This window comes from Trachurus trachurus (genome assembly GCF_905171665.1).
Source record: "Trachurus trachurus genome assembly, chromosome: 15".
Lineage (NCBI taxonomy): Eukaryota > Metazoa > Chordata > Actinopteri > Carangiformes > Carangidae > Trachurus > Trachurus trachurus.
Window position 1 is genome coordinate 3,917,836 of NC_139906.1, and position 72,089 is coordinate 3,989,924.

General features: G+C 40.6%; 2 protein-coding genes across 5 annotated transcripts in view; one reads left to right on the plus strand and one right to left on the minus strand.

Annotated features, from left to right (window-relative positions):
* Positions 1–11,183, plus strand: part of lnpk (lunapark, ER junction formation factor) — a 15,028-nt gene extending 3,845 nt beyond the window's left edge. The window contains exons 7-16 of one of the 4 annotated variants that reach the window (XM_083988184.1): positions 43–83; positions 209–292; positions 401–452; positions 2,630–2,746; positions 3,616–3,726; positions 5,390–5,495; positions 5,581–5,651; positions 6,427–6,597; positions 7,691–7,780; positions 10,551–11,183. In XM_083988184.1, coding sequence (XP_083844310.1) covers positions 43–83; positions 209–292; positions 401–452; positions 2,630–2,746; positions 3,616–3,726; positions 5,390–5,495; positions 5,581–5,651; positions 6,427–6,597; positions 7,691–7,780; positions 10,551–10,768 — 1,061 coding nt within the window. In that variant the 3' untranslated portion in view covers positions 10,769–11,183. Of the gene's footprint in view, positions 1–42; positions 84–208; positions 293–400; positions 453–2,629; positions 2,747–3,615; positions 3,727–5,389; positions 5,496–5,580; positions 5,652–6,426; positions 6,651–6,720; positions 7,045–7,690; positions 7,781–10,550 lie in introns of those variants that run through there. The other 3 variants (XM_083988185.1, XM_083988186.1, XM_083988187.1) reach the window with 3 other exon arrangements.
* A 4,409-nt stretch (positions 11,184–15,592) lies between these two features.
* Positions 15,593–39,142, minus strand: chrna1 (cholinergic receptor, nicotinic, alpha 1 (muscle)). The gene is made up of 10 exons (XM_083987656.1): positions 38,906–39,142; positions 32,128–32,270; positions 26,462–26,506; positions 26,011–26,120; positions 25,734–25,929; positions 24,293–24,530; positions 19,106–19,329; positions 17,891–18,005; positions 16,199–16,323; positions 15,593–16,052 (listed from the first exon to the last, which is right to left on the minus strand). The coding sequence occupies exons 1-10, from the start codon at positions 38,955–38,957 to the stop codon at positions 15,918–15,920; spliced, it is 1,383 nt and encodes a 460-aa protein (XP_083843782.1). The 5' UTR covers positions 38,958–39,142; the 3' UTR covers positions 15,593–15,917.
* Between the last annotated feature and the right edge of the window lie 32,947 nt (positions 39,143–72,089).

Here is a 72,089-nt window from a genome sequence, read left to right on the forward strand (position 1 = left end):
CTTCCAGATGTTAATCCGGTCATAATGTTTGTTTGTTTTTAGGTGATAAACTAGAAGATTTAAAAGCTTCCAAGAAAAAGATAGTAAGTTTCTCTGATTCTTCACAGCTCACCTTTCATTTATTTTATTTTTTTGTAATATTTTCTACAGACACAGTTTGGATGTTGTGTTACAACATGTAAACTCTGTGTGGTTTGTGGTTTAACAGCTGGAGGAAGTGATGGAGACAGAAACATATAAAAATGCCAAACTCATCCTGGAGCGTTTTGATCCAGAGGCGAAGAAGAAAGCTGTGAGTGTGAACGTCTTCTTCTTCCTCTTCTTCTTCTTATTTGATTTGAAAAAAAACTTTATTCCGTCTTCTGTGTTGTCTGACTGTTGTTTGTTGCCGGTGTTTCAGGAGCTGGAGTCGACTCCGGTGCGTCCTCAGATGACTCCCAGACCAGGACAAGGTACAGAATCGCACCTCAGTTAGTGTTGCTAAAATTTCCAGAATTTGTCACCCCCTCCCGGGAATACCAAATCTCGAAAAAAGTAATAGGATACATTTTAAAATTGCTTTAAGGCTACTACTACTCAGGGTTCTTACGGATCCTTAAAAAGTCTTAAAAGGCATTGAATTCATTAATCTAAAAACAAGGCCTTAATTGGCATTAAAATGTCTTAAATTGTCTTAAAAATGTTAACACTTGGTAAGTGGTATTTTATGATTATAATAAGTCTCAAATCTCAAAATAATTGGTAACATTCTAGAGAAGTTAGTGGCGGCCGTCACTGCTAAATTTCTTACCGCCACCAGCTCCCAAATACCCCCCCCCCCCCCAATCATTCATGTAGCAGTCACTTTACCTTGGACCACATAGGAGAGTGGGTAAAATTGTCCCTAACCCTATGTAATAGATGTGGTGACGGTCTTTTTTTTTTTTTTTTTTTGCATTTATTGTGAAGTCGGTCTTAAATTTAATTTCAAGTGGCATTAAAAACGTCTTAAAAAGTCTTAGATTTAAGTTGGCTTAAGCCCTAGGAACCCTGACTACTACTTCTTTTTTTTTTCTTCTACTACTACTACATACATTTCGACAATACAACTATATTAAAATGTTTTAACTTTATGTAGGAGGATGAAAACAAATGTGTCACACACTTTTCTCCACTAATCAAACTGCGACACTTGGAAACAAAGAAACAGTAACAGTTATAAAGTTCAATGGAGCCGTGGACCTCGGCTCATCAGAGACTCCAAACTCACTTTTATAAAGTACATACAAGTAACTTTAGACTACTTTAACTCATTGAGTGCCAACCACGTAATTTCTCGTTTTTCGTTCCCATGCGTTGAGTGCCAAAAAGGAGATTTTTCGTTTTTTGCTTTTTTTTTATATTATGAAAATAGACACTTTAATACACATTATATGTAAATTTGGGGACTCTACGACGAGGAGAACTGAAATAGATGACGATCAAAGTCACATGACAGCTCATGATCTGGAAGTTTTTATCATAACTCGGCTTCTGCAAACGGAGTTCTGCATGCAGATGCAGCGCAGCTGCTCCGCAGCTGCTCTGCTCTCACCCGCACTGCTGCAGCAGCTCGGAGCTGAACCAGGAAGTAGAGAGTAGAGAGTAGAGAAAACTTTATTGATCCCAATGGGCAATTCAGTTTGCAGTTGCACCTAGCCATGGTGAATAAATACATAAATAAACAAAGGACAATACAATACCACAACCAGCATGACGTGAAAAGAGTCTCAGCAACACATTCAAATTCTCTCTCAGCCGACAGTCCCGCCCGGTCTTCACCTCGAGCAACACCGTGTCCTCCCCAAAGTCCTCCCGCGGTAAAATCTGATGGTCTCTGGGCCAAAGCAGACCGGTACCACCGACCCGTACCACAGCAGGACCGCGACCACCGGCGGGACCGTTGTTCGCGAGCCGCTGTGGCCGACAGACCCTCACGCTCCGCGGCGAGTGGCTGTGACACGGCACGGTGCGTCTGTGTTATTGTTGTTTAGTGGCGCCCCCCCCGCCCCCGATGGTGGTTTTGTGAATAGAACAACCAGTGTTGTATATATTTATCTTATACGAGCCCTTTGATCCAGAAATGCGAGTGTCAGAAGAGCGACAGACACAAACAGCGCACCTTTCATAAAATACGCTCTATCTCCTTTTCTAGAAAAAAAGGAGGGATTTTGGTGAAACCCAGCCATGTTTAGCTTGAGTTTTCTCAGGAACGGAGGCACGTAGAAACAAACGGTTTGTGGTCATTTGAAGCATTAAGTTAAACCTTTCAATTGAGCTACAGTATGTGTTGGTGGCAATAATATAGAATACACTATGGCTCTACATAAAAAGTCAAAAATGGTCTAAATTGCCGGTACACTTGACTAAAACTTTGGAAAGGAGCGCGGCACTCAATGAGTTAATATAAAAAAGAACAGCATGTTATCCGTCTTTGTCCATGGCTGACTGAATGTAGGAGATCTAAACAAAAAAAATATACATTTCACACAGTTTATTGAGCGTATATAATTAGTTTAGGTCATTATGAAGGCAACATAATTAGAAAATACTCCCGGGAATCCTTTTTTCCTTCCCGGTATTAAATTGACTGACCATTTCTCCTGTGCAGAGCTGCGACACCGAGGCATGGCCATGAGGCCGATGCCGGGGGGGACGCCACTCGCCATGACCATGACTCCCCCACCTGGAGCCCGTCCTCCTCTGGGACCCGGGGGGACGCCTGTGGGTGAGTGGAGACAGAGAGACACACTTAAAGGGATAGTTCAACATTTTGGCAAATTGGCCTGTTGCCATAATCCCTATAGTCATAGCAGTAGGTTCGTTACCTTTAATTGTCGGTGCAAGCTATTTTTAGAACGGCGGAGCAGAGCCGTGAGCTGCTCAGAGCTACGCTACGGAGGCTCATGGGATTTCTTGGTTTCCCTCATCAAAGTCATCAAATACACAATCCAACAACTCCACAACGCTCTGGTGGACAAGTTGTGACCTGCACATTCACCACACTATGAGATAATAACACAACGTTACCAGACAAGAGTTGTTTTAGAGGGAAATTCATGCAAAACAGCTGATGGGCGTTGTCTTCAGGGACAGTTTTTCATCAAGCAGTCTCTGCATTTCCCTCTAAAACAACTCTGTCTGGTAACGTTCTGTTATTATCTCATAGTGTGGTGAATGTGCAGGTCACAACTTGTCCACCAGAGCGTTTGGGAGTTGTTGGATTGTGTATTTGATGAGTTTGATGAGGGAAACTAAGGAATCCGTAGCGTAGCTCTGAGCAGCTCACGGCTCTGCTCCGCCGTTCTAAAAACAGCTTGCACCGACAAATAAAGGTAACGAACCTACTGCTATGACTATAGGGATTATGGCAATGGGCCAATTTGCCAAAATGTTGGTGTATCCCTTTAACATCACCACAGTTTGTCACAGTGTATCATCAGTTGTACCGGACCTCAGGCGTCCGGGTCATGGGCGAAGGACCAAGTCAGAGACAACTGGACCAGACCGGATCGGACCGGTCTGTGGTTCTGGTCCGGTTGTCTTTGACTTGGTTCTTCTGGACATTAGTCTGTGTCCCATGTCGTCTCCCTACAGAACCTGTCCCTCTCTCAGCTCCAGGGGGACCGCCGGAGAGATCTGCTCTGTCGGCCTCCGTCCTGCAGGGGGCGATACCCAGAACCCCCTGCTCCCCCATCCCTGGTGTAGGTAGGTGCTGCTGAGGCCGCTCAGCGCGTCTGAGGACACAAACCATACAATATGATCAACTTTATTGTCCCCATGGAGAAATTTATCTTGGGCTGCACATTTCATATCTTGCTACCACAGCAACACAGATGCAATCGACATAACATAAACCTTAATGTGCCATTGAGAACTCATTACAGAACAGAAATATAATAATAATATGTATAATAGATAAGAAAGCACCACAACCCTGCAGCCTTCACATTTTTTTATTTAACATATTAATTGAGTTTGGCACAAACTAATTTTTAAAGTGGTTAAACTTGAGAAAAAGCTCCCGCACACTGTCTCACTCTCAATTAATTTATTAAAGCAACGTTTCGGTCACAGCTATGACCTTCATCAGGCATATGGAAAACATTTCAAACATGATTCATATACAGATATTCTCGGTGGGACTGACCAATCAGGGGACTGGGGGGCTCAACTTGTGATGAGCTTCACCTGTTGGGGGGCGACAACATTCAATTAACATCTTCAGGTGTGCTGAGACCCTTCACCTGAAAGTGGTTAAACTTAAATAATGTGAGCTGATGTGAACAGGAAGTCGGTTGTTAACTCTGCAGAGGAGTGTTTGCAAAAAAAATATGACAAATGAGTGAAAAGGCAGATTTATTGTTGATGTATTTTCTTTATTGAATTCTCTTTTTCTTAAAGACTCAGTAGTAGTCAGCAGCACGGCACCACAGTGAGACACACATTTGTAAGACAAACCTCATCACTACAATGTACAGGGATCAGCTCATATCACCAAAAACCAAATAAATAAACAACTGACCAACTCTAAATCGTTCAAAAAATCTCAGATGACAAGGTTGTAATTATGGTGTTGTAAGTAAGATACAGGAGTGAAGAGGCAAAACAACTGACCCAGCATCTGTTTAGACGGGCGTCTACTGTGTACGGGACAGGTTTTAAATTAATTTTGAACGAATGTTATGCTCAAACAGGCGATCATGGGCTTTCAGAGGTTTACTACATTTACAAGAACTACTGTAGCAGAAAATAGAGATAGACCCGGCCGGGCGTCAGTTTGACTTAGCTCTTATTTGAGAATTTACGGTACATATGACATCTGGAGTCAACTTTTTAAAATAACACTCACGGTCTCTGAGGGTGGGTGTACTAACATATTCACTAAAATATGACTTTTCCTCGTCCATTCTTGAAAAAACAGTCCGTTAGAACATGCTAACCAGCGTTTACAAGCTGCGGCGTTTCAGATGTTTTGCCTCCAGCTATGCCCCGCCCACCCGGATGTTTACAATCTGTGAAGGGGTCTATTCACCACTTGTTTCTTTTTAAAGGGCCAGTCCTAAAACATCTCAGTTTTCACATCTCAACAGCTGTAGAGTTGTGTTTTAAAACCAAAATGTAGCTTGAAGTTTTGTTTTATTAAGACAAACAACAAAAACTGAGTCTGATGTGTGTGTGTGTGTGTCCTCTGTCTGTGTGTGTGTGTGTGTGTGTGTGTGTGTGTGTGTGTGTGTGTGTGTGTGTGTGTGTGTGTGTGTGTGTGTGTGTGTGTGTGTGTGTGTGTGTGTGTGTGTGTGTGTGTGTGTGTGTGTGTGTGTGTGTGTGTGTGTGTGTGTGTGTGTGTGTGTGTGTGTGTGTGTGTGGTTAGGCCTCCACCCCCCCGGTCCTCCTCTAGCCCGCCCCATCCTGCCCAAAGACAGAGGAGCCGTGGACCGAGTCATCGAGTACCTGGTGGGCGACGGACCTCAGAACAGGTGGGAAGGAAACACTCATCAGGTCTGAATGACCAGTTCAACAAACATCCCATAATATGTCTCTCTTGTCTCTTGGTTTCTGTAGATACGCGCTGATCTGCCAGCAGTGCTTCTCTCACAACGGCATGGCGCTGAAGGAGGAGTTTGAGTATCTGGGTGAGAAAAGAGACACAAGGAGAAACTGAGGAGAGAGAGACAGAGAGAGGGGGAGAATCAATACTCAACTGTCTCTACCTCTCTTTTTCTATCCCTCCTTCTCTCCCACCTTCCTTCTCTCTTTCTCTCCCCCTTCTTTTCTCCCTCTCTCCTTCTCTCCCTCTCTCCCTCCATCCCTTCTCTCCCTCTCTCACACTCTCTCCCTCCCTCCTTTTCTTCCTCTGTCTCTTTCTCTCCCCCTCCTTCTCTTCCTCCTTCCCTCCCTCCCTCCCTTCTCTATCTCTCTCTTTCTCTCCCCCTCCTTCTCTTCCTCCTTCTCTCCTTCCCTCCTTCTTTCCCTCTGTCCCTCCCTTTTCTATATCTCTCTTTCTCCCTCCTTCTCTCCTTCCCTCCTTCTTTCCCTCCCTCCCGCCCTTCTCTATCTCTCCCTCCTTCTCTTCCTCCTTCTCTATCTCTTCCTCCTTCCCTCTCTCCCTCCCTCTCTTCCTCCTTCTCTCCTTCCCTCCTTCTTTCCCTCTGTCCCTCCCTTTTCTATCTCTCTCTTTCTCTCCCTCCTTCTCTCCTTCCCTCCTTCTTTCCCTCCCTCCCTCTCTTCCTCCTTCTCTCCTTCCCTCCTTCTCTTCCTCCTTCTCTCCTCCCCCCCCTCTCTCCTTTCTCCTTTCTCTCTCCCTCCTTCTCCCATTCTTTCTCATCCTGTCTCTCCCTCCCTCCTTCTCTCCCCATCTCTCTCTTTCTCTCCCTCCCTTTTCTATCTCTCCCTCCCCCCCCCCTGCAGCTTTCCGCTGTGCGTACTGTTACTTCCTGAATCCGGCCAGGAAGACTCGTCCTCAGGCTCCGAGGCTTCCAGAGTTCAGCTTCGAGAGGAGGCTGAGAGCCGAGTCCCGTTCCCCGGGTCCGGCCCCTCGTTCTGGGACAGACACGGAGGAGAGTGCGCCCCCCTCTGGAGGTAGAGAGAAGAGCACACACACACACAGACACACACACAGCAGCAAAACTGAGGTCACAAACACAATACAAATAATCAAACGATGAGTTACCAAGGAAACTGGTTCAGAGATTGAACCTGTAGCGCTCTGTGCATCTCTGCCCTACTCACTCCATGTGCTAACCCCCCTCCCCCGTGTTATAAAAGCTTCCTAACTCAGAGCTCCAGTCGAACTTTTTTGCATTTGTGTTTGATTTGTGTTTCTGTAACTGTGATGAAGTCGACTCGTAGCCGTCGAAACAACAAAAAGGTAAAAGGATGAAACTCCGTCACCGTCAAACATCAACTCCTCTGTCCCACAGGAAGCAGCAGAGTGGAAGACGACTATTTCATTCACCTTTATTGGAGAAAACAATCTTTTTTTTTTACTTATTTATTCTTATTGTGCTCTGAAAACAGAAAACACAAAAATATTTGGTAACCCTTTAATTTACAGGCCGCTGATTATTTGATAATGTCAAGAAATAGCCAAGAAATAGCAATTAATTTTCTTTCTCCTTTCAAATCAAGGTTACAAGGTGCTTAACAATAGAATGATTAGTGCAAATAAAATACATAACAATAAAACAACATTAAAATACAGGAATACAGAATAAAACACTAACAATAATAAAACAGAATCAGTTTAAAAAGGCCAGACGATAAAAGTGAGTTTTAAGATGTGATTTAAAAGAGAAAGTTGTGTCATAATGTCTAGAAATAGCCTAGAAATAACGGTCAATTTCATAGTAATGGCATGTGTTTCACAAAGGCAAAAGATCACACATGCTTTTCATGCTTTGGATTTTTTGGGAAAGGCTAAGTCCTTGAAATGGACCGATATTTCTGGGCAATTTCTAGACATTATGACGCAATTACTTTGTTATTTCTTGATATTATTACGTAATTAACGGCCTGTAAATTAAAGGGTGACCAAACATTTTTCACTTATTATTTAATTACTGTTAAATATTAAATGTCTTGGTCAGACTGCTGCTCAGTCAGTGTAACCAGATTGTAACAGTAGCGGCACAGATACGTTCAACAGATGATGATGATGTGATCTCGCCTCTAGCCGCGGCTCCAGCTCCGTGGAATCTGGTCCACAGTTTCCGCATCCAGCAGAGTCCAAAGACCCCCGAGACCGGACCTCAGCAGAGTCCAGGTTCCCCCCTCCCTCCCCTCCCACCCACAGTCCCTCCTCCTCCTCCTCTGTGATCTGACATGACATGACCCGATCGGATGAATTCAATTACCTATAATCAATAACCAGCCGTTACCAATCTGCTCCTCCTTCTGATCGCAGCAAAACAACAGTAACAGAGTTTCCAACCAGAACTGGGTCAAACTGAGTTCACAAGTCCGTTTTACAGTGAAAAAGGCCACAGCAGCTCTGCCCTACAAAGGCAAAGTGCAGTAGTAGTTTTTGACCAATTAAAAGTGTGGCATATTCTCTTCAATCTGGTAGAATTTGATATTGGTACTGCCAAAATTTCCAGAGTTATTGGGCTTTTTATTTCGCTGTCCATCCAAAAAAGCACTGTGAAACCAAGGCAAAGTGCTGTATCTGCACCAAAACCAAGGCAAATGTGCATTATCTGCACCAAAACCAAGGCAAAGTGCAGTATCTGCACCAAAACCAAGGCAAAAGTGCAGTATCTGCACCAAAGCCAAGGCAAATGTGCAGTATCTGCACCAAAACCAAGGCAAAAGTGCAGTATCTGCACCAAAACCAAGGCAAAGTGCAGTATCTGCACCAAAACCAAGGCAAATGTGCAGTATTTACCATAAAACTGCCAAAATTGGTCACAAAATATGCCATAAAACGGTTAAAATGGGTCAGAAAGACAAACTACAAAATACATTTAATTCACTCCACCTTTATCTAATCAATTATAGATTTGGTAGATATTCATAATTTGATGCTTAAACCGGACAATGAAAAACACAAAAAGCTGTTTTTCTCAGTTTGGCTTTTTTAACAGATACTGAACTTTGCCTTTGTAGGCCACAGCTGAAGATCTGCTGGAGCTGAACTTTGAAACTTAGAAACAAAAGTGCAACTGCACACTCAAAACTCTGTGCATATATCAATTTACTTACATTTTTTTTTTTTACTATTTTTTATTTACTTAAAGCCTTAGGAGGCCATTGTGACCATGTTCAGGCTTCTTCTGCCTTACAATAGATTGATATATGCACAGTGTTTTCAGTGTGCGATTGCTGCTATTTTGTTGTTTTTACATTTTATAAAATTCCTCCAGAGTTTGTTTCTATAGTTGCTTCTGTTAAAAACTGAACTGGTTTTAATCTGAATTTTAATTAAAAAGCAAAACAAAACAACTTGTTTGCCCCAGATCTGGTTTCATGATCTTATTACACCTCTCCTGATTTTCTGACATGTTTTGATTTTATTCCATGAGTCTTTATAGTTTGAGTCTCGTTCAGATGGGATGTACGTATTTCTACACGGGTGATTTCTGTAAAATAAAGAATATAAGAGAGCTATTTAATTGAAAATGTGATAAAGATGAAACTTAAATAATCAAAGCTCCTTTTTTTTTTTTTTTTTTTACCCATAATCCCCCTGGAGGATGAATCCTGTCTGAATGAGGCTCAATCTGACCTCTGATCAGTTTCATTGAGTCTTAAATTGTGTAAATGTTGGTCTCTTCTCTATCTGATCAGAATTAATATTGATTGATTATTGATAATGAATCTTGACTTTGATCAGCTTCACTGTGAACGATCAATAACCACATTTAAAGATAATATAATTATGTCGTTAACACGTCTGTATCTGAACCAGCAGAGTCTGTGGATGTTTCTCTGCTTTAATTCTCCTCCTCCTCTGAAGCTGCTGCACATATTATGGGATGTTGGTGAAGGTTTTTCCCCACAGCGTCGTTCTGTTTAACTGATCTCAACCTTTAATGCAGTGATTTTAACTCCCTACAACCAATGTTCAGTTTATTCTCTTTCTTTCTTTCTTTCTTTCTTTCTTTCTTTCTTTCTTTCTTTCTTTCTTTCTTTCTTTCTTTCTTTCTTTCTTTCTTTCTCCCTCTCCACCTTTTGTTTTTCCTCCCTCTCCATCTTTCTTTCTTTACTTTTTTCTCCCTCTCCATCTTTCTTTCTTTCTTTCTCTCCCTATTTCTTTCATTCTGTCTTTCTTTCTCCCTCCCTCCATCTTTCTTTCTTTCTTTCTCTCTCCATCTTTCTTTCTTTCTGTCTTTCGTTCTGTCTTTCTTTCTCCCTCCCTCCATCTTTCTTTCTTTCTCTCTCCATCTTTCTTTTTTCTCCCTCCATCTTTCTTTCTTTCTCCCTCCATCTTTCTTTCTTTCTTTCTTTCTTTCTTTCTTTCTTTCTTTCTTTCTTTCTCCCTCCCTCCATCTTTCTTTCTTTCTTTCTTTCTTTCTTTATCTTTCTTTCTTTCTTTGTTTCTTTCTCCCTCCATCTTTCTTTCTTTCTTTCCCCTCTCCATCTTTCTTTCTCCCTCCATCTTTCTTTCTTTCTTTCTCCCTCCATCTTTCTTTCTTTCTTTCTTTCTTTCTTTCTCCTCTCCATCTTTCTTTCTGTCTTTCTTTGTCCCTCTCCATCTTTCTTTTTCCCTCTCCATCTTTCTTTCTTTCTTTCTTTCTTTCTTTCTTTCTTTCTTTCTTTCTTTCTTTCTTTCTTTCTCCATCTTACTTTCTCCCTCCATCTTTCTTTCTTTCTTTCTTTCTTTCTTTCTTTCTCCCTCTCCATCTTTCTTTCTTTCTCCCTCTCCATCTTTCTCCCCCCATCTTTCTTTCTTTCTCCCTTTCCATATTTCTTTCTTTCTTTTTTTCTCCCTCCATCTTTTTTTCTTTCTCCCTCTCCATCTTTCTTTTTTCTTTCTTCCTCACTCCGTTCTTCTACTTCTGTAGAAATGTCTGACTGTCCTGTTTCCTCCTCAGACGAGAGAGAGATGGGAGAAGACGACGGAGCGGCTCAGGAGGTGGAGAAGGAGAAGGAGGTGGAGGAGGAGGAGAGTCGTTCAGAGGAGCAGCAGCCGCAGCTTCAGCAGCAGGAAGAGGAGGAGGAGAAGGAGGTGGTAGAGGAGGAGGAGAAAGAGGAGGGGAGAGTGTTGGAAGAGGAGCAGCGTCACAGCGCCCCCTGTCAGACAGAGTCGTAGCTGCAGTGAAGTCCAGATGACGACCCGGTGGAAGAGACGTGTGATCGCTGTCGGCACCGACAACGACGGACGGGCGGCGTTTTAAAACAACACAGACGAAGGACGACGACGAAGAAAATAATTGATCGACAAAGAAAAGAAGTGATCAGAGTCGAACGTATTGATCGTGTGTTGTTGAAACGCTGCCTGAGCTGGAAGGTGTCCGATCGATCGATGATTGTAGTTTTTAATCTGAAGGCTGTTTTGTTTCTAGGTTACTAGTTGAGTAGTTGAGTTGGTTGGCTGCTGCTGCTGATGTTGCTCTGTTTCCGTGGAGACAACAGACAAACAGCTTTAGTTTGATAATAATTTTAAGGTTCACACAGTTTTTGTTTGTTAGGTTTAAAGGGATAGTTCAACATTTAGTCAAATTGGCCCATTGTGCCATAATCCCTATAGTCATAGCAGTAGGTTCGTTACCTTTAATTGTCAGTGCAAGCTATTTTTAGAACGGCGGAGCAGAGCGACGAGCTGCTCAGAGCTACGCTACGGAGGCTCATTATGGGATTTCTTCTTGGTTTCCCCTCATCAAACTCATCAAATACACAATCCAACAACTCCACAACGCTCTGGTGGACAAGTTGTGACCTGCACATTCACCACGCTATGAGATAATAACACAACGTTACCACACAGAGTTGTTTTAGAGGTAAATACAGAGACTGCTTGATGAAAAACTGTCCCTGAAGGTAACGCACATTAGCGGTTTCGCATATATTTCCCTCTAAAACAACTCTGTGTGGTAACGTTGTGTTATTATCTCATAGCGTGGTGAATGTGCAGCTCACAACTTGTCCACAAGTGAGTTTTTGGATTGTGTATTTGATGAGTTTGATGAGGGAAACTAAGAAATTCCTTTAGCCTCCGTAGCATAGCTCTGAGCAGCTCACGGCTCTGCTCCGCCGTTCTAAAAACAGCTTGCACCGACAATTATATAAGGTAACGAACCTACTGCTATGACTATAGGGATTATGGCAATGGGCCAATTTGCAAAAATGTTGAACTATACCTTTAAGTTTAAGAGAAGTGTTGCAAACAAGCTGCCGGTTCACAGATGGTTTGTCCTTTAGATGCAGCAAAAAAACAAAACAAACACATGATTTGATTTTAAGTGTAAATGAATTTTAACAGGTTATTTATTCGTATTTGATCAAACAAAGTGCATTTAATGACAAACCTTTTAACGAATCAGTGCGTCATCGTCCGTGTTTACAGCAAATGCACATTTAGGTATAAGGTTAAAGGGACAGTTTCATAATGATCACATGAACTGTCCCTTTAAGAGTCGAAACACATAGGAAAACCTTTTAGATCCACTGTACATTGATGCATGTACACGTTGTTTATCAGTTTAACTTATTGAAGTGTTAGAGACAGTGGTGGTGTAATTGTTTTCACTCCCACATCCGATTAAGTTTAGTTTTAATAAATTAATCCTCCTTTTTTTTTTTATCTGAGCAGTTTCAGAATAAAAGAACAAACCAACCCAATCAGATTGGAGCGATAGCTGCCAAACACACTGAATTTCCTGACATCATTTGCACTGATTTCCTTTTTTTTTTTTTTTTTTAAACAAAGTATTTATTTGGCCGTATTGTGTTTTTCGATCTGTAGGTCGGTGTGTTTCTTTTTCACCACTAGAAATGCGTTTTAATGCTTAAAATCAACTGTAACAAACAGTACAGTAAAAAAGCTGGTGCCATCATCATTCATTACGTGTGCCTTCTGCCCAGTGTCAAGTTACCGTAGCAACAGCGACGTCAAATAAAGGCGTCCCCATTGGTCCTTTAGACTGCATGATGACAGCTGTTATTACTCCAAAAAACTGGAATTTGTTGCCTCACAACAACGTCATCATGGTCCTCGAAACACACACACAAAGTTTTACATTTCCTGTCAAACTTGTGTTAAAAAAAAGAAAAGTCGCCACAGTTTGATTTGTTTCCATTATGTCGCTGCAGATGTTACAAACTGTTGCATCATGGTACCTGCACCTGCACCGCCGCCGCCGGTGTTAACGAGCTTCTTACTGCTGAGGATGAAAAACATTTTATCACTTTAATATTTAAAAAACAAACTCCTGTTGTACCTGCTGACTTTGTATTTGCAGTATTTTTTATTTGCTATTGTTTATCAGGTACATTTCTGCCAATGCTGGATGTCATTATAGTATAATAAAGTTTTTTAACGACTAAAGAAGGCGACAGTCGTACCGGTTTTTTGGTTTTTGTTCTTTTTTAAAAACGCTGTCCACTCCAGATCACAGGCCTGATACCGACAGGAAGTGATAACGTTACGTAAAAAACCTGTTAGATTCAATGTCAGTCAAGTCTGAGCTTTGCATAACAAATCCACTATAATCCAACAATAAAGGAAGATATGGCATAAAACCAGTGAATAATGACTTTTATTTTCCACTCTATTCCACATCTACACAACTACAAATGTAAAAAAAAAAAGAATCACAACGAATGGTCAGTTCAGTGCAACATCGACGTGACTTTACACAACTTTACCACCTGTGTGGTCGAACTGAACGACGACTCCTTGTCATTAGAAACCACAGCTGCAAAATAAATCAAGTTGCGTTGAGCTGCGTTGCTGTAAACGCAGGCAGCAACACGGCAGCAGTGACGGACAAGTTTCACCTCTTATCACTAAACATCCACATCCTCCTCTGCTGTGTATTTCATCGGCACAGTTATAGAAAACACACAATTCTCACCGTCTTTTGTTCTGTTAAGGCGAGACTCTACAGGCAAACACTTTTTTTGGGGGCTATTTTGCTTCTTTAACGTGTCTTTTTTTCAGAATAGTGGAAGGAAATGGTAGAAAATCCACATTGAGGTGGTTTTTTATTTCATTTTTTCTCCTAAATTCACCAACAAGTACAATTGAACAATACAAATCTTTAAAGGCTGTTTTCCCAAAATGAATTTCCCCTAATATGAGCCACATATTTCCACTTCAGCAGCACTTACAGACACCAAAACTCCTGGTTTTATTCCTTTTTTATATTCTGAAGGTTTTTACAGAGGCGTTTGTTGATATATCATTCACAGCCTAATTTATAAGAAACATTTTATTCCTAAAAACATTGTGAAATTAGATTTTTTTAGGGCTGGTGACAGTATTTTCTCATTTACAGAGTGATAAAAAGAGATAAAATCCAAAATCCCCTCTGTAAAAACTTTTCAAGCTAACATAAAACAAGAATTTTAAAAGAAGCTTTATCCACTGTTCAGATTTCTGTCATGGAAAACTATGCAAATTTGTTCATATTTCATCAGATATAACCTCATTTACATATCTAAACATAACATTTGACAAAAACTTGTAATACAAAAAATAATTGTCTTAATGCAAGTAATAAACTAGGGAACTTTCATGGTGATATCTGTTAGTTTATTTTATTTTTTTACCCTATTCACCTGCAGTGTCTCGTCTTCAATTAGAAACAAGTTAATCATCATTGTGATCGTTGTTGCACAAGATGTAGACTTTTTTTTTTCTTCAGTTCTTACAGATACCGACTGAAAATGATGTCGATCATCTGAGCTGATGTGGTTACAAAAAAAAAAAAAAAAAACATTTCAAAACCAACTATCAAAAACAAAAATGTACAACAAGAGTTAAGTGGAATTTTACACACAAACGCCGGCGGCGACGAAGCAGAGAGGCGACGTCAACGCCACCGGCAACGTGTGAATATCTGAAGCAGTATATCCATTTCTGAATCAACACTTGTGATCTGAATTTCACACCACAGAGTTCACAACCTTAACCCATAAACAACAACAACAACACAAACCAGACGAGACGTTCAGAGGTCAGCCAGAGTGTCAGGCAAAAATAAAACAATAAAACTTCCAGGCTGGAAAATGATTGTGCCCGCACTCGCTTTTTTCTTTCTTTCTTTTTTCTTTTTTTTTTTTAGAGGTGAAGATAATACGAAGTGAAATACTGTTATAAATGAGTCATTTTATAGTAACTGAACACTTCCAAGTTTCTATTTGCTTGAATGATCTATAAAAAAGTACACGATGTCGGTGAAATCCTCAGCAAATTACTGTGAAGTAATTAAGAAAATCCTCCGACACAGACCTGAAATCAAGCTGCCCAAAAAACAACAAAAAAACAAATCATCATTACTGTGATGCCTTTTTTCAAACGAGCGTTAAAGGGATAGTTCAACATTTTGGCAAATTGGCCCATTGCCATAACCCCTATAGTCATAGCAGTAGGTTCGTTACCTTTAATTGTCGGTGCAAGCTATTTTTAGAGCTGCGGAGCAGAGCCGTGAGCTGCTCAGAGCTACGCTACGGAGGCTCATTATGGGATTTCTTGGTTTCCCTCATCAAACTCATCAAATACACAATCCAACAACTCCACAACGCTCTGGTGGACAAGTTGTGACCTGCACATTCACCACGCTATGAGATAATAACACAATGTTACCAGAGAGAGTTGTTTTAGAGGTAAATACAGAGACAGCTTGAAGAAAAACTGTCCCTGAAGGCAACGTGCATCAGCGGTTTTGCATGAATTTCCCTCTACAACAACTCTGTGTGGTAACGTTGTGTTATTATCTCATAGCGTGGTGAATGTGCAGGTCACAACTTGTCCACCAGAGCGTTTTGGAGTTGTTGGATTGTGTATTTGATGAGTTTGATGAGGGAAACCAAGAAATCCCATTAGCCTCCGTAGCGTAGCAAAAAATAGCTTGCACCGACAATTAAAGGTAACGAACCTACTGCTATGACTATAGGGATTATGGCACAATGGGCCAATTTGCCAAAAATGTTGAACTATCCCTTTAAATCCCACTCATATGGAGGCGGCCAGAATGACGCGACAATAAAACACAGTAAAAAACAACATCAACATCAAAAACAACAGATGCATTGTTAGTGACATGAACAGATTCAAGTACGACCCATCGAGACGACAGGACTCATCGTCTCCTCGGTTTCAGTAAAAACACAAACTGTGTGTCGGACGCTGTGTTGTCACGACGACGTCCATGTTTGTGATTGTGAACACGTGGCTCCTCTTCCTCCTCCTCCTCCTCCTCCTCCTCCTCCTCCTCCTCCTCTTCCTCCCTCTGGGCTCAGTCGTACATGATGTTGAGCTCGATGAGCCTCCCGGCGAAGACGCAGAGCGTGCCGATGATGCACACGGCCATGAAGACGCAGAGCAGGATGTGGTCCAAAACCATGGCGACGAACTTCCACTCCTCAGCCGCCTGAGAGAGAGAAAGAGACAGAGAGAGAGAGAGAGAGAGAGAGAGAGCGAGAGAGAGAGGGAGAGAGAGAGAGAGAGAGGAAGTGAATCAGATGTGTGGATTTGGATTCGTCCGTCTGTTTCTAAAGGTGTCGTTGCGTCTTTTACGTTGTTCGACTCCTCGTCTGACTTCATGGTCTCAGCGATGTACTTGACTCCTTCGATGGCGCTGCGGACGTCGGGGTTTTTGGCGATGGGAGACTGGTAGGTGACGCTGGTGGGGGTGGGGTTACCTGCAGGACGAGGAAGAGGAGGAGGAGGAGGAGGAGGAGGAAGAGCGTCAACAAACAGATGCAAAAACTGTTTCTACCCCACAGCAACAACCAATCACACTCAATACCACCAAAACCTACTCATAGTGCAATATGGGATTTTTTTTACATTCATTTATTTTTTTTGGTGTGAATATGCCTTTAAGAATAACTCTTATTTAAAGCAGAAGTAAGCGATCCGGTCGTTTTGGCTAATGCTGCGTTCCAGGCAGGCGTTTGAAACCGTAAATTACAGCTTCAAGTCACAACTTACGACTTTGTAGCGTTCCAGGCAACCCACTCGTGTTTCTCCGACCTGTTTTACCTGTGAAAGTCACTATAACGGCCACTCGTAACTTCTGACCCGTCAACTCGTACCAGATCGAACTGGTACGAGTTCACAGGTCGGAAAAACACGAGTTACGGGTTGCCCTGAACGCACCATAACGTCTTGTCAGCCGATGGAGTTAGCAGCCCCCGCCCTCGTCATGGATCTATTGGTCCTCGTCCCTACGTCACCACATTCACGCGCATCCCTTGGCTGCACACACAGAGAGGACCGCCCCTTTGGATAAAACTTGTAGGATACGAGAAAAGTTTTCTCCTCAGCTCAGAGCAGAGCAGAGTGACTGACAGACCCGTGTTTCGGTCCAAACACTCTATGTAAGTGATTGCTGTCGGAAGATAGAACAATTTAAGACTTATATTAACACAAAAATATTGCTTACTTCTGCTTTAACTCCTGTGTCTTTTACTGTTGTTTGTGTTGTCTTTTTAACATCTTTTCTAAACAGCACTGCATTTTAGAGTCTCTCTACCTCAATTTCATTGAACTCATGCAATGACAATAAAGATTTTCTCATTCTGACTCAGTGTGTCTTTGTTTCTTCATCTATTATACACCACACCGGATTGAGCTGATCTATGTATGTAGGTGTTTTTGTGGCTTAGTATGCAGATTGCACTTTAAACACTTTCTATTTATTTGACTACTTGTTTTTTATTGTGACCTTGTATTTATTACATGTTTTTCTGGCCTTACAGTATGTCCTTTGTGTATGTACATTCCCCCTCTATCTGAGACAAATGCAGAAAACTTTGACTTTGAGTTAAAGTTTTTTTTTGTCATTTAAAAAACATGAAGGAACAAAATGTGTTACTCAAGTCCAGATTAAGGCTGGGTTTAAAAAAAATGATTTTCCAATTCATCAGTCACTTATCAGATTAAATAAATGTGCATTAGTGTCACTGTCTGTAACGCAATCGTTGATATTTTTAATGATCCACCAGGTTAGAGAGCTCCGTCTTTGTTCAGTTTGCAGCATTAGTTCTGTGAAAATCTCTTTCAAAATAATAAAGCAAATATTAAAACTGAAATATCTCTAAATGAACCAATATCCACTCGAATCAGGACCTTTATGAATAGGAATCGAATTGATCCAGTAAATGAGTAGCGGTAACCAGCCCTGTACTGTGTGTGACAGAGTTGCTGCACTCATGTATGTGTGTGTGTGTGTGTGTGTGTGTGTGTGTGTGTGTGTGGTCTCGCCTGAGATGTCGGAGATGTCCATGTCTGTGGGAAACAGTCTCTTCTGTCGGATCTCCTGACTGGGACGCTTCATGGTGGAGAAGAACATCATGTTGGGAAGGGTCTCGATGAAGACCTGCCACAGGTGGACGCACGGATGAAGGTGTCAGTCATATTATACAGAGATGGGAATGACGGCATTAGAAATAAACAGCCTAACTGACTGCGCTACTTTTTTCAGTAAAGATTGATTAAAAAAAAGTTACTGTTTTCTCCCGTTATAATGAGGTTGCCATTACTGACAGTAAAGTCCCATCACTAAATAATAATACACTCATTGAAGTGTACGTTATATAGGCTACGTATTTTTTTCAGTCCATCAACTGGTCAGAAAAAAGACATTTATCTGGAACTAACCAACTCACTCAGCGTTCCTCGGCACAGGAAGGCGGAGGAATACCGAGTGAGGGAGTGCAAGGGAGTTAAGGGGTAAGTCCAAGTAATTTGACATATTTGAGCTTTTGTTTTTGTAACAATTTTATTTAGAGGCCGTTATGTCATAATGTCAAGAAATAACAATTAATTGCATCATAATGTCTAGAAATAGCCTCGGAATAGCGGTCTATTTCATAGTAATGTAGAGAAACATAGCCAAGAAATAACGATTGATGAAATAAATAAATAAATTGGGTATAAATTAATTTATACCCACTGCAATACAGCTGTACAACTCCTCAATCTGATTAATTAATTCAGTCACCATAAGCGTCCTGGACCCAGCACTTCTTTAACTTCCTAACTTTTTAACCTTCTACACGCATCTCTTATTCATATATTTATTTATTTTATGTGTTTTTATGTCTTCATGTATTTTTACTCAGTGTTTGTGATCTGTGTTGTTGTCTGTATTGTCTTGCTGCTGCTCTGTGACATTTTACATCCCCTCGGGGATTAAATAAAGTACGGTCAAGGACTTGGTGGAGAAAAATTCTGGCCTTTCCCAAAAAATTCAAAGCATGAAAAGCAAAAACATGACATTACTATGAAACTGACCGTTATTTCTTGGCTGTTTCTTGACATTATCACGTAATAAACAGCCGGTAAATTAATGGGTTACCTTATTTATTTATTTATTTTAAGTTAACGCAATTGTTACCAATAACTCAGTTACTTTTGAGGGAAAGTAACGAGTGCTGTGTTAAAAGGACGATCAGGACTGGTAGCCTATGGACGGACCTTGCGGATCCAGGCGGGCATGGTGTGTGTGCTGGGCGAGCGGTGGTGTGTGTTGATGACGATGACGGTGATGATGATGGAGGCGATGACGAAGACCATGGTGAAGAGCATGTACTTCCCGATGAGGGGGACGGCGCTGGACGTGGACGGGATCAGCTCCACGATGACCAGCAGGAAGACGGTGAGGGACAGCAGGACGGAGATGGACAGGGTCATCTTCTCACCTGGACACACACACACACACACACACACACACACACACACACACACACACACACACACACACACACACACACACACACACACACAAACCTTTACAGTACAGACTACAGACTGGTGAACTTCACTGGCCAGGACATTTGAGACAAATGTACACTGCAAAAACTCAAAATCTTTCCAAGAATATTTGTCTTATTTCTTGTCAAAATGTCTCATTTCTAGTCAAAACTAATCTCTTTTCACTTAAAGAGCATATTGCAGGTTCTACTTGTTTACAAAATAAATATGTAATCTTGTGTGAAAAATACCACGTGAAAAGTTGAGTGAGGATTTAAAATGTTTTTCAAGACACAAAGGCACAAATTTAACCGAAAAAGTGAAGGTTTTGAGCACAGTGACTAAAAACTGTCTTTTTTTCAACATCGCGTCATATTACATCACGTGAGGGAGTCGTATGCTAGCCGCTGCCATAGATTAGTGTGGGAGCAAATGGCTGTCTGTCAGAGTGGTCGTGTTATCGTGAGTCAGTGTGTTGTTTACAGCAGGTTTGGATTGCGTTGATTTATCATGGACATGGTAAATTATTGAGTTTGTGGTGGTTTCGCAAGCTCCAGCCTGTCACGACACCGAGTCCACCGGTTTCCTAACAGAAAAACCGGTGCTATCTTCGTGCCTGCCTGCGTGTTGTAAGTTACAGCTGAAGAGACGGGGCTTCACCTCTGCGTCAGCTACGGAAAACACGAGTCTGTTGCTCACTTTACCAGAGGATTATCACTCCAGCGATCTGCCCCCCCCCCATGCGGTGCCTTCGGTGCCGACAGCCTCATCCGGACGGACCGCTGTCTGTCAGCAGCAGCAGCAGCAGCAGCAGGTGCTGCCGCCCCCGGCAGGAGACACACGGATCAGCAGAGACTCAGCTGGACATAAACGTCAACAGCCACTCGTAAGTCTTGCTTTATTTGCTAACTACCCGTTTACTGAACGTAGTGATTTAATTCATGAGAAGCAACGTGACATGTAGGTTGTTGTAGAGCAGCGCAGCTAACGTTAGCTTGCTAATAAGCGAGCAATGCTAACTGATGCTAGCTAGCGTTAGCAACGTTTTTTGCTCAATATAAAATTGCCTTGCCTTGCCTTGCCTCAATCTATCTTATGAAAAGGCACTCGGTTTGCCAATATAATAAGTGTCAAGTTTAGTTACAGCCCAGTGACCCTGTTTGCATAGTTAAAAAATCCCTAATGCATTTTAATGTGCTATATTTTGAAGGATTTGGGAGGTGCAGCAACAGGCTTTCCCTGGCTCCTCAGTGCCCCACTGCAGCTCACAGTGCAGCCTCAGACCTTCTCATTGTGAAACAGGTAGTATAACATCACACATATAGAGAATTAATTATATATGCTACGTATGTATACTGTTGCATACAGGCGGTACTACTCCAACACTATCTAATAATAATAATACATTTTGTTTATCTGACCTCCAGTTTTAATACATTCTGTGACAGAGCTGTTGTATGGGATTGCAGGTTGGACAGGGTATAGTAAACCAACCATTTACCTATTATCCTAGCTTTCCAGGCACAGCCCAATATGTGTCATGGTTCAAATTAATAGGTAATTTTCTTTTTTCAGGGCTGCTGACAGTGTGCCAAACCCAGCTGATCTCTGTTTACTAACTGGCCGGCCTGTTGTGGGGAAACTGAAGGAAACATTGAGACGCAGGAGGGAACTTGTGCAAAAATAAAGCAGGTAAGAGTCTTATTGTGATTTCTGATGGAAAAGTATCATAACTTGTATTTTAGTTTGTATGTCTTGTGTTATTAATGTACTGTAATTTTCTGCCTTTCACATGTGTCTCTCAGGTCTGTCAGCGTTTTTGGCTCCTCATGGGTTCTCTGAGAGTGGAATACTCTAGGTCATCACAGACTCTACGAGAGTGCAACACTGTCCTGTCCTCCTCTGCTGCTGCTCCCCTTTCCACATCCATCCAGAAGATCAACAAGGAGGAAGCTGTTGGCATCTTCACAAGAGGCTTTTCATATTCATAACACTCTATATATTTTTTAATGGGTCAGATGGTATATTTTTCTTTTTGATTATTAATAACATTTGGCACATCTGCATAATAGTTGCAGTGTTTGGTAAGTTAACACTTAACATGTGTTGTACATGTGCTTAATTGTGTTAACTTTAATTCAAGAACATCATTTATGAAGGACATGTTTGTTAGCAGTCTTAGGCTGCTGCTGCATGCAGGTTTAACCGTCAAATGCAGATCTGACTGTTGGTACCCTTGTGTTAAAGAAAGAAAACCCTATATGGGCTCGGCCCAGTGGACAATCTGTCTGCTGTATGCAGTGTAATGGTATTCCTTTATTTTTATTTTTTATTTTTTGCACTAATAGTATTTTAAAGATATTTATGCTGTTGCAAAATGTTGTTGTGTTACACTTGTGTACTAAATGTCAATAAAAGTCTTAAGTCTGTGACCTAAATATATAAGAGTGTGTGTGTGTGTGTGTGTGTACGTGTGTGTGTACATGTGCAACTGAAACTTATTCCTAATATTTTGTTCACTCTGTAATCATAGGCCAGGTGAAAAATATTAGGGACACTAGTCAATAATATTTTGCACCTGGCCTATGATTACAGAGTGAACAAAATATTAGGAATAACTTTCTTTCAATATACTGCACCTTTACAACACTATCACGATATCAGTAATAAACATTCAGTAGAAAGTCATAAAATAGAACTCAGAGTAATAAACTATGTCTGCCTCAAACATACTCCTGTCTGCTGGTCTGGATAGGTCCATACTCCTGTCTGCAGTGCATGTAAGTAATAGGTGTATTTAGGACAGTGTTTGTCTCGCCCTTCTCTCTCTCTCACGGACGGTGACGGTAAAGTGCTCCCGTAGTGTGCACGGATATTAACGAGTATGAGACATGACGTAAACAAGCTCTTTAGTTTCTGTCATTGGTAAGTAGTACTCCGACCTGTATCAGATAATAAATACTAGTTTTTTAAACTATCATTTATGATACATGATAGTACTAATCTTCTGTACAATGTTGTGATGTGAGCGCAGTATTTATATCCGTAGCTAATGCGTATTGCTAAGCCACCGGTCTCTGACCAACTCTCCACTGACTGTCCTGACACCACAGCTCAATTTCTCTCTCCTCTGGCCATTAATTCTCCCCCAGGTCTCTCTCTGCTCTCTAATGTGCACAATTGACTCGTAGTTATACGGTTGTGGTCCGTCATATTTGTAATTATACACATTTAAAGTTTCCTCGGGGTCAGAACCAGCACCAGAATCCTGTTTTTCTATTGTTCAAATCGACCGGTCTCCCTCCCCCTACGTCACTTCCGGTCAAGCGGTTTTCGATGCGGAAGTACGTTTTTCTCACAAAAACGGCTCCGAAAGCCTAAATAGTGTATTTATAAATATAATTTTGATAAAAACTTGTTCCTACATTATTTTTCGAAGCATTGGTTTAAAGGGGGGTCTAACCTGCAATATGCTCTTTAAAATAAGAATCATCACCTAAAAATGAACTTGTTTTTAGATCATTTTCATTTGTTTCAAACTAATTTTCACTTGAAATAAGTAGAAAAATCTGCCAGTGAAAACAAGATTTTTGTATTTGTAATAAGAAAGAAAAACTTGCCCCACTATCAGATTTTTCTACTTATTCCAAGTGAAAATATGCTTGAAAGAAGTAAAATGTGTCAAAAACAAGCTACTTTTTAACATGATGAGTCTTATTTTAAGTATTATAGCTGAGAACTTAAAACTTTATCTATTTTATTTCATTTTACTTTTATTTGCTCTTGCTTTTAACTCTGTTTTTAGTGTTTTGTTTGTTTTTATTCTGTCGTATGTTTCTTTTTTTAATGTTTTGTCTTTATGTAAAGCACATTGAGTTGCCTTGGTATGAAATACGCTATGTAAATAAAGATGCCTTGCCTTGCCTTGCCTGTAATGAGATTTGTTTTGACTAGAAATTACATTTTGACTAGAAATAAGACAAATATTCTTGGAAAGATGTTGAGTTTTTGCAGTGTAGGCAACTCTGAGCAACAAGACACAGAATAAGAAGAAAACAACAAGAACGTCAGCATTACAACGTCCTTTCTGTCGTAGCCAAGGCTTGAACTCACAACCTCAGACACAAAGAACCAGCTTCTAATTAATGGAGCTGATTGGCTTAAAGTGACAGCATGGAAACGTTGTTAATTTCCCTTTAATGATAAGTGTTTTGCTTCATGAGCGAAAACCTGTTTTTTGAGATAAAATTCTGATATTTGCCAAACTTCATCAACCACGACTCCAAAATATTGTCCGTTTTTTTCAGGAAGATTGAAAATGTATTTATCAAGAATTGGCTGGTATAGGTTTATAGTCAAACATTTGTATGCACTGTAGGCTCAAATTTTCAAATATCAAGAAGCCGGGTGGTATTTTTGTGGAGGACGATCTGAAGATGCAGTCGCTTGCAGCAAATTTGGTGACAATTGAAGAAAAAATGTAGGAGAATAAAGGTTTATTAACAGTTTTTGAGTGATGGATTTCATAATTTGCACTGGATTTAATCGTACAAAGGTTTTCTAAAGTATTGGGGCGACATTTTGGTGAAAGTTGCAAAACTGGAGCACGTATGGTTGGTTTGTTAGGAGTTTTCAAAGTTTTAAATTTAGACACTTATTGTTTCTCATAAGGAAAATTGACATCTGAACAAATCTGGTACGGGACTGGAGCTTTGTGCAAAGTTTGGTGATTTTTCATGTTCCTAGGAAGAAGAAGAACAAGAAGAATACTGGCGAAAACAATAGAGTCTCGGCAGCAATGTTTCCACATTCATAATTCAGCAGCAGAAAGAAAGAAACACTGAACACAAACAGATGAGGCACCTGAGGCTGAACCTGATCGAGTGTCTGGATCTACAGAACTAAACGTACCGGAGTCAGTGGGCAGGTAGAAGACCAGTCCGGTGAGGAAGGAGAAGAGCATGCAGGGAATGATGACGTTGACGATGAAGTAGAGCGGCAGCCGCAGCATCAGGAAGTGGTAGGTGATGTCCAGGTACGGCGTGTCGGGGCAGCAGTTGTAGAAAACCCAGTGTTTCCAGCTCCTGCTGTCCTTCAACACCCACTCTCCAGACTCCATGAAGTTGCTGAGGTCGGGCCGGTCGCTGTCCTTCAGACACACACAATTATTAACAAGTATGAATATGTTATTCTGTCTTATTGGGTGACATTTATCATTTTACTATGTAATGTAATGTGTAATGTGTTATTTAGAGGCTGCATTGCGTGCCCCCTGTTCTCGCATTATACGGATATACGTGCCGCTCCACTGGGGCTAATTTCGTCAAAACGACTCCAAATGACACCAAAGTTGTCTGGGTGAGTAAATGATCGTATATTATGCTAGAAATAAGGTCCAGGTTGTAAAAAACGGAAATTATCCTTTAAAGGGACAACGAGGAGTTTTGGAAAAGTGAAGCGTTTTCACACTACATTTATGAGCCTCCGCGCACCGTGAAATTCTTTGACCGGCGCAAGACAGACTTGTGTTTTCATTCATCAAGAATTAAAGTCAGAGGTTGGAAGACGATCACATACCGTCGTAGTTCCGACCATAAACGGCGATTCGGCGGAGTTATTCTCATGACTTGCCACGAAACCGAAAGTAAAGAAACGCTGGTCGGCTCGACCAGCATTTTAACCACCACTAATAATAACAAAATAACGATAGAGACAAAACGATATATTTATCGAAAATGGGCCCATTAACAAGTGTGGGTAGCGGAGATTCATCCACATTAACGTGATACTTTTTTTTATAACCAAATAGAAACTCCTTGTTGTCCCTTTAAACTGAAGAAACTAAGCTAATTGTCATTTTTCCCAATCCCATATGTTTTAATGGGAAATTGGTCATATTTTAGCCACATTTTGATGGTTTTGATTCACTCTCCTTTGTCCCTCAATCATGACTTATTATTATTTTTTTAATGTACTGTATGTGAAGCACTTTGAGCTGCTTCCTGTATAAAAAGTGCTCTACAAATAAAGTTTGATTGATTGATTGATGCTGTGAAATATCGCACAAGAAAATGATGTAAAACTCACTAACAACAGTGCAATGTTCAGTGCGACTTTTGAAAGTGCATATTTGCCTTCAGAACCGTTAATAAATATGCAATGATGCAACTGAAAAAGGCTATTTCTATTTCTGTCAAATTGGATTGGGACTGTTTTTTTGCCCCACCTCACACCTCGGTAGTGGTGTGGGGCCCCAAAACGGTTGAGAACCACTAATGTAGCCTATGTAATTAATTTAAACTTCTGAAAAAATGCAGATAATAGAGGCCAAAAGCAGATAAGCTGCACTCACTGGGTTGATGACGACCAGCAGTCCATCATACGTCCATGTTCCCAGCTTCATGCTACAGTTCTGCAGGTCGAAGGGGAAATGGAGGACGATGATCTCACAGTAGCTCTTAAAGATGGCCGGAGGGTTCCAGATGATCATCCCCGTGTGCTCCAGCAGGACTTTAGTCTCGTGGATGATGGCAAAGTCGCCATCGGCACTGCAGAGGAGAGGACAGGTGTTAAAGTAGTGCTGGATGTGGGTTTGTTCTATTTTAAAAATACAGGTAATGTGTGTTTACTTGTTGTATAGCACCAGGTCGGGTTTCCAGATGTCGGTTGAAGGGATTCTGATCTTTTTGATGCCTCCGTAGTCGTCTGGATTCCACTTCAAGTTCACGTCTAACCATTGCTGAGTGGAGGAGAGAAAAGTATATGTCTTAAATTGTTAAATCCCAACCTAAGCTATCCTTATTGCTGTCTAAAGATAATTTGCACAAAAAAAACCAGCACATTGCAAAGCAAATAAAAATTCCCACCAGTATTTAATGGTCAATCCATAAAACATACATCATTTACACAAGGAAACCCAACAGGAGGATGGAGAAATGATTGAATTATTCACATTTATATAGGCCTCCATATGAAAATAACACATTGAATGACATAAGCATCTCTGATATTTACAGATATAGATACAGGATATGTTTTCATTATGGTAAGGCTTCTGTTCAATAGTCACGTTTAATTTACCTGTTTGAGGCGGACATTACTGGTCACAATCTGGTTGACTTCATCCTGAGAGGAGGAGGAGAAGAAGAAGAAGAAGACAGAAAACATTAAAGGGATAGTTCACCCTAGAATGATATTTCGCTCATTATCTACTCACCCTCATGTTGACTAAGGGCTGGAAGAATTATCAGAGTCCACCGTCCCTTCTCTGAGTTACAGGGGGTCTCGGCGTGATTTGCGCCGGCGTCAGTGCGGTTACTGCGAATCACGCGATATTTGGACGGACCAGGAAGAGGAGCTTCGAGAAGCTTCCGCTACAAACAAGCTTAAAATATAGACTTATTTAATTTTTTTCGGGACAATTACGCAATTTGGGGCTTCAGCACAAGACGGACATTACATACGAGCATCATGGAGGTATTTGGATGTTTTTTTGTGTGTGTTTTTTTATGAAGAGCTCTGGTGTCCCTTTGCAACCGTTGCATTGAAATGCACTGCTACGCCGAGACCCCCTGTAACTAAGAGAAGGGACGGTGGACTCTGATAATTCTTCCAGCCCTTATAGTGCAGCAGATTAATTGCATATTTCAAGAGAATCGTTCATTTTGGTATAAAAGCATGAAATTTGGTACAGATACTCTCTAAGGGTCACTTTTTGGGAAAAAGATGTTGGCCACGCAAAAATTCAAAATGGCGGCCATTTTTTCAAGATGTTCTGTATTTAGTCTAGTAGGAAGAGGGGGGTATCATGTATCCCCTGAAAATATACTTCTAAACAGTGTTTCTAGATTGGAAAAAATGTGTAGAAAACGATGAGCTATGTTAAAAAGTTGTCAGAATGTCCTATGTATCATTTTTATGCAAATTAGTGCCGCCATTATCGAAAAAACCTAATTTCACTATATCTCAGATCTCAGATCATAATAAAACTATTCATAAAGTGATCACATGTTGGTGGCATGCTAGTAAGCCAACCTAACGCTTTTACCAATTACAAGACGCCAATATTGGAGATACCAAATAAGGTGTCTAGACAGAGGTTGTTGTGTGTTTAACCAAGGTTTATTTGGATCAAACATCATAATAGAACTCTTGTTGATGTGACCACTCTTCTCTTTGCCATGCCAGATGAACAGTCAAGTAAATGGCGTCTTGTAATTGTACTATGCATCACTCATCATCGTTTTCACTGAAATCATCAGAGTTAAACTCATCCTCTCCTTCCTCTTTCTCCTCCTCTTCCTGTTCATGCTCTCCAGTGTCATGGGGATCAACCAGTGAAGTTGGTAGGATAGGACCACAGGACCATCATCATAGGGTTTTGGTTTTTCCAGAATAGGTTCATCAGCTGGCTTGTACAAGGCACGGTAGTTCACACATCGGGCATGTGGCTTCAGAGCAGAGTGGCATGGAGGAAGGCGAGCCAGGTCAACCTTAGACTTGCAAGTGAGTTTCTTGTCCTCCCTCACCATGTTACGTAGCAACTTGGCACGGACAACATCCACTGAAGACTCACGACTCTGTCCAAACATCAGACAGGTGAATTGCTCCAACTGCCTCAGCATCTCAGGCTTTACACTCGCAGAGTTGACTGAATACGTGAAACCTGGGATTCTTCTTCAAGGGCCCCACCTTCCTTCTCCCTTTGATGGCACTGGTACAGTCTTCTCCACTGAACACATAGAACCCAAGAAGAGTGGTGCGGTGGTCTTCTCCCAGGGATTCTGCAAGCTCAGAGATGTTGAGAAGTTGTTGGTGTTGGGTTAAAGAAGCTTCCTGGATCCTCACACTGTAGGGGTCTGATGAAGTCAGCTTTAGCAGCCTTGCCCACAGCTTCTGCTCGTACTGTAACACGTCCATCTCAACATCAGTGGGGACAGGTGCACCGGAAGCCAGGCAGTAGTAGTATTGCAGAATCCCTGGGAGAAGACAACCGCGCCACTCTTCTTGGGTTCTATGTGTTCAGTGGAGAAGACTGCACCAGTGCCATCAAAGGGAGAAGGAAGGTGGGGCCCTTGAAGAAGAATCCCAGGTTTCATGTATTCAGTCAACTCAGTGACTGCTAGAGTGTCAAGCCTGAGATGCTGAGGCAGTTGGAGCAATTCACCTGCCTGATGTCTGGACAGAGTTGTGAGTCTTCAGTGGATGTTGTCCGTGCCAAGTTGCTACGCAACATGGTGGGGGAGGACAAGAAATGAGTTGCAAGTCTAAGGCAAGGCAAGGCAAGGCAATTTTATTTGTATAGCCCGTTTTTACAAACAGTTTGTCTCAAAGGGCTTTACATGGCATCGTAGCAACATCCTCTGTCCTTAGACCCTCAGCTGCCAGCCAGCACACACAGAGAGATCGAGATGGCTCAGAAGTTGTTGAATTCAGATCTGGCTGAGTTAATAGCGAAGATGATAAGGTTGACCTGTCTGGCCTTCCTCCATGCCACTCTGCTCTGAAGCCACATGCCCGACATGTGAACTACCGTGCCTTGTACAAGCCAGCTGATGAACCTATTCTGGAAAAACCAAAACCCTATGATGATGGTCCTGTGGTCCTATCCTACCAACTTCACTGGTTGATTCCCATGACACTGGAGAGCATGAACAGGAAGAGGAGGAGAAAGAGGAAGGAGAGGATGAGTTTAACTCTGATGATTTCAGTGAAAACGATGATGAGTGATGCATAGTACAATTACAAGACGCCATTTACTTGACTGTTCATCTGGCATGGGAAAGAGAAGAGTGGTCACATCAACAAGAGTTCTATTGTGATGTTTGATCCAAATAAACCTTGGTTAAACACACAACAACCTCTGTCTAGACACCTTATTTGGTATCTCCAATATTGGCGTTTTGTAATTGGTAAAAGGGTTAGGTTGGCTTACTAGCATGCCACCAACACGTGATCACTTTATGAATGGTTTTATTATGATCTCTGACCCTCAAAACATGGGTCTAGACACCTTATTTGTTCAGTTATCAGTTATATATTTCAATAATGGCGGCACTAATTTGCATAAAAATGATACATGGGACATTCTGACAACTTTTTAACATAGCTCATCATTTTCTATGCATTTTTTCCAATCTAGAAACACTGTTTAGAAGTATATTTTCAGGGGATACATGATACCCCCCTCTTCCTACTAGACTAAATACAGAACATCTTGAAAAAATGGCCGCCATTTTGAATTTTTGCGTGGCCAACATCTTTTTCCCAAAAAGTGACCCTTAGAGAGTATCTGTACCAAATGTCATGCTTTTATACCAAAATGAACGATTGTCTCACTAATCTGCTGCACTATCTCAGAGCACAGACAAAACAAGTAGAAATCAACAGGTAGCCTACAACAAAGATACTCTATTTTAGACAGAAAAAAAACAGTGCAGTACACTAATAAGTAGATGGTAAAGGTAGAAAGAATTTGCATTTATATTTTTATACAAGACCAAGTAGCAACTTGTAGGATATGAATACATTTACATGATACAGCAGTAGAGCGTATAGATGAATAATATCTGCAATTTAACATGAAGGGCAAAAAAAAAAAAAGGTACCATATGTACGGATGAAGTAGTGAGTGCTGATAATGAGTTATATATAGGACTGGGTAGCAGCAGAAGAGTAAATATATGTTAAAGGGATAGTTCACCCTAGAATGATATTTCGCTCATTATCTACTCACCCTCATGTTGTGCTCTGAGAACAAATAAAGTTTTTTTAACCGATTTAAAATGTCTTTTTTTCCCAATTTAATTACTTTATAACAAGAAATAAATATATTTTGTTTCTCTTTGGAAGTAAGTAAAAATGAAATAAAAATAACAATAGAATAAAATATAATAATATATTTGTTTTTACGCATTTACGTCAATGCAACCGTGAAAAGTTGAAGACGCCATCTTGAGATTTGAATTTTAACGGTCGAGCGGAGGTTTAATTTGAGTCGGTGTTTCATCTCCGTTTTATCACCGCAAATGGCAACGGACGAGCTTTACATTGCTGTAAAGTCCAAGTAAACTTAGTGAAAACGTTTTCTACTTGAGGAAAAGACAAGTTTTTGGGGAGGATGGAGACGCAACCGGTGTTTTTTTTTTTTTTTTTAGCATCCAGAGACCAAACCCGGGCCCGGTAACATGACAGGTTGGTTGGTTCAAACCGTAGCTAGGTAACGTAACTATTACTATTACCAACGTGAATGTTAGCAAGAGCGGTTTTGATAGCAGCAACAGTTGTAATTTTTGTTGAAATATTATACTATTGTTTAATTAATTTCTACCGGTTACAGAGAGAGACCGAGAGAAAGGACCTTTTCAGCCGGAGTAAACCAATAGATCCATGGAGTAAAACCTAATCGGACTAAACGGACTTTATCGAGGAGGTGTTTCTGCGCTGGTCATCGTCTTGACGTCATTCTGACCGTTGTCATGGAGAAAGGCCTGGTTGGTTCCTGTGAGCACAGCAGCAGCTTTGGCGTCTACATAACAGTGTAAGTAAACATCCACACATCATATTGGCTGTATTAATTGTGCTCTTGTCACCCGACACCCACACACAAATGTGATAGAAGTATTGAAACATGACAAGATTAAACAAGGAGCCTATGAGAAATTATTACAGTATTATATTACGTTATATAATTGACATTAGACAGTTTAGCCCATACAGATACGTAAATATACATTGTTTTATATTGTAGAAATGTTATCTAAACATGCCTGACATGAAATGAAATTAAATGAATGAAGAACAACATTAGTATATTTATGTGTGTGTTGTTGTAGTCAAGGTTTGCCTCTATGAAAGTGGGTGGCCCATGGTGTACAGGGCTCCAGACTAGCCCATAAATGAGAGCATTTTGACTATAAAATTTGAGACAGTGCAAGTAGATTTTTCATCCACCTGCACATGTGCAACCAGTAAATTTGCTGTTTCTTTTTGTATGTTTTTGGTGAAACGTGGAAGGGTCATTACAGGTGGCAGGCCAATGTGTGCAAGTCAATTTATGGTGTGCGCGGCGCCCATGAATTTTCTGATGGTCCTTCTAGTATAAAAAGTTAGGCTGGAGCCCCAGTGTTAATGCTTGTGACTTTGTCTGTATTGCGACACATTCCCTTGATCTTATTGAATGTATTGAGGATCCCCTAATGCTGTGAGAAATGCCAGAGGTGTTGTGAAATATTTTTGCGTCTGCTGTTATTTCACACTTGGGCAGTGCATGAATGCCATGCCATCTGTTCTGGGTGGACTGGGTTGAATAGGTTGTTGGACCTGCTGTGTTACTTCTGTGCTGAGGACTCACTGTTTGAGTCTGACAGTTGCTGCAACTTTTTCTCTTGTCAGTGAGACTTTGTTAAAGCTTTGAATTACATATTGTAGTTCTGCAGTGTCTTCCATGATGCTGACACAATGTAAGGTCCCCTTTTACAAACAGTTGAATATATTGGCTATTGCTGCATCATTTTTTGGCTGTGTAATACCATTTTTTTTTTTTTAGTAAATTGCACTTTTTAAGCATTAAGAATGACCAACGTCAGTGTATTTCTAAACAATGCTGGGAGAAGAATGAGCTGCTAAGTTACAGAAATAATGAGTTATTGATTTCTTACTTTATGTAAGAACAACAGAAAAACAACTTGACTTTTTGTTCTGTTGCTTCACAAGCAACTATATTTTGCTTTTGCCCTCTCACTTACCACACTGATGAGCTGGATTAGCTGCAGTCCCACTGTGACCACTACGGCTTCACTGAAGTGGTTCACGGGACGAACCACCTTGTTGTAACCGGTAAACAGCGTTTTCACCAGTCTTGTCTCGTCTTCTGAGCAGTGTAGTAGACCTAGGACACACACAGGTGGAAACACGCAGGTTCAGTCTTTGCTTCATACACTAAGGTCAGACTTGTTGGGGTTGCAGTGTTTCACCTTAAAGTTTCAGTCTCAATAATATGTTATGGCACGCAATACAGAAACAGACAACACAGTACAGATAATAAAAGATGACGAAAGCTCATTTTGGGGGAACATTTATAAAATAGAAATTTCTAAAAGAACAAAAAGAAGCATCTGTACCAATGTCTGGTATCTGACAGTGTTGTACTGAATGTTTAGTCAAGCTTAAAATGAGTTGTGGCATCAAGTCTATCTACACACCTAACCTTTTTAACTGTTGCTCTTTCGGACACCTGAATCTCTCTACGGGGATAAATAAACGTTTCATGTGCGTTTACAAACATTATCTAGGTCTTTTTCAATAATATTCTTCAGGCATCATTTAAGCAACTTGGAGAAGCTGGAGAATGTACGTACTTGTGCTTGTACACAAATTACCACCCACATTACAAATTTTATTTCTGGCTCCCTTTGCTCTAGCTGAGGTACATTGTGAGTACGACATGTTGCTGTATAAAGCTGACCAGAATAGGGCTGCAGCTATCGAATATTTTAGTAATCGAGTACTCTACTGAAAATTACATCGATTAATAGAGTAATCGGATAAAACGTATTTTTGCTTGGTTAAAGAGCAATTATGAATACACAAGAGAAAATAACATATTTCACTTAATAATGAATGACCAATTGGTTTCCTTTTGTAGAATCAACTGTTTTTATTTCTTAAATTCAAAAGCAAGTATTTTCTGGTCTTTAAACATTACCAAAGAGGCGACTGCTAACATAAATAAGAATAAATAAAACACAAATAAAAATAAATTAAATTAAATTACTTTCAAGATATCAAAAATGTTTTCTGCGGAGATGCTGCAACATGGAAGACGTGCTGTTGTGGTATGCAAGGGCTGTGTTACAACGAATACACGTGGTCACAGTGTTCTCCTTTCTGTTCAGTCGGAAATGCTCCCACACTTTCGACATTTTCTGTCTTTTTGAGCTTGAACTACAATTAAATTAACGATTCCTCGAGGCAGAAAAAAATCCTCGGACCAGTTTTTGTAATCGAGGTACTCGAATTACTCGAGGAATCGTTTCAGCCCTAGACCGGAACCAAAATGACAGCTGAGGCAACAGGAAAAACCAACAGATTTGCATTTGACTGTGATTCACACACCAAACATTTCCCCTCGTCCTGGCTCACGAGCAGCAACCTGTAACCGTAAACTGTGAGACAGACGGAGAGAATAGGAACAGGAATAGGAAGGAAGGAAGAAAGAAAGACAGATGTACAGACGAGAAGAGGCTCGAATTATCAGATGAGAGTGAAGCGTGGGGGGGGCAGGCACATGCAGACAGATCAACAGCAACAGCAGTTAAGTGACTGGCATGCCATAATGGAGGAGCTGTCTAAGCACCGCGATCAAGTGTGTTTCTGCATAAGACCTTGGGCTGAACATAATCTGAGTGCTAAGAGGCTGTTTGGGAAAACCAGCTTTGACCAAGTCCACGTGACAATAAGTCTGGATCAAGTCAGAGTTCAGAATAGTTAACGGTTAACATTTAACACCTCTTCCCGCTAACTGTATTTTCCACCAACATACTTACAGGAGCCATGCCTCAAATTGACTGTAAACTAGGACAGCTGACTGTGAAGCTTCACTGGTGGGGTTTAGAAGCTTAAAGATTGTTTTAATACAAATCAATATTACATTTTGCAAACTCATATTTTCTGCCCTATTTTAGTCAAGTTTTTTTTTATTATTCCCCCTTGGTATAAAAGTGAGTTATGGATACATTCAGTGATAAAATAAAAACATTTTGGCGGCATTACATTGGACCAGAAGTGTTTTATCTGGAAAGTTCAACATTTTGAGGTGGTGATTTATATCTTGGCAGTTTTACAGTGTATTCACGTTTATACATTTTATATGTCAGGGCCAGGGATGATCTATGTGTCTATCTCTGTCTCTCTCTGTATCTAAATATACATCGAAAAAATACCTATAAATACAGTTCATGTAATCGCATACCTTGTGCAATTGTTTTTTTTTTTTTTATAATGTGATGCAGCAGATATTATACATAGTCAGTGCTACCAGCCAGGTTGTGACCCACGTTACATCCGCTGCATGTTATTTCTGGAATCTGCTGGTGATCAACACTCAGTCTGAACCGGGCAGACGGGGATCTGGTTTCATTTAGCCAGCAAGAGCAGAGCACACACACACACACACACTGGCAGTTTGTTTTTAGGTTGTGGATCTTTCTCAAAGATTAGGACTGTAGTGTTGTTGTGTTTATTTCCCCGGTCGTCTCACATTGTCTCTGTCTGTTTGCTGCCGGCTTCCTGTCTGTTGTCCTGCTAACATGCTTTGATCAGTCCACGGACAAAAATAGACGAGAGGCGGGACAGAGGAGCCACTTGGAGCTGTCAATCATAACCAGCTTGCAGCTCCCCCGTGTTACTAAACAGCTACTGCTGCAGCTCAGCCTTTTTTTTTTTTTTTTTGGCATTTTTTGCCAATTTTTAACTGAGCAAGAAATTATTTCAAGTTGCATTTGTGTCCATAATGAAATACCGTCGACTTCGAGCAGCTTCTGGTTGGAGGCATCTGACAGGCTGGTAAAATACTGTCATGACTCAGAGCTACTGTTACAGTACACTGGAGGTACCAGTGTATTCTCCACTTGGCTCGTCTGTGGCCGTGAGTTGTTGCCTTCAATCACATGTGACTGAACAAGCAGCTAATTGACTCTCTTGTGTCATTGAATTGCAACTGTGATGACCTCTTCTTCTTCTACCATCTACATCACTGCCCTTTGTTTGGTTTTGTTTGGTGACTCCCTACTTCCATGAACTCTATTGCTGTGTCTCAATTTGCATACTTCCATTACACTAACTATTTTGAGTGTGTGTTCACACTTACTATTGTATTAAGAATCAATCTTAGATCTTCAAGTGCAATTTCTTTTAGTACAGTGACAGTCACAGCCAAAACACCAAACAACTTAAAATTGATTGGTTCCATAAATACATAAGAAAATTTGAGTATTGGGTCATTGTAGTATCAGTGATCCACTAATGAAGGTTGTGCTTTCTATCAGAAGACACAATTTGTGTTGCCGTGCTTCGTGTCTGTATAAAGCCAACACATTGGAAAGTTCTTCAGAGACAAAAATGGCTAAAACAAGGAACCTAACACAGGAAACAGGCCTGAAGATGCTCAGATTCTCAGCCAGGAAGAGTCCAGCTGGCGCCAGAGAGCCAGGAAGAGCAGATGCAGTCCTTCACTCTGCAACAGCTTGGAAGACAAACCAAGATCTGGGTGTCCAACAGTTTCTTCAGCAAGACATGACCGCATCCTGATCTGCATGTGCAGGGAATTGTGTCAAATTTTAAGGGAGTCCAAAAACTTTTTTCCACCACTTTACAAAGTACTACCAAATGCAGTGTTCTGTAGTATGGTGAACTCATAACGGTCAAAAAGTTGAGTGTGGAGCGATGGACACTTCCAACTCTCAAGGATCGCTGTCTTGTCTACGTAGCATATATATACTATTTAATATGTAAATCAGCATACCAGTAAGCTAAAGTTTTCCACCAGTAAGAGGAGCTGGCTGACACGGTGGCTCACATTTAACAAGTGGCCCACACACAAAAAAAGTACCACTAACCACTAATTGAAATGACAAACAACAGAAGCCGGTAGATGTGTTGATGGGCGACAGTAGCGCCCAGAAAAGAAGAAAACGTTGGCAACTGTTGTGATCGTTTATTCTGGAAAATGCAAAATGACAGTGTTCGATTTGAGACAACACAAACACATAGTATACTACATGATAGTGTACTCATGGAAGTATTGGAATTGAGACACAGCTTCTGTCCTCCATGTTATCTCTCCTCTCACATTTGTAAGAAAAATGGCGTTGGAGCCTTGAAGTGGGCGTCACGATGGGGGAGTGTTTCTATCACTGTGTGAATGCTGAGAGTTGAGTTTAATTTGTGTGCAGAGTCCGGTTTAATGTGATATTACAGTCTTTACTGAATCAACCTCGTGCTCCTGCAGACACCACCATCTGTGTGCCGGCGGCTAATAGTTGACATTTTCTAACACTGGCAGTTTAAAAGGAGCGAGCTGTATAACTAACACATTTGGCCTCCCTTATAGATGTTATTAAGTTGAACCACTGATATATTCTCGTTTATTTTGCCTGAAACTCAACCTCTACTTCACATTAGTAAGGAAACTGTTTCTGTCTGAGGACCCTAAAGATTTGCACGAGTCCTTTTAGCATTAGTCCTTCTTTTCTGAGCAGGTTGCCCTTCATATAACATTACATTAATACATGGATACATTAATGTTTTAGCCAGTGATCTATGCTTACATGTCTTCAAGTTCACATCACAGAAACCTTAAGTGTATGCTGCACAACAGAGACTGGCTTTTAGCTTTTTCAAGGGTCTGTCTGATGCAGCAGCCAGTTTTCCTGCTTTCAGTGCAAACACCGGCTGAATATTATCAGACTTTGCTGAAAATGTGAGTGAGAAATTGAGCGCTGGTGTTTCCAGAACAAGAGGGATGAGTAAGGTTTGATGTTTTCCACTCAGACTTCAGTCTTAATCACATTTAACTTTGTTGTTGACACAGTGGGTCAACATATCTGTACAAACGGCTACAAAGGTAAGCTTGAGTAATGTTCAGATAAATAACAGAAGATGTTCACACAGATATCAACCACTTACTGAATATGGCTCCTGCACTTATCACAGAGGAGTCTGGTTTACTTTTAACCTGACCATCTCTGATTGATCTAACATGAGACAAACAGTCATGTTTTGATGCTCGGATACAGAAGTACAAGCCTCAGCTAGTAAATATTATATTCAAAGGCATGAGCATCCTACAGCCTGCATCCATTCATCCTGATGCACCACCTCCATCCCTCCATCACATCAGTTTGTCACCACTGTGTTTCTGAAAATGTGCCACAGTGCTCAGATCACTGGATTAGAAAGGATGAATAAAAAGTAAGACTTATTAAAATGAATACATTGGTAATCTCTGTGGTGCAGGCAGAGCTCAGAGATAAACACTAATGCAGGATATGAGAATCTGCAAAAATAAATAAAAATCAGTTAGCTAACAACTAGAGCAGTTTCAAAATATCAAAGCTTCCTCTTAAGACGTGATCAACAGTCAGAAAGACTTTATTCTATTTCAGCTCCATGTTTAAGATTTATTTGGTGGAAAAACACCAAGGACACTGGGACACGTCCCTGCTCATCACATGTTTCCCTCTTTGAGACACAGACAAAACCCTGACACTTCACCACAGGTGAACGAGTGCAACATTAAATAGATGTTTTTCAGTAAATGAAGTCACGGTCTTTTCATTTTTCTTTTTCACTGCTGAATAGATGAATTTCACATCATGTCCTAATTACTGTTTTCCTTTTCGAAGCGTCGCCTGCAAAATACACAGGTTTGAGCATCTAATTAATGTGTAATGTGAAGGGATCAGTGAATGAGAATGAATAGGCCACACACTTCACCAGCAAAACATTAATCTATATCATAGAGGAACTCATTAAAGAGAAAGATTTCTACTAGACATGGAAATATGGATGGGTTACAACACGTCTGTACGCGTCTACCGGGGCAGGCTTGGCTGTTAGACTGTCCACTACTCGAAAGGTCATAGGCTTAATTCTCTCAAGAGACAGTTTGTGCATCAACAGGCATGTGTGCTGCACAAGTGTCCTTGAACAAAGACACTAACTAATCCATACCTCCTCGCTGGCTATAAATCACTCCTGAGGAGGACATTAGCTACAGTAAATGCCTTAAATATAAACGCAGTGAGGAATGCCAACAATGCTGCGGTCTAGTCTCTGTTAGGGGTTCACCTGAAGGACAAACGCTGACACACATTCATTTCATCTGGAAGCAACAGGCTGGAAAACAGATTTACAGATTCAGCTGTAAACCAGTAGGATGTTGGAGTGTATATTGCTTCCTTTTTGTTTTTTTTGTCAGCAGGCCATGTGTCAGGATGCGTCTCCTGTTTCTGAGCATGGCCACTTCACTTCACACACCAGTGTAGTGTGAGTCAGTGCTTAATCCACAGAGAACAACACACAAAATAACTTTGCTTTAGATACACGCTGTGTTTGTAGGAAATAAAAATAAAGAGTAGGTTTATCTTCATAAAAGGTTTTCTAAATAATGAGATTTGATTTAACTTCATTTATACTTGTAGAAACAACAGATTAGTCTCTGTTTTTGTTTAAATTATAGATAAAGTGTGTCCAAGCTAATTTCATGATATATTGAACATAGAAGAATACATAATATTATTGAATGGCCCCATCACTGAACTTATGTGTTGTGTCATGGATATAGGCTGTAATAAAGGTTGAATTTAATGTACAAACTGTCAAACATTGCATTGAGGGAAATTTGCTTGGACACGCTTTAATATTTCTAACAGTTTTGGTCCTAAAGAGCAAAACTAGGCAGAACTACAATGCATGAAGGCTGAAATATCAAGATTCACACACAGAGCGAGAGAGAAAACTTACCAAATACACTGAGAAGCCAAACCAGCAAGACGTGGATCTTAGGAAGGTTCATAACTCCACCAGACCTTAGCTATAATAATAAAAAAAAAAAAAGAAGAAAAAAAAGAGCCCTGAAATCTACAGCATCCGTTTAATGCCGTGTGGTTAACCAGGCAGCAGCAGGTCACAGGCGAACCTATTAACTGACTTTACTCAGAAGCAGACATGTGTGCTGGAGTTACTGTGGTGTTAAAGTGAGTAGTGGGACGGTGGATTGGACAGTATGTGAACTCTGAGCTCTGGTTTCTCGTGGCAAAGGCCCGTTCCGTTCCACCTCCCCCACCCCGACAACATCCCATAACCTCTCAGCACACTTCAAGGCACGAGAGACAGCTGGGACCGAGTGTGTGTGTGTGTGTGTGTGTGTGTGTGTGTGTGTGTGTGTGTGTGTGTGTGTGCGTTGAAAGTACACAAATCAAACACTGTCGTCATTTCTGATACACTTGTGCTCAGCTTTTATCTCTGGAATGGCACAAGCGTTAAAGGGATAGTTCAACATTTACTCACTATAATCCCTATAGTCATAATAGCAGTAGGTTCATTACCTTTAATTATCGGTGCATGTTGTTTTGAGATCGGTGGGGCAGAGACGTGAGCTGCTCAGTGAACACAATGGAGGTGAACGGTACAGGTCCCCTGTCCCTCATCAAACTCATCAAATACACAATCCAACAACTCCCAAACGCTCTGGTGGACAAGTTGTGACCTGCACATTCACCACGCTATGAGATAATCATGTAACAATAACGTTACGACACATGAAGCAAATACTCTGAACTACTTGCGCTTTTGAAATCCCTCCGCCCAGCGTGTCTGGAAAGTAGTTCCGGCTGCATTTGTCTCTAAAACAACTCATCTCGTAATGTTACATGATTATTTCATAGCGTGGTGAATGTGCAGGTCACAACTTGTCCATTAGAGCGTTTTGGAGTTGTTGGATTGTGTATTTGATGAGTTTTTCATTATGGCCGACTCCCTTTATTGCAAAGGGTCAGCTGTTCAGCAGGCAGGTACAGACACAGATTGAAGCACTGAGGCCTCACACTTGGTCCGGTTGTCCTGCAAGGGGACAATAGAAAATGTATTGAGGATGAACAGAGATTTTATAAAAGCTACTTATTGATGTTAAACTGTCACTTGGCGAAGGACAAAGTGAACTGAAGCTCTGACTAATGAGTATATGTCAATGTTAATGAATGTAGATAAAGAAAAGATCTGATGTGTATGTTGGAGAGGAGGCAGGTGACACCAACCTGTGTGATTGTTAGACAACAGTACGCTGCTCTGCTCCCAATCAGCAGTAACCATAGCAACCCAGACCAATAGATGAGTGTGCAACAGGTTATACAGTGTCACAAACTCATGGACAAATAGTATACACAGCGTCCTACAGCGTCGCCCTCCTGCTGAAGACAGTTGAAGTTGAAGTGTCCTGAAAACTTTCTTTCTTCAGCCAACAAGATTTCCATCATTTACAGCTTCTATCACTTGGATAGAGTGCGTGTTTGTGTGTGTGTGTGTGTGTGTGTGTGTGTGTGTGTGTGTGTGTGTGTGTGTGTGTGTGTGTGTGTGTGTGTGTGTGTGTGTGTGTGTGTGTGTGTGTGTGTGTGTGTGTGTGTGTGTGTGTGTGTGTGTGTGTGTATGTGTGTGTGTGTGTGTGTGTGTGTGTGTGTGCGTTAGGAGGAGACGGTGAAGGGGAAAGGAAGAAAGACTAAACAGATGGACGACAGGCAGCGTAGGGGAGAGGGAGACAGACAGAGACAGAGACAGGGAGGCAGAGAGGAGGACAGCTGAGAGCTGTCACTGGGGGAATGAGAGAAATGTCCACACATGCTGCTACTATGTAACACACACACACACACACACACACACACACACACACACTAGTACCCACCGTCCTGCCAGCCTGCATGCCATGACAGGAAACTCTCCATTGTGTGTGTGTGTGTGTGTGAGTCAGAGAGACTGAACAACTGACCAGTTATAAATCAAAGACAACAAAGGTTTAATGTGTAATTTATCTGGTCAAACGTCCAGCTACCACACAGTTTATTCCATTATATTACTGTAGTAGCTCGTTTCACAAATACAAAGGGCTGTTTTTTATTGATGTTGCTACTTTTCCTGAAATGATGACATCATGAAAACGTTCAGCTGTTGTCTCTTTGCTGTTATTGTAGAAAGCTAGATTTCCATGACTTTGATTATAAAGCTCCTTTCATGGAGAAACGAAGCCTGTACCGTAGTCTGAATCCCTGTCTTGAAATGAGCCATCAGGACTTTTTCTTCCTGTTTGTCACGACTACATTGTCCTCCTCACTCAATACATTTCTATTTCAGGGCCACTGACATTTTATTTCTCACCCTCTGAAGCCGATAGAGATCATCTGAGAGCTTAAACCTGAAATGTTTTGTCAATTGTGCTGTCAGACAGAGAAGCTGAACTTTCTCTATCACTGTCACATTTCCTATCACTATCAAATCAATCTGGCACAAAACTCCCATATTAAACTTTTTTTTAAATCTGTCAATAACTTGTTTTTGTGTCATATCACATGTTCATTACAACACTGAAGTTGTCATGTTGCTTCTCAGCCACTGGATGGCAGGAAACAGTTGAGGAAAACCCAGCAAAAGCTTGAAGCATCAGGATATGGGGACACATTTATGACAAATTGGACGTGTGGGTATTGACTGACGAGGGGAGACATCCAACATTTAGAAAACCTCTAAGATACAAACTACAGGGGCAGTGGTGGCCTAAGTGAACTGGTTCATGTGTCTTTTTGTCCTTCATTTGGAAATAAAAAAGATGCAGTTTGCCGTGGAAGCAGAAACTAACCCTAAAGACTATTTGGTGGTAAAAAAAACAAAACAAAAAACGATCGTATGCTGTGGCAGCGAAGAGCTTCAGGTTGTCAGCCTGAAGACATCGAACTCCCCTGACTGTTGGGCTGTGCAGAATCTCTAATTCCCACCATTTCAACTTTATAACAAGGTGTTCATTAGGCTTTCCACCGATCTGAATGGCTGATGTTTTTGCCTTTCATGCAATTTGTGAGATCGATAGTAATGTCTTCATTTACAGATTCGATCATTGTCGTGTTGAAACTTTTTGCAAATGGCTCGTGTTTTATCGGTCTCATTTACTCCGACTAAGTTCCACGGCACCGACATGTTTGTTTGCTAGTGATAATGTTATGCTATAGCTAATGATTCAAGATTCAAAAAAACTTTATTTTACATCACATAGTGACAGGGCTCAAAACATAAACGCCACAAAGACTAAAACACATTTAAACCAATGAAGTGTGTTTGTTTTGCTTTAAAATAGACATGTCTGATTGTTGATACTCAGTAAACAGTACATACAGTAAATAAACAAGTTATTGTTATCAGTTATCTGTGTGTTGAAACTCACTAATAGGTGATAGGCCCCAGAAATCCTGATGATGTAAAGCCTAATGTTCATGAATAAAGACGTATGAATTTGGACCTGAATGACCTTCTTTTCTCTCCTAAATCTGTTAAACTGAGTGGATCTGGATCAGAACCACCACCACCAGACTGAGTCAGCTGTTATTCCTCCACAAGGTGGCAGTACAAGCCTGAGGAGCCACAGCACACAGACCCAGAGCTTGATGAGATTCAGCTCTACAGCAGAGTGGAGTGAAAGAGTGCTGGGTCTGTTTCAGTCTGTTTACCGACCTGTCTGCCTGTTTGGCACTTTAAGGTGCCGGTATATACCTGTCTGTGCCTGCTAGGCTGCACACCTCCCACTAACCGCTCTCTCTCTCTCTCTCTCTTTCTCTCCGTCTGTATTTATAACATAGTGAAAATAGTCCAAGATGCTGCAGCCGGTCTGTCTCACACCTTGCAATGATTACTTTCTCTTTTCTGTATGTTGATTTTAAACTAACAATCGAACACACTGGTTTCACGTGTGACTGATCCGAGACTGAGGCTCAGACGTGGTGCTCTAATTGGCAAAGATGAGATTTAAGTTGGTGGGTGAAAGAAGTTGTAAAGTTCTTTAGTCTATCACCAGGGATTCATTTTGCCTGTCAGGGTTTCTCTATGTATTCTTTGAGGCTCAGATAAGGTTGGATGGGTAATATATAGACCCAGAATCTAATCCCAGCTTTTTTAGGATTGAATGGAGATACAATAACACAGTTTATACTTTAAGATTTTCTATGAAATGGAATAAATGTTAAGTTGAAAGACAAAGCCATGAGTATAATAATTCTCCCTGGAACAAGTTACAAGTCATTGATTTAACCAACACTGCTCTGAAGCTGTTTAAGGTAAAAATGTAGCAGAGTTAAGGTAAAAATCCTCCATAGTTCCTCTTTAAATCTTGATAAAAGCGAGTGAGATACACAGGTGAATCTGTGTATCTCATTGGAGGAACTATAGATAGATAGATAGATAGATAGATAGATAGATAGATAGATAGATAGATAGATAGATAGATAGATAGATAGATAGATAGATAGATAGATAGATAGATAGATAGATAGATAGATAGATACTTTATTGATCCTGTAGGACATTCATTTTCTAAGTTGCATCACAATTTCACACAAAGTGCATAAAAACAGTGTAAAAGAAAGTTTGTGGTACCTCTTTTACCTATTTTTTTTTCAATAGGCTACTGGGGCTTGTATGCCTTGAATTGATAGCATAGTCAGAGATAGATAGGTAATGGGGAGATAAAGAGAGGGAATGACACCCAGCACAGAGCCTGGTTGTCTTCATTGCTGCTTGTTAAAGCAGAAGTAAGCGATCCGGTGGTTTTGGCAAACTTCTTGTCAGCCGATGGAGTTAGCAGCCTCCGCCCTCGTCCCTACGTCACCACATTCACGCGCATCCCTTGGCTGCACACACAGAGAGGACCGCCCCTTTATGCCGTTCTCTCTCCTCATTGGATAAAGGTTGCAGGATACAAGGAAAGTTTTCTCCTTGACTTACAGCAGAGCAGAGTGACTGACAGACCCGTGTTTCAGACCAAACACTCTATGTAAGTGATTGCTGTCTGAAGATATAACTATTTAAGACTTATATTAACACAAACATTCCGCTTACTTCTGCTTTAAGTAAAGTAGACCCAGCTTAGACAACTAGTAGGGACGTGGAGATGAAGTCGGATCAGAAAGAGAAGAATTCTCCTGAATGCTAAAATATCTCACAGTATGAAAAGTTGAAACAGAAATATTTTATCATAAATGTTCAGAGTTCAGTTCAGACACTTGAAAATGTTGAGTGATGTAGAAAAATAATGTAAGGTTACTCAGGTTGTCCTTCAAACCTTAATACATTATTCTGTTTTGTGTATTTTACCTTGTGAAGGAACTGAAAGAGGAATCAGCGAACGTAAAGAGAGCGAGGGGAAGAAAAGGTTTGGACTGGTTTAGATACTAAACTAGAACAAGCCTTCAGGCTGAGCAGAGCCAGAGATCTTTTAGAATGAAATCCTATATCAGAGGTTTTCTTTTGTGTGAAAATGCCTTTGTTGTGAGACACCATCAAGAGAATTGAATATGTCCTCACTGGGCACAAAAGATCAATTTTATTCTGCTATGGTCTTTGTAAATGCAGCTTCGTGTAATGAATGATTTCATTCTGCTCTTAGAGGATAGTTATTTGTAAAAGACGAGGAAATGTGAACGTCTTTATGAGTATTGAATGTTTAAAATGTTGTACAATAATAGTACAACAGTTATGTAGTTTCTTCTATACGCCACCAACTTGGATGATGAGATATCTTATGTTCCTTTTTTTGTCCAACCTACAGGGACATTAAATCACACAGAGCAGTGTATCCGAAGCTATACATGTAGCAAACAATTGCTGTGTCTCAATTTCATACTTTCTCTTTGGAGTGCATGAGTGCATTCCTGCTGACACGTCTGGTCAGCATGTTGGTGCTGAGAAGGACTGCTGATGTTTTAGAGGCTGTAGTTTTTAAAGCCTCCGGCGGAGAACCTGCCCGTCACAATCACTAGATTATCACATTTATGGGAACAAAATCCAGATCGAGCTGAGACAGGATTTATCCAGATCAGATGCTGTTTACCTGGTGTGGATGTGTTCCTGTCAATGTTATTCTATGGCATTAATTCTTACAACTGTCACGTTCTGTTATTATCTCATAGCGTGGTGAATGTGCAGGTCACAACTTGTCCACCAGAGCGTTGTGGAGTTGTTGGATTGTGTATTTGATGAGTTTGATGAGGGAAACCAAGAAATCCCATTAACCTATGTAGTGTAGCTCTGAGCAGCTCACGGCTCTGCTCCGCCGTTCTAAAAACAGCTTGCACCAACAATTAAAGGTAACGAACCTACTGCTATGACTATAGGGATTATGGCAATGGGCCAGTTTGACAAAATTTTGAACTATCCCTTTAAAACATGTATGAATATTAAAACCGGTGAGATGCAGCGATGTGAAGTGTTTGGTTTCATGATGAACCTGATGTGTTTGTTGTTGTTCTGTTTTCATAGCCAGGAGAGTGAATGAAATTAACTTTATTATAAACGTGTTCAGCAGCTCGACTCTGTGACTCTGACTGCAGCACAGGGAGGAAGAATGATGCCACATACACAAAGAGAGGTGTAATTCATTTGTGTTTAAGGGCCTCTCTCTTCCTCCTCCTCTTGAGTTTGGTGGAGTTGGTTTTCAGAAGTAACAACAATCTGACCTGATCCGATCTCCTGTTTGAGAGAGGGGAATTCAAAAGACAAACGATTACTTAGTGTAACTCCCAAAAGAGTCCCATTATATTTTAATTGGCCTGGATTCTTGCTTGAGGTACTATATTTACTTGCATTAAGTCGGTGTATGATGGTGAGAGCACTGATGTGTTTTCAATTTACCTACATTTACTAAGTTCTGGTCCCTGATGGACATGACGTGATGCGACTGGGTCCCAGTAAACCCAGTAACATTTACCTGGTTTGCTGCTCGCAACATTAAGTTAGTTTTTAATCTTTTTAAAAAGAAGTTTGACTGCGTTGAATTTTGCAATTTTCTTTTCTGTCTAATTGGAGAGAAAACAGGGAATTAAAAAAGTCACAGGAGCTGAGAGGCGTTGTGCGGATGGAGGTGTCGAGGGCAGAAATGAAACAGTTTCAGCTCCTTGTGACCTTGTGACTCCTTGTAGAGACATAGTTCAATGAGAAAAAATATTGGATAACATGTTTTCCAGCAAATAACAAATTATATAGGCGATAATATACGTATCAGAGGATGTTTCGTTTTTTTTTTTTACTGTGCTGCTCTGGTGCTGTTTCTACAAAATAACCTCTGAAACAGAAATCAAGTTAAAAAAGTCAGTTCACCGGAGAAAGGAACTTTTGATTTTCTTTTGAAAGGAAAAATCTCTAGAGTTTTAAAATACGAATGCAAGGAGTGAAACTTTGCTGCAGTCGCTTAATTCCCAACAGGACAAGTGAAGTGACAGTTTTAATGCGTCTCTCAGGCCGAGACAAAGCCACTGCATTTTATTCAAAGTGAAAGAATTATACAAGTCGCTATTTGACAGTCAATTTACTTCAAAATAACCAAAATATAAAAGTTGTAAGTGCACGAAAACTGACGTATAAATTAGATAAAACTAATTCATTTCAACTGGTGTCAAACTTTATTTTTTCTATCTCTCTCTGTTGTACACATAGATGACACAATCAGACGTGAGCAGGAGTTTCACTTCCATAAACTCTCACACTGAAGGTCAGTGTGTGACCTGTGTATAATGGGGTCGTGACTCGTCCACTCCACAGTGGAGGACTCATCACTGAGCTGTGAGCTGAGTTCACCTGACAGCACAGCTCTCTCTATCTCATTTTACCATGTCCAGAAATCATACACACACACACACACACACACACAGAAGCATCTACATTCCTACCCACAACTCCATAGATACAACAACACACACACAAACAGTCCAAAGACATTCACATATAGATGTTAAAAATGAACGCATGATCACACACGAGGTGTAGCCCAGATACCAGAAGTCCTGTGGGAACAAGGTGTGTGTGTGTGTTATCAGTGCTGCCTAGAGAAGAGCAAATCAATCTTTAATGTAAGTGAAGATCATACAAGTGGAAATGACCATCGCGCAGTGGGCGCTCCTAGAGACCAGGGGTGGGAAACACCACAATATTATCACCATACTCCATGTGATATTATTGCAATGTTAAAAATATTGCAATATGTTGTGATGTATTGTGATTTTTTAGCTCTTTTCAGTCAAGAAATAAGAATTCATTGTGTCATAATGTCAATTTCATAGTAATGTTGAGAAATATCGGCAAGACATAATGATTGATTGTGTAGAAATAGCCCAGAAATATCAGTCAATTTCAATGACTTGGTGAAGAAAAATTATGGCCTTCCCCAAAAAATTCAAAGCATGAAAAGCACGTGTAATCTTTTGCCTAAAAAACATGACAATACTATGAAATTGACTGTTATTTCTAGGCTATTTCTAGACATTATAATGCAATTCATTGTTATTTTTTGACTATTTCTTGACATTATCACATAATAAATGCCTGGTAAATTAAAGGGTTGCCAAAACGTCATTGACATCTCTTTCTTCTAAGATGAAATTCTTAGTCTGTTAAGATTGATATTTGGCGTCCATATGGATACAGTATTGCCAAGAAAAATATCCCAATACCAAGCTGTATAGATTTTTTCCCCCACTCATAATATTGACTAATCACTAGAGTAGATACCAGAGATGAAAGGGTCTAAATCACAGTTCAGAAGTCAATTAAATAAACTTTTCCTGATTTGAAATGGTAGGATATCATAAATAAAGTCTAAACGTGGTGGTCAGTGTTGACGGACACAAATAAATCAATGTGTGTGAGACGCTATACTTATATATGAGTCATAACAACGGTTCTGCTGATAGAAAAGCACTTAAATGTCTCCGCCTGCCGCCGCCGAGAAAAGCAGGACAGATGTGACGGGGACACAAAAGGTGTCAGATGAGTCGGCTGCAGACGGATCTTTGTGAAAAGCCAGAGAGCGAAGACAGTGGAGAGTTGTTGTGGAAACGCTCTTGATGTTTGATATGGATGTGTTGTTGTTGTGATGTTACACATTGTAAAACCCTCACCTACACACAGGATGTCCCACAGGCCTTCACATGTCTGCTCCCCTCCGCCGCTCTGTTGATCTATTTCTGTTCATCTGTCTGTTTTCTTGTCTTTGGCTTTTGTCTGGAAGCTGATTTATTTATTTATTTTATTTTTATAAAGTGAGAAATCTCTGCATGTGGCCAAGGCATCAGTTAATTTATGGACATGGATCAATATCTTCATCACACAGCTCTTGTTCTCTTAAAAAATCTACCACTGATGAAGCTCTGGCATGTCATTGATTACCAGCTGGCATACTTAAGATGAAGTGGGTGTACAGATCAATATCTCTTTTATATATTAAACTGCTTCTTTTAGAAGACTGTGTCCTCTGGGGTAGATAATAAAAAATAAAGAGCTGTAAAGCTTTGTTTAAATATATCATTTATCACCTTTTCCAAAACCCTGAGCTGTTTTAGATTGAAACCAGAGATGTAACGGTGAAACAATGTCAAACACACACTAGTAATAATCAGAATAAAACAGGAATAAACGTCAAATAAAGAAACTAACCCGAACAAGATGGGTCAAGAAGATCAAGAAGGAAAAGCTTCTTCTACTGTTTTGGCAAAACTTAACTGAGCATGTCACAGTGAATTTATTCTGATTAACTGCTTGATTCAATGGTATAATATGTAGGAATTCCCCCCATCTAGCGGCGCGGTTGCATATCGGAACGTATTCTTGATGTTGCATTCACATGAAATGGGGCAGACGTCAGACAGACAACAGACGCTGCATGTAACAGGATAAACAAGCCTCTATGTAAACAAGTGGTCTGCCAGCACGACGCAAAACAATACAGGTGTGACAATATGTTGTCATGGTGATGTGGTATTGTGTTTTACCGTCTTTCTCTGGTGGAGTAAAATGACATCCGGTTGGTTTGCCGACGGCCGTCTGCCTGACTGCACCTGAATGCAACACCAGTGCCTCCGTCCTTCCTCACACTACACAGTGGTGACAGTTTTAACAGGCCGAGCCCACAGCTCCGCTGAGTTTCCGTGGTTACCTACGGTCACGCTGCCACTCGACGTAAAAAATGGCGATGCAACATGGCCGCCTCGGTTCGGTGCGTCGCCCACTTATGTATTTGTAACGACTTGTAACAACTCATTCTAAGGAACCAGAAAGCTTTCATTTTCATGCGGGTGTGATTCCACTTCAGTGAAATACGGATTTATGAAAGACAGATTTGATTTTTGCTAATAAAAAGCCAAATAAGTTACACACTGGGGCTTTAACGTATACATGTTTTTATCGCCTCACTTTTGTAAACAGAGAAGTTGGACATTTCTAATCAGATTGTAGAAAAAAATGCACATGTAAACGTGTCTGTTGTCTGAGTGAGGTCAGTTATCTGTCGGCCTAAAGCCATCCCATGTCTTTGGAGCTCTGCAGTGGAGGCCGGCTGTGCAGCTTTGCCCTCAGTCGCTCTCATGGCCGACACAGGCGAGCGCTAGACGACGTGTGCGTGCGTGTCAGTTTGGCAAAACATGCTTCATCTTCTGTAAACAGCTGGAAGCTTTGGGGGCTAAATACTGCGTAACCTTGAGGAGTTTGATGGCAGCGTTATGTATGTCTTCACCCCCGCAGTGAGCATAATTTAACTGATTCCCCCGGAGCACATTAGCAATGCACAGCGGGTCAGTTTCGTTTGACCCGAGCCGTCAGACGAGCAGCATGTGGCAAAGAACCGGAGGAAAAACCTCTCAGAGCGAAGACAACAAATAGAAGACAAGAGTGATCTTTTCATCTTAGCATAGAAAACCTGAGAGAGAGAGAGAGAGAGGGAGAACAGAGACGGAAACTTAAAAGCACGGGGAGGGAGAAAGTCAAGACAACCAAGTGATGAACAAGGAAACAAACAACACATCCTCTCATCTTTGAAAAATGAGAAAGATGAAGGTGTGAAGGAGGTAAGAGATAGAGAGAGAGAGAAAAGAGGAGAAGAGAAAGATGAGTACTGACAAAGCGGAGTGAAGGATAAGAAACAATAACAGTCGGACAGAAAGAGGCAGAAAACCAAGGCAGCGACGACAGCAACAGACAATTTCATCTGAGCTTCAAAGGGGAAAACGGGAGTGAGGAGAAAATGGAAAGAGAGAAAAAGGGAGTGACAGAAAACTGGAGGCAGCACGAAACAAACAGTAAAACAAATAAGTTGTCGTCTCGTCTGTGATTCACTCCCGTATTTTACAAAGGAGGTGCAAACAGTGAAGGCAGAAGACAAGAGGAGGAAAAATAAAAACACAGAATTCATCAGAGCCCACATTTAACATACATGATGAGATCTGGATTCAATTTGGCAGAAACCATTTCAGTTTACTCAGAAGGTGCTGGTTAATCTGAGCCTCATCGTGTCATTGTTGTTCCTAAATTCCTTGAACACTGACCTTTTTGCACGAGGAGGATTTCATCTGAGAGCAAATATATTTTTTACATCCTAGCTGTCATTTCCTTTTTTGTTGTGGGGAAGCAAGGAAGCAATCAAGCCTCCAATCACGGTTACAACAGACTTACCCACATCGACCTGTGTAGTGTGTCGCACTGTAATACTCGTTCCATCTGTTTCCGTGTTGTGCGATGTCCCTGCAGTAATGGTGTTGTTTGCCCTCCCGAAGCTCGCTGAAGCAATCCCCCAGAAAATCCCCTGTTTTGTCGTGAAGCGTTAAGAAAAACTCCCAGAAGCTCTGAGGGACGTCCTGCTCCGTCCTGACAACTGGAATCAAAATCAAAGGCCAAATTACAAACTTACCATGATATTACTAAGATGTTAGTGTAATAGAAGCATCAGCAAGGCGGACTTTTCATCCCTGATGATGATGATGATGATGATTATGTGTTTAAAGCGTGCGTGCGCTGCCAGGATGGTTTTCAGAGGATCAGTGGAAAAGACAGTATAGAAAATGGAAGAGGTTCAACTCTGGGTTTTCCACCAAACGGTGCTGAAAATGAGGCTGATACACTGACACAAGCCATTACTGATTCTATATCTGCTGGTTACCGGAGATAAACGGCTTTTAAACACTGAAGTTAATCTATTTGGTGGAATGACAACATTTTCAGTTTTTCATTGTATTTTGTTGGATGTTTTTGACATCTCAGTCACCGTAGACAGTGGCGTCCCTAGGCTAAAACATTCGGGGCTAAAGCCCCGGATGTTTTTTAATTAGCCCCGAATATTAATTTTCAAAAAAAAAAAAAAAAAAAAAAAATTTCCAAAAAAGGAAATGACAGCTAGGATGTAAAAAATATATTTGCTCTCAGATGAAATTCTCCTCGTGCAAAAAGGTCAGTGTTCAAGGAATTTAGGAACAATGACACGATGAGGCTCAGATTAACCAGCACCTTCTGAGTAAATTGGAATGGTTTCTGCCAAATTGAATCCAGATCTCATCATGTATGTTAAATGTAGGCTCTGATGAATTCTGTGTTTTTATTTTTCCTCCTCTTGTCTTCTGCCTTCACTGTTTGCACCTTTTTTTTTTTTTTTTTAAGATCACATCCTCAAACTACGGTTATCTTATGTTGATGCTTCGATAAAACAGAGTTTTTGGACAGGTTTGAGTAACAATTAATTATATTTTTAAACAGCCACTACTTTGGCTTTGGCACACAAGTGGTTAACACCTCCAGGTCGCACTTGACGTCATTCACCCAAAACAGCGGCGCATTTAACTTGACAACAAATACCTGACAGCAGGCAGGTTTGACAACAGCAAGCTGCAGCTGTCTTTTGGTAGCTAGTAGCAGCTAAAGTGTATCAAGATGCCACAAAAAAGATTTCCATGTTTTCCCCCAAAGGTGGTCAGCAATCAAAAAGGTAATGGGAATAGAAATTATGTAAAAATGTATAATTTCGAAAAGAGTGTTGCAGCTGGAACTACAAGAGGGTAGTAGCTAACGTTAGCTAGCTAGCAGCTAGTTGATATTGCTCTGGTTGATATTACATGAGAAAAAAAGCAATCTGTAATTATTGGCATCTGTAAATGCAATTGTAGGGTGTGAGAATTGTGTACCTAGAAATAACTAAGTTTGGGCTTCTTCTAGAGGGGAAAGTTGCTGAAGTTAATGTGCTATAACATCGAACCATCTTGTTTATTTTCTTTTTCATGCATGATAGCAGCTAGTTAGCAGACAGGGATCCCGCACAGCCTGCCTCTTTTACTGTAGCTGCTAATGTGTTAAATGGAAACACAATGTGTTGTTACGTAGCTAGCTAATGTCAGTACATAGAACTAAATTCAAAATGGGTCATTCATTTGATGATCTGTGGATTGCATCGTTTTCACCTTTTTCACCAATGATGGAGAATGTCTCTATGCCTAAAAATTTCGGCGCGCGCATATATTGCATGTGTCACTCTTCCGGGCTAAGCCCCGGATGTGTCAAAATCCTAGAGACGCCCCTGACCGTAGATAGACAAACAACAAAGCTGATTAAAGGTCCAGTGTGTCATAATTGTCAAAGTTTATTGGCAAAATCTGAATATATATAAGTGTATAATCGCTATAAAATAAAATTTGTTTAGTTTTCGTAGCCTTATAATTCTTCTTTTATATATAAAGGGACTTGCTTTAGGGAGTGTCGCCATCTTGCGCTGCCATGTTTGTACGGCAACCTGAACGGAAAAACCAGCCAGCCAGAGAGCGAGTTTCAAGAGTTTCACATACATAAATAAACCAACAAAGAAGAAGGAGGAAACAGCAGACATATAGTAAAATGGTTTAGATCTTCACCTCATTGCTCCTGAAATACTCCCAGTCGTCCCAGTCCTGATAAACTAGTGTTTTTGTCCTCGGAGGCCACCGTCACTTTGCTGGAATCTGAAAGTTAGATGTCACGGTTTTACCTCAATTTTACAGGCTGGACCTTTAATGTAAACCTGGACCATCAATTTAGGCTTTTAAACATTGTATGAGATTAATCTCTTTGGCCTAATGACAAGATTTTCAGTTTTTTATTGTATTCTGTCAGATGTTTTTGACATCTCTCCAGAATCCTGACCTTCTCTTTCCTCTCCATCACCTTCACTTCCTCCTCTTGTGGCCGTGCGCTTCTTCCAGACAAATTGACTTCATCTTGTCAGTGAGATGAATTATTACTTGTTTTTAACTGTCTGATACGAGAAGGTGATATCTGCGCTCTTTCACCTGTCCCTTTTTGATTCTCCCTCTTGCAAACTCGTCTTTGAGTTATCGCTAGTTTGGATCTGAAACTAAACATGCTCAGATTCACCTGTTTGAAATGAACAACACCTTGCTGCTCCCGTCACAATAAAAACAGACAGACATTCATTCTTTGGCTGTTTGGCTTGTTTTGGCTTGACTATGAAATTTTGGTTTGTTTTGATGGTAGTTTTTTTATAATAGAGCGCCACCGCTGCCTTGGCATTGGAGTCAGAAATGACAGAAATGCAACACTAGTTAGAAAAAAGTGTTTTCTATGAAGACACTGCTGTAAATTTGGAGGAGGTATCTGTCTCGCAGGAAAAGACTGTGACCTTCCAAAGTCTCTGACTGACATTTAGCCTCTCGGGGACTGTCAGTGTAGAGATTATAAAGGAATAAACATATCTGCTTAAAGCCTCTCATGAATGCTGAACGACTACAAGCTCTAAAACAAGTGTCTCATTAAGGTGGAGAGAACATGAGCTAAACCCAAACCTCTTTTTAAAGGTAGGATAGGTTTGTACCGGCACTAAGGTCAATCAGGAACTAAGCCTGTCTCCAGATGGAAGGAATATTTTCCTGGTGTCATTATTTTCAATTTACATTTTACATTTTACATTCCTTTCCTCGCTGCTACCTGTTGTTCGTACACATCTCTAATATTCGACGTAGGATCCAAAGGAGATTTTCTGTCTGACTTTCTCAGGCTGAAGTCAGTGTAATGTTTTAAACAATTTCTCAAAGCACTTTTTTTTTTTTTTTTATGAGAAAGCCTTTTTGTAATCCATTTATCCTCTCTTATTAATCCGGGTTTACTGTTACATTTTATTTAAGTCTGTGGGACCCCATGTATAATCCATTATATCTCTCATTCCCCAAACACTTGTAGTGTCTCTGTAAGTAGTCATATTTTTTTTCATCCCTTCAACATTGCTAGGTTGTTATTCAATTTATCGTCTTTCTGTAATGCACTTTTAAAAAATAGCTACTAAAAGGTTTAGTGAGATTTAGTGCAATTTTTGATCTCCTTGATAGTTTTTCTCTGTTTCAGTGGTCCACTCCGATTCTCCACACGCCTGGTAATATTGGGGAGACCTTGGTTTCCACAGTTTCTTTAGACAAGCCAAGACAAATATATTTGTATAGCACAATTCATACACAAGGCGATTCATAGTGCTTCACAGAGGCAAAGAAACGCATTAAAATTAAGAACAGAAAAATACATTTACAAGGAAAAGAAAGAAATAAGAAAAACATTAATAGGAAATAAAATGATGTATTGAACTTAATAAAAAGCTAAACTCAAACTTTAGAGAAAAGCTAAAACTTTGCTTCAAGCTTCATCTCATCTCCTGTTTTCCACCTTTCTCTTTCTCTCTTTCCAGTCGTTGTTTGCATACTGTTTTCTCTCTCCCTCTCCCTCCCTCCCTTCTGTCTGTGCTCTAATCTAACTGTCAGTCATCTTGTCATGGCGGTTCCAAGGTCTCATTTCCTGGGCAGGAATCCATTAGCAGAGGGCCGCTCTGCTATTACCTGCCGAATTACCAGGCTGTCCCTGACAATTAGTCTGGAGGCAGGGGACACCGGGCGGCGGTGGACACAGCCGCCGTGACAACTGGCGCCCAGCCAGGCCACGGAAATACAGGGCTTTCTCCACCAACGGCCATTTTTATGTGTCCTGTTCCTCAGGAATTATTATTAGAGAAGTTCAGCAAAAGTCACAGGTTACTATCACAGTGTCAAACGTATTAGTATTTCCCAAAAGAATATATATATTTTACTGTGTAACCTTTGAATGGGTTTTTATCATTGCTGGTGTCAGCTGGTCAGTTGTTAATCAGTCTATTTATAATCATATTATTCATATTCATACAGCTGTAGTTCAGAAGAACTCACATGTATTGACAATTAAGCAATATTACCCGAGAGGGTGTGCTTTAACGTCATTTGAGCACGACGGTGATGCGGTCAGGACCGAGGCGCTTGCGCCGAGGTCCGCAAGCATCACCGAAGTGCTCAAATTACGTTTAAGCACACCCTCGAGGGTAATATTGCGATTATACAACAATTACCAACAAAATAAAGCGTATAATTAAATAAATATTCATGTTGATGGACGTTTTGCTCTCAAAATGTAAAGTTTTTTGCGAGTGTGCTTCCCGTTTCCATGGAAATAATTGGGGTCTGACTAATAACTGAAACACAATCAGTCACGTCAGTAGACTCCTATGTGTAATGGAACCTAGTTCACCTCTACAGCAAATAGTCCGAACCTTAGTAACGACCTAGCAACAGAAATGATTTTCTAGTCCCAGATGAGTGAACTCTGAGCTGGCGTTCATGTTTTAACGCGGTCTCGGACTTTCCCCGAACTAAATCAACACTGCACAAACTCGCCCAAGTTATAACAAAGATGCCGTTTTTTTCCTTTCACAGATGTAGCTTCTACAACCGCAAACTCTGCATGTAAATGAAGTTATAGCGCCGTGTCGCCGACACAGCTGATAGAGAAAGCCAAACGATTACTCCAGATTATTTAAAAGCCCAAAAGGCGCAAGCGAGAGAGAGAGGGAGAGAGAGAAACATACAGGTAATCACCTCCGTTTTATCCAATGAAATATTCAGCTCCAGGCCATATTTTAAAAAAACATATTCACCGCGATCACAACTCGTGTCTCTCCGACTTTGTAAAGTTACACACATGGGAGGGAGACAATCCTCTCGGCTGTAACGGGGAAGTTTACAATAACAAAAAATAAAATAACATAATTGTTCTACAAATGTGACTTTGGCAGCTGTCAGGAACAACCTACAGGAGGTCAGTGTAGTTTGTGATTTATTTTCACGAGTAATAAATTACGTTTTTCAAAATAAAAGGGGGAAAAGTCCATGTTGCCATGGAGATGTGTAAACAACATGACATGGCGAAGTAATATTTTCAGTGATGAGTCAGCCGTGCTGTAATGCTGATTTGAGCACGTTCTAAATGTCATATTGACCAATCAGATTGCTTGGTCGGAACTACTTGTTGTATAATGCTCATTCATAAAACTTAACATCAACAGTTCATCACAACATTAAAATTCACACAATGTTTGAGACAGGTTTAATGAGCTCATAACTGCAGGGTTTTTACTTCAATTCAACATATGTTAAAGAAAAATATGACAGTCAATTTTAATGGTTTTTAATTGATACATTTGGATTACATTACATCTGCTGCCCAACTTTTGATTTCCACTCCAGCCCAGTCTTGTTCTGCCAACAGTCGAGCCTGTGACCTTTGATATCAATCCAGTGTGTTGATTGGTTGTTTTCTCTGGTGTGAGGTGAGATATTTTTATAAGCCCTAGAGGTTTCTTTCATGTCACCTGCACAAATTAGTTTCTGGATTTGCCTTTCCTGCCGTTGTTCTTTGTTATATAGTTATATACTTTATTTATTTTTTAATTCTATAATCATACTGTTCGTAACAACAGTAGAGCAATCTTAACATTGTGCAATGGATATGCAATGTAGTTTTTTTCGCCTTGTGAACCAATTATTATAAAAAGTAAGATTAAAGTAATCGTGTTGATGCCATGAGGCTTGGTGTGGAAGGAACCAATTTTTAACAGAAATCCTGTTTTACTTGGTTTTACTACGATTCAACAAATGTTTTCAATAATTAGCATAATGGGAAATTTAGGATTCAGTGTTTTTTTAATAGATTTCTCTGTGTGGATGTAGGTATCACACATTTGGACAGTTCATTAACCGTTGTATTATTTTATATTCACGCATACTTTCAGATTCATAATAATCCCATAAACAGCAGCAGGTCTGCAGAACCACACCCAGCACGTATAAACTGCACACACACTGGATAGTACACAACATTTAACACAAATGTACAAGTTAACCTTAGAAAAGGTGCAAATGAAACAGTCGATTTTCAGAATTGAAATGAAAGTTATTGAATCAGTGAAATAAAAGTAGAGGCGGTCTCATGTTTTCCATCCAGCTCTGCTGCAGAAGTTGTTTTTCAGTGTTTCCGTCCTGTAACAGCTGATTAACATTCTCACCCAGCCTCGTTCTGTCAACATGTGACTGTTTGAAGCTTGATCAGACAAAGAGAGCAGACTGGACATCGGACCTTTGATCTGTCTGACTGTGTGTGTATGAAAGTATACGTGTATATGTGTGTGTTTTCTGCTCGGGCAGGTCCACATTAAAGAGATACACTTGAGAGAGAAAAAAGGGCAGGTAGGATCTGGCCTTTTGATCCTAACCTTGGATGAAGAGACATGTAGAATGTGTGTGTGTGTGTGTGTGTGTGTGTGTTTGCTGCCATGTAAGAGATCATTGAAACTGGAGCCTCAAGTCTTTTTAAGTGGCAGAAGTGCAAATGAGGAAAACAAGTTGGACCATAGAGGAGAGAGAGGAGAACTGAGAGGAAGAGATTTCATTAGAGCAGCTGCACTAGAGACCATGCAGCTCCTGGATCTACCACAAACTTTTTGGGACATTTTGTGAAATAACATTCAAATATTAAACTGATACATTAAACTATCCCAAATAAATAGAAGTTTAACTGTAAACATTTTTGAAAACCCGTCTTGGCCCTCACAGAATGAGATACCAAGACAGAATCAGTGATGGGAATAACAGCGTTGAAAATGAAAAGCGTTACTAACGGTGCTACTGTTACTGACAATAAAAGGCGCCGTTACTTGACTCAAGAAGTCCCGACACAAAATAATAATACACCGGTTAAAATGTAGTACTTTATAGACACACTCTTTTAGTCAATCAACTAGTCCTGTCTGTCTGAGTGTCAGGACTTTTCTCCACAGGGAAACAAGAAGATAGTTAGTTCCCTAAACCACAATGTGATAGCCGTTTACCCACGTTTTTCCATGTAAACGCTTTTGTCCTTTTTGCTTGTAGAGAACATGTTTAAAATAAACTTAAAAAAAAAAAAAAAAGTTTAATTTTATTTGGTAATTTAAGAACAGCTCATGTGGTATAATGCATTGATTGGTCAGTAAAACATGGACCAATAAGGTGTAGGCTGAAGCCATGGCTCATTGTGCCTTTACCCTTTTTACATCAAGATATGCACTTTACAGGATGAAGATAAAAAGAAAAAACAAGACAAAACCGGACTGAATAAATATTATGTCTATGGCAAACAAGCTTGACTTCCCAGTTCTCCACTGTGTCATGATATAACTATATTTGTCAGTTATGTTGGATTTATAATTTTTTTTTAAACTTGTAGATTGAGCTGCAGTTTTTTAATTTCATAGTCAAGATTATTCCAGAGATTTACTCCCTATAGTCTACTTGCCAAAAATGAGTACCCGGAAATGTTGAGTACCCCAAAGTTTTATGTTAGAAATATATAGTATGGGTCCCCAGTATTCAGAAACTGCCGGATGCTAACTTATATATATTGGGCAATTAGCACAATTGACATAATTAGCATAAATTAGCATAGTTGCCTATATGGGCAATATTTCAGCAAAATTGACTTGGCTGATCTGGGCAATATTGGAGTGGTTTTAGGGGTTATTGATGATGCTGAATCCATTTCTGACATTTTCAAAATTCAAAATGGCTGTCTAAACCGGAAGGTACCAGATTGAAATCCATCAAAATCGGCCCACTGGCGGTTTAAATCTGGTCACTACCGGTTTAGACAGCCATTTTGAATTTTGTGGAATGAAATGGATTCAGCATCATCAATAACCCCTAAAACCACTCCAATATTGCCCAGATCAGCCAAGTCAATTTTGTTGAAATATTGCCCATATAGGAAATTATGCTAATTTATGCCAATTGTGCTAATTGCCCAATATATATAAGTTAGCATCCGGCAGTTTCTGAATACTGGGGACCCATACTATATATTTCTAACATAAAACTTTGGGGTACTCAACATTTCCGGGTTCACAATGGGGCCCTATGGGCTGGCAAGTAGACTACTACTGTAGGTTCCAGTTCTGATCTAAGTGAGAGAATATCCCGTCACTAATAACATTTTAAAAGTAACGTGCCCAACGCTGGACAGAGTACAGGCTGATTTAAACAAGGACGTTTCTTATCAGGACAATGACATGTCAGGGTTTTTACAGCCAGACTTCATATTCAAACCAGTCTTCAGACTTGTGAATTTTGAACCAGAAAGGGAAAGAGGAAGTCTCGCTCTCTCTTTTTTTTCCTATTGTGTGGGCACTGAATAGAGACACCAAGCACCAAAAATATAAGACTGCTAAGAGAGAGAGAGAGAGAGAGAGAGAGAGAGAGAGAGCTGGAGCGGTGGTCATTTCCACTCGGCCGTATCCAATTGGTACTGTGAGTCAGTCAGAATCCATTCCCTTAACATCAGCTTTGAAATACATCATACTGCAGCGTGTTGCACACACACACACACACACACACACACACACACACACACACACACACACACACACACACACACACACACACACACACACACACACACACACACACACACACACACACACACACACACACACACAATACTGACTCCATTTCCACTGGAAACATTGTCAGGGTTTGTGTGAATGTGTTATATATGTGTGTGTGTGTGTGTGTGTGTGTGTGGGATACCATTTGTACTGGTTTTGTTGTCAGCAAGGGAAATAAGCATTTTCATCATGTTGTTGTCCCATTTCGTTTTAAAATGATATCAGGACGTCATTAAGGGCCGACCCGCTCCATCCTGTTCTGCTGCGCTCAATCCCCAGACATCGCACGGAGAGATTGATGGTACACACACTCCATCCCGTCTCTCCTGAATCCAAATTACACGTCAGGTAAAGCAAAGGCAATGGGGTCAGCTTGTAATCTGCTGGAGCGTAATCACTCTCATGCATAATAGAAAACGCTCCTGTGCTGTGGTGTAATAATAATAATAATACGAATAACGCAGACATGGAGATAGCAGAGAAGTTGCCGGAGAAATCAGTTATTTTCCCCGCCGCCGCTGCCGCCGGTCGACGTTTCAGACGCTTAACGGATGTTTTAATCCAGAGCTACTTAGAGCCAGGACACGGGCTGAAACCTGATTAACTTCTTTACACTTTTTTATTCCCTTATTTCGTTTGTATTTCCTGCAGCTGATGCAGTTATTCACACAACACAGACAGTCGTGGTAAATGAGCCTGTCAGTCAACTGTAGGTGTTTGATTATTATTATTATTTATTATTTTTTGTTGGGTGAGGTGGTGATGATGATGAATGGCAGCTTTGCAGAGGTAACGCTTGTAGTCCTCAACAAAACAGAAAAAAAAAAAAAAAAAAAAAGCGAGTCAGTAGACAGAGGAAAATAGGCTTTTCCCCCCATTGCACATTACTGAAAGTATTTGAGAGTAGTTTGTGAGTGGAGCAGCTCCCTGTATTTGACTGATGGCTGCTCCCACTGGGACTCGACTGCACAGCTGCACAGAGGTAAGAAGAAACAAGCTCGGCTGTGCTATTATTTAGAAATGAGCTCATCATCCTCTATGTCTGTCTGACTGACTGACTGGGTAAGTCTGTGTCTACGGGTAAAATGTCATTAACAGCAGCGCTTCACCTAACTACTAGAAACCAGACATGTGGGATAAGAGCTGGTTGAAACTCTTGAAACCTCTGAGTGTTTATCCTCCAGTGACGTGAACTTTCAGGGTATCCGCGGGGTCTTGAAAAGTATTAAAAGGTGATAAATCAATTTTGGGAAAATTAAAGCAGAAGTGAGTGATATATTTGTGTTAATATAAGTCTTAAATAGTTCTATCTTCCGACAGCAATCACTTACATAGAGTGTTTGGTCTGAATCACGGGTCTGTCAGTCCCTCTGCTCTGCTCTGAGTCGAGGAGAAAACATTTATCGTATCCTACAGTTTTTATCCAATGAGGAGAGAGAACGGCATGCAGGGCTGTGTGTGCAGCCAAGGGACGCCGTGAATGTGGTGACGTAGCGACGAGGACTGTTATGGTGCGTTCAAGGAAACTCGTATTTTTCCGACCGTGAAGTCGTACCAGTTCGATCTGGTACGAGTTCACCGGTCGGAAGTTACGAGTGGCCGTTATAGTGACTTTCACCGGTAAAACAGGTCGGAAAAACACGAGTGGGTTGCCTGGAACGCTACAAAGTCGTAAGTTGTGACTTGAAGCTGTAATTTACGATTTCAAAAGCCTGCCTGGAACGCAGCATTAGCGAAAACGACCGGACCACTTACTTCTGCTTTAAGACCCTTAAAAAGTATTAAAAAGTCTTTTCACAAATTAATAAGGTCTTAAATTTTGAAGGTATTTTTTCTGAATTAGCTGTCAAAGAGTTTGAGTCCTCAAAAACATTGTAAAAGTGTGTGAATTTATTCATTTTATTAAAAAAACAAAGATGAACCGGTACATAAAAAAGAAAAGAAGATTGTTGTTTTTGTTTTTTGAGAGTGGAGCAATGCTTTTTGGTAGTTTTTTTTTTTTGATAAACTTTGCCTTTGATTTATTATCCCAGCCTATTTTGAATTCTGTTGTATCATAGTGGTCTATAGTCTTTATCACAAACTAAAACTGTTAAGTTAAAAGTGTCACTGATGTAAATGGTTACAGCTTGAAGTGGCGATGAGGTATTGAAAAATATTGAGAAGATCTTGAAAAAGTCTTAAAAAGGTATTAAAAGTAACTTCAAGATTCCTGTATATACCCTGTTCCTTTCCTTCTCTCTTTGTTGGTCAGCTGCTTTGCTTGTGCTTTTTTATTTTACCTGTGCGTGCGTGCATCCCATGCGAAACACCGCGGCGCTTTTTTCCCCTCACAGCCATCTGAGTCTGGTAATTACAACCCTCAGACTGCCTCAGACTGATTTCCACTTGTCTGCCCTGAATTTTAAAAGCAGGTACTCTTTAACATCAAGGTCCTCCATATGATTGAGTGGAAGAGTCGGAGAGAGAGGCGTTAAATTTTAAGAGACTATTATCTTGATGGTATCTGTCCCATCTCTCAGTCAGCGCTGCTTATTGGGAACAGGTGAAAGAATTCATCAAAGCCTTTTTCCATTTCAAGGTGGTTCGCTCAACCTGTGGACGTGATTGTCGCCATGTGAGACGATGATGTACTGTAGCCACATGGACTATGTTCAGAAATAAAACACAACTCTCTACGAGGCTTTTTGAAAGATTTCAAACATTAGTAATTTCAGCTTCTCTCAGTCAGCCTTCAGTATGTATCCTTGTCATTTTCCACCCACAGTTATTATGAAGCGCTCCGAAACAGGCCGAGCGATTGGAATAAAATCAGTCTGTTTCAATTCATCAGCGCAGACGGTAATCACAGCACAGGGAGAAGAAAGCTCTGGTTGTGAAGGACAGAGGCGAAAGATCATAAACAAACATCAAAACCAGCAGCCGACACGGATCACGCCGGCCTCGCGTTTTGGGCTCTTTGTCGAATATTTATCACGTTCAAAGACGGCGCAAATTTTTGCGTTAAAGAATATTCTCTGAACTGGTTTTCTGTCTTGTTGGATTTTTTTTTTTTTTTTTTTCCTCAGCTGTTTCTTTTCATGCGGGTGTTAGAGGGAATCAAAGCTGAGTGCTCCGCTCCCAACAGAGTGATCAGTGTTTTCATGGAGACCCTCTTTGATGCTGTAATGAGCCCAGTGTGGTCGGTGTTATGATTATCCAGAGAGACAGCGAGCGGAGAGGAAGATAGATGCAGAGACATAAAGGGAGAGTGAGAGAGAGGGGGAGGAAGGGAAAGCAAGTCAGTGGGTGGCGTGTTTAGAGCAGTTTATCTGAACTCAGGAGAAGTTAGTTGGACTCATTTGAACAGATGAGCAAGATGCAATTTTCAACATGTAATTATCGCACAGAGAGCGAACAGAACAGAAGTCAGCCCAGTGTCAACCAAAGGTGCGTAATGAAAACACATGTGTACAGAGTTTCCCTGAAGTGGACATCATCTGTGCTGCTCATTATGGATTCTCATTAAAGCTGAACTACTGTATATGGAAGAAAAAAAGTCCAATTGAGATTATTTTGGCAGATATTGTGACAGTTGGGATGGTTGGTTTTACAATCTACTTGGTCATATTGACATTTTGACAGAGAGATATGAGAGAGAGATACAGAATCCTGATTTTTTGGGTTCTGCCGAATACCGAATCCACAGTTTTAAAGGGATATTTCAACATTTTGGCAAATTTGCCCATTGCTATAATCCCTTTAGTCTTAGTCTTAAATTCGTTATCTTTAAAGCAGAAGTAAGTGATCCAGTCGTTTTGGGTTACTTCTTGTCAGCCGATGGAGGTAGCAGTCCCCGCCCTCGTCATGGATCTATTGGTCCTCGTCCCTACGTCACCACATTCACGCGCATCCCTTGGCTGCACACACGGCCCTTCATGCCGTTCTCTCTCCTCATTGGATAAAGCTTGTAGGATACAAGGAAGTATACAAGAAGTTTTCTCCTCGGCTTACAGCAGAGCAGAGTGACTGACAGACCCGTGTTTCGGACCAAACACTCTATGTAAGTGATTGCTGTCGGAAGATATAACTATTTAAGACTTATATTAACTCAAATATTCCGCTTACTTCTGCTTTAATTGATGGTGCAAGCTATTCTTAGAACGGTGGAGCAGAGCCGTGAGCTGCTCAGAGCTACGCTACGGAGGCTCATGGGATTTCTTGGTTTCCCTCATCAAACTCATCAAATACACAATCCAACAACTCCACAACGCTCTGGTGGACAAGTTGTGACCTGCACATTCACCACGCTATGAGATAATAACGGGACGTGAAATTATTTCCACAGAGCAGAGAAAATATCTGATGTGTTAGTTATGCCATGTTTACGTTTATTTATGTTAAGATAACAGCTGTTTGTTGGTTTAAAATGACCACAGTAGAGATGCTAATTTCCGTTAGCTTGTGTATGATATTTTCCATTATATGTTAGCATCAAGCTAGCTGAGTTTATATTTAATTTGTGATAATGGCAGTGATGCTGGCTGTGATGAGAACTCTTTGAACTTTGTCGTTCAGGGAGGACAGAATATGTTCATAAACCTTCATGTAATCACCGGCGGTGTCATTACGTCGGTTCAGTTGGTTCATGTTCTAAAGTTCTGCAGAAACCGAACCCCGTCAAAAAAGGCCAAAATTTGTGCAAATCCGAAACCGAATCCTTGTTTGGTACATCCATATTTGAATAATTGTGCAGCTTTAGTTTTCATTAAAGCACAACACTGTGTAGAATTGTGTCTTTGTCTGTAGAGTTTTTGTGTCCAGTCCACGTTGATTTTTTTTTCCTTTTTTACAAGTCTGGTTTGCTTTGAATTGGTCAGTGCGAACAGCAGTGTAATCTGTACTATTGTTCTGACAAAAGCAAACACACAGTTTGGGGGCGAGAGTCTTTGAGCACCAGTGGAGCGTGATGATTCCAGTCGGCATTAAGGAGAGAAATAGAGGACAGAGAAAAGAGAGCTGACACTTGGGCGAGATTGAAAACAAGAAAGAGACAGAAATTGTAAATGTAGAAAGAAACCGAGTGAGACTTCTACAACTGCGTCTCCGGAGCAACTTTGTGATAAATAGCTCTGCACTTCAAAACGACTGTGTGTGTGTGTGTGTGTGTGTGTGTGTGTGTGTGTGTGTGTGTGTGTGTGTGTGTGTGTGAATGTTTTCTCTCCAGTGTTCATGCAGGAGTGGAGGGTCACCACTGTTAGCAACAGGGCTAAATTACTTCTAATCTTCTCGGACAAGAAGACGAAAGCCAGGCCAGACAACAGATAACATCATGTGTGACTATGATACGTCTGATTCCTTCAAGGATCTGTAAGGATAAAATGGCACCAAATCTACCAAAACATCAATTTAGAAATGTATCTGTGACAAATAGAAAGCAGAAACCCACAGGCCTTATAGTGGACATAACATAATATTACATTTACACAAAAAAAGCTATGCAAAAAACAGAACTGGTGAATATTATTGATTTTAAAACTAAAAGGAGCAATGGTATAACCTTCATCTCACCGACCGAGGGATAAATGCTTCACATGTAAATAAGGATGCAGATTCACGCGCAAGACGTGTTGTAAGTCAAGAGCTGCTCAGTACAGACGTAGTGGCGGTAAGTAGTTTGCCCTTTTTCTCGCGCTGCAAGGTTGTGGTAATTAGGGGTGTTTTTCACCAAAAAGGCAAGGCGCTGTTATTATTCCAATTGCTGGAGTGCCTGAAAAATCAGCCAGCAGCTCTACAGTTATGTATGTATGCAGCCGTTATGCAGAGCAGGGAAGAGGACAGGCAGCGACAGAGAGGCTTATCAGAATAAAAAGCTCTTATCATGTTATTTCCTTCGCCACATCCCCCAAGGTCAACAGCTAAATAAATGTCTTTATGTGTGTGTTTGGCAGGTTTCTGCACAAATCTTGTCCAATTATGCACATTTTAACTCTGTCAAGTGACTCAGCCGCTCTTATCCTCACCTGTGACACACACTTTATATGCGTGTGTGTGAGTGTGTGTTTTAGACAGCAGCACCATACCCACTAAATTCACGTGTTAAGTGCATGTGTCATTCAAAGTCATTTAAAACAAATACAACAGTGCTGCCTGTTTGTTGCTGCCACAGTACAAGCATGTCAACAATGGCATTGATTGATTGATCAGAAAATACAAAGCAACAAACAAGAATAATAATTATTAAAAAAAACAAAACAAACTGATTGTGCAGGTGAGATTATGAAACCCCATGAAAGAGTATGAGAGAAATATCGTCTATTAAAATACAAAAAGAACAAAACAAAAACTAATTTACATTACAAATAATCACAATAAATCCACAAATTAGACATGAATAAATAAATGATAGGTTAAAAATGAAACAAGCAGAGAGAGTCCATATTCAACGTTAATAATAAATGCATAATAAAAATATGATGAGTCATGAGTGGAAATAAGAGCAAGCAGACAACAACTGTAGTAACACAGGTCAAATAAACTCATGAACCTTCCGACTGTTCTACGACTTTATGACTTTGAAAGGAGGTCGACTGAGATGCAATGCTTATGTAACGGTTCCATAATTACAGTATGAAACACTGCATTCAGAAAGTATTCAGACCCTGTCACTTATTTTATCAGACAACCTTGTTCTAATGGAAAAAAACAAACATTTAGCAGTCAACACTCACACCCTGTGACTGAGCAAGAACTGAATACTAGATTTCTATTATCAACAGTAGTTATATTATTTAGATCTAAAGTGGAACAATGCAAGTCGGGTCTCTCCTCCTCTGTGTCTCTAACCCTCCTCTCCTCCATGTGCATTTGTTTTCAACAAAGCCGGTGAGAAATCAATCCATGGAGCGCTGGATACGGTTATTTATCATCTACCATGTTACCATGTGTATATTTGTGTAGTCTTATCTGTCATAAACAAGAGATCACAGGTTACGGGGTGCGTTGTTGTTTATCAAGTGAATAGGTGTAAAGACGCGTCTGAAACCCGTCTCAGGTGTTCGTTTCAACCACAAGGAATGAAAATAACAGCTAATTGTGAAAAGTTGAATGTTACATTTTAAGGATGTGGATCAGAAGAAGAGGTTCAGTCATCGATGTGAACAGAGTACCAACCCTCAGCTCTCACTTCCTCTTTCTCCCCAGGATCTGTCTTCTCCTCCGTCCTCATGAATCTGTCGCTCACGCTTTTTGTCATGCTACAGATGTCTTCACAAAACACGAACACACACACACATGCACAAAAGCCAGATAGCTCTCTAAGCTCAGCTGAATCCCACTTTCATTCTCTCATCTCAACACACATGAACACACACCTACACACTCAGCCGTGCCTGTATATAAACACACAATGCGCACACACACACTCACACTCTCACACACACACACACAATGTACTCAACCTCTCCTCCTCCCGGTAATCTCTCCTTTTAGCGTCTCCTCTGTCCTATTATGTGGGGATTTTCCTTGTGATGGGAATTCCTGCAGCAGCAGCAGCAGCAGCAGCCGCAGTGAGAGGCCGTCTAATTAGCCATAGATGGACGACTTCCAATACCAGTAAATGAGCAAAGATCTGCCAGTGGACAAATCATTTTAACCCTGACAAGAAAGGGGGACATCTAGTAGCTAATCACAATCACAGGGCAGCGCTGTGTATCAGAAAGAAAACACATCTGCTGTGAGCCTGCATTTGCATTTCTTTCTCTTTGTGGCTCAAATCAGGTCTTTTCATGCCTGTCCAAACAGGTTATTGAGGCCTTGCAAGATCTGGGCTGTTTTTTGTTTTCTTCTTTTTTTTCATCTCCTCAGTTAGCAACATAACAACACACTTGGACGAACTCAAGAATTAAAAAACAGCAGACACCATGTGAATGTGGAGGCAGCGTCACACAGCTGTAATCTAGTCTTAATAAGGCCTTTTTCCTTATTAAATAGCATTTGTAAAAGTGAGAAAAGGATAAAATGATGTAATAATTCTCCTAATAAATATCATATTTATGTAATTTAGACTCCATTCTCTAATCTTACTTACCAGCTGATACTTTGATTTGGCCGACTATTACTACTACCTTGAGCTACTATAAGGGAAATCATAACTAACCATCTATATTGACTAGGGTTGTCATGAGAACCGATACTTTGATACCAGCTTTTTTTTTGATTCAGTGAGTACCCGATATACAACTTTGTTCTCGGCCGTGTCGGTTCCTGTCGGGCCTGACAAAGGCAGTACACGCGCCTGAGTCTTGAACACACCTAGTGTACGCCACAAGTCTGAGCTCCTGTAAACATGACCCGCCACGTGTCTTTCTGTCGTCCTATGGTAACACAACACTCTGCCACTGGTGCGACGTAAACACAAACCGTACTCGCCGAAAAATGAAACAATGTATAATTTTCTCAATCGTGAAAACACCTTGAAACTGAGAAGAACAGTTGTGTTGATGATGAGCTACTTGAAGGATACAGTAATGACTACATGACTTTCTGTTATTTACCAATTTAACATCGTACTTACTTCATGTTGCTGCTGCTCTTTGAACTCTGTGCAGTTTGTGAAGTTGTTGAAGCGACAGTGGAGCTTAAATACAAGAAAGTCTGATGTGAAACTCCTAGTGAATTTAGAAGTTCATGTTTTTATTTTTTATTGTGGTTTCAAATGGGTATCGTGAATCTTGCAAATTCACTGGAATTGGTATGGATGATGAATTTATGAGTTTATGTTACGTTATGTTACGTTACGTTACATCTGCCCAGTGGACCTGAGTAGACTTGGTGGGTTAAGGTTGCTGTTTACCTGTTGCATCATTGAGGACAAGTTGTTATGGTATAAAAGTTGAGTTATATCATGGATTCGACTTGAAATGGTCCCACACCTCTGACATCTTCTGTCTTTCCTTCTTTTCCGTTGTTTCTTGGCTCGAAACTGTTGTGCGTCAGTAATAAAGGTCCATGTGAATGACACACAAGCAGAGTGTGTTGGATAACGTGACGTGAAATGAATTAAATGAAGTAGTTGGTTTCCAGTCATTTCCAGTACAAGTGGATACTGGACAAACCCCGCCTCATATTTCTCTGAATATTTCACCTTCAACTATTTTTCATCATTATTAGTTAATAACAGGTCCTAAAAGTAGGAACAGTCATTGCTGTAGGTTTCCTTTGTGTTTTGAACTGTTCATGGTCCAATTTACCTCCATCCACCTGTCTACACCACTGTTTAATACCCCCCCTCTCTCTACCTACACCCATTCATCTTTTACTTTATCCCCCATTCTGTTTGCCTGCCCTTACACCCCTGTCCTCCTTTATGACTCCCCCCCTCCCCTCCCCTCCACTCATCCATTACTTTATCCTCCATTCATCCGTCCTTTGACCTCCGTCCATACCCGCGTCCATGCATCCACAACAAAGCTCTGAATCTTAGGGATTACCTCGACAGATTTCCTGGTCCCTCTCCCTCCTTTCACGCCTCCTAAAGCACTTAACTTTCACTCTGTATCATTTGCTCTCTCTTTCTCTCTCTTTCTCTCTCTCTCTCCTTCTACGACGTCTCATTTTCTTTCCCTCCATCTCTCTATCTGCCCCTCTGTCTATCCCCTCAGTGAGTAATCCCTCGGCCCTGGGTGGGATTGTTGAGTTGATAGAGAAGACACAGAGCTTTTTGTTGACTCTTAGTGAGGTAATCTATAGGCTGATGTGGAGAGTTTGTCTGAAGCTAAAATGATTGGACAGAAAACTCACGAAGGGGGAAAAAAAATCACTTGTGAGACGTTAAGAGATGTCGTGAGATCGTCAGAGGAGAAAAGAGGATGAATGCCAAGTTGGGCCGATGCATGGTGGGTTCAACCAAGAGCTATAAAGACAGTTGGTTTCAAATATATACACTGCATGGCTGGTCCAGGATGATAGCTCAGTGTTTTTAGGTTGAATTGTGACACATGATACGCTGTGTATACTGTCTAAATGTCCAGCTCCAAGTTAAAACCACATGTGAGATGTCATAAACACTTTGATTGAAACGGACAGGAATGCATAGACATCCCTCCCTGTATTAAAACATACAGCTGTGAAGCAGCTGTGGTTAATACATACAGTATGGATGATTTAAAAATCAGGCTTGAGATGTTTTCAAAACAATATAGGAGCAGGGTTAATGATAACAAAAAATAAAAATGTATAACAGTACAATAATAACAACATGCCATGTTTGAACAGTTGAACAATATAGAGGCTGGATTTGCACAGAAGAAACAGATTGTACACTGTAAAAAAAAAGAAAAAAAGAAATGTATTAATTCAAACTATATATATACTAAATAACAGAAAATGTATGTTTCTTTAGTAGAAAACTGTTTTTTTTCAGGATTTTCCTTTCTGTTAATAATATAACTACTATATTACAAATACAGCAATTTTTTTGTAGGAGGTTGACGTGAAATGTAACTGTACGATGATGATATGAGATGTGGTGAAATTTAGGGTTTACCATTCAGAGATCTCTTGCAAAAGTCGTTGATGCGACGGAGGTTCTGGCTGTGTGTTTTCGTTGTCTGGGTCGGTTTTCGGGTCTGAGACGTACGGTTTCATGGATGAAGTCGATGGATTTTAATATGCCAAAATAGTAAGCAAGCCATTTTTTTGATCCAAACTTTCAATAGTGCCCCACTGGGGTCCAATATCATATTAAAAATCCCTGAAATTAGCAGAATAGGTCCCTTTAAAATAATATTTGGACTGTTAATTCACAGATAATGTGTAATTTTACAGGCTGTTGTAGACTATTAAAAACAAGAATTTTGCTGTAAAAAAAAATAAATTAGAGTTATGTTCCATTTTATTATTATTATTTTTACAGTGCAGCTGTGTGAGAGTGATGTTTGTCTGTAGCTGACACCAGTTGAACCAGTTGAACCAGTGCAGCTCCTGTTAACGAAACACTCCCTCAGCAGCACCAACACACTGATGATGGGTTAGTAAGAGGGAAAAATGAAGCAGGAAGAAGGAACATTTATCCATTAACAACATCTCTCCAAAGTACAACACTAAGCACCGTCATTAACGACAACACACACACACACACACACACACACAGATTTCGGCTGTTAATTTTGCATATGTTGTCTGTGATCGATGGACGTTCAGGCTAATGGTTATAAATGCATTAGCACCAAGACCTAATCAGGCAGACACACAGGCAGATACAGCCAACACACACACACACACACACACACACACACACACACACACACACACTGGGCGCTGCCTCCTTCCGATTCAATGTCCTGTCTGAGTTTCATGTCATTACTAAGTCATGAGCGGCCATGTTTACAGACGCACGTGTCAGCGCTCCATCACCGCTGAAACCAGAGCGGAATAATTTGTCAACAGCGGCTTCTGCACTCATTATAATTTGGTTCAAGGAGTAATTCATCAACACAAATGGGAATCCAGACCAACAAAAAACAGTAAATACACTGAAATGTAAAATGAATATAAAGCTGTGTTGTCTCTCATCCTGTGTTTAATAATGCTGCTGTTGTTGTTGAATATCTACAAGGCGCCTCATGGTAAATAATGATCAGTAGAGAAGGAAGTCATCACATTTTTATTCTTTTTAAAACAAAAACATGTTCTCTGGAAAATGACCAGTGACATTTACGACCTTGTGCCAACGTGTCGCAAAACGACGTCGGTTTAACACAACGCTGAGTGTGTAGACTGGAGGGATAATACCAGTGTGAGGACGACATCTGTTCCCTGATTGTAAGCCATAAAAACATGAAGTATTTCATCCCCCCCCAAATATAAATCCAACATTTTTCCAATTGTGAATCAACAGGGCATTGCTGAGAATAAATGCGTTTTCCTTCCGCAGCCCCCTTCTGCGTCAAAGCTGGATTTTTTAATATCAGACTTTTGTTTGCATATGTAATGCCATCTAAGCTCATTGTGGAAACCTCAGATTAATTTCTGAGGCTAAGATGAGGCTTGAATTATAACAGAGAGCAGAGGGGAGCAGGGAGAGATAAAGAGGGGAGGGAGGGAGGGAAACAAAGCAGACGCAAACAAATAAAATAAAAAAAAAAGACAGGCCACGGGACAGAGACAGGCATTATCAGCAGCAGAGTATTACTGTACCTCATAGGCTTACAGCAGCTCTGGTTATTGATAGAACAACAAACTCCACTTCTTTGCCAAGTGGAAAAGGTCACATTATACAACTTATGGTTTAGACGGCGCATACGTCACCTCCAAAAATACACTGGAAATGTCACAATATCATTCCCACTTCAT

Coding starts and splice junctions, on each gene's coding strand:
- chrna1 (XM_083987656.1), bottom strand. CDS start 38,957: ATGAACCTTCCTAAGATCCACGTCTTGCTGGTTTGGCTTCTCAGTGTA. Junction 25,930..26,010: donor GACCTGGTGCTATACAACAA/GTAAACACACAT, acceptor TCTCCTCTGCAG/TGCCGATGGCGACTTTGCCA. Junction 16,324..17,890: donor GGACATCTCCGACATCTCAG/GCGAGACCACAC, acceptor CTCGTCCTGCAG/GTAACCCCACCCCCACCAGC.